A 71,357-nucleotide genomic window follows, 5' to 3' on the forward strand; every position below is an offset into this window, starting at 1 on the left:
TTGAAATGGAAAAGCTATATGAGGTGTTCCCTTGTTCTGAAATCCAGAAAGTTCTCCTAGCCACCTGTACTCTGAAGGATGAAGCCCGAAGGTGGTGGTTACTAATTCGAAGTAGCAATGGGAATATGACGTGGGCATAGTTTAATGTGGTCTTCTATGATAAATATTTTCCCCAATGTTTCAGGGATCGGAAAGTGTCTGAGTTTCAAGAACTTAAATAAGGAAGAATGTCTGTAACAGAGTATGAAGCCAAATTCATCAAACTGGCACGGTTTGCTACACATATGGTGGATATCGATTGCAAGAAAGCACAAAAATTTGAAGGTGGACTGGATTTAGAGGTGTTTGATCGGGTAGTCGTATTGAAATTGCCTAAGTTTTAGACAGATCCTTAATGGCGGAAGCCACCATAGCCCCTATAAAACAAAATAAAGCCCCAGCAGCTATAGTAAAGGATTGGAAAGGAAAGAGGCCTGGGTTTGGTTTTAGAAGAGGCCGGTCTTTTGTCAGTAAGAAGCAAAACACGGGGTCTACAAGCAGTTCGAGTCAGAGTAGTGGGTCTATCCCGGTCTGTTCTGATTGTGGTAGAAGGCATAGGAGTGTATGTTACCGAGTATCCGGTGCTTGTTTCCGATGTGGCCAAGCAGGTCATATAGTGAAAGATTGCCCACTCAGGTATGAGAATACTAGCCGTCCTGCGGCAAGTTCAGCTGGATCCGCCTCTACGGCCAAAGTACCTTTGAGACAAGGTCGAGTGTTCGCCTTAGTGCCTTGTGACGTACAAAACACCTATATTGTGGTGTCAGGTACACTTTCTGTATGTTCTCAAAATGCATGTGTACTAATAGATTCTGGTTCTACACATTCCTTTGTATCACATACTTTCTCTCGGAAATTGGCTAGACCGTTAGAACTTATGACATATGTGTTATCTGTATCTACGTCGTCTGGGGGTTCTATGATGTGTTCTCATGTTTATCTAGCATGTGATATTATGATTGGCGATATGATGTTATATGTTGACTTATTGCCCTTGAACATTGATCATTTTGATTGCATTTTGGGAATGGGCTGGTTGATTAAATACTGTGCTACCATTGACTGTGCAAGTAAATCTGTTGTGTTTAGACCACCGGGTATGCCTGAATTTACTTTTACTGGGAATGGGGTAGTTCCTTCCCCATATCTGATTTCAGCCTTGAAAGCCAGAAAACTGCTTAGGAAGGGATGTAGGGGTTACTTGTGTTGTATACTGACTGCATCATCTGACGGAACTAATGTAGAAACTATTCCTGTTGCTTGTGAATTTCCCAATGTGTTTCCGAATGACTTACTTGGGGACTTAGTTGATAGAGAAATTGAATTCACTATTGAGGTGTTTCCGGGAACACAACTTATTTCCAAGACTCCCTATAGAATGTCTACTTCAGAATTGAAAGAATTAAAAACTCAACTTCAGGAGCTGTTGAATAAGAAATTTATCCGTCCGAGCGCTTCACCTTGGGGTGCTCCAGTCTTGTTTGTCAAAAAGAAGGATGGATCTTTGAGATTGTGTATAGACTATCGATAACTGAACAAAGTAACGATCAAGAGCAAATACTCTTTGCCCCAAATAGATGACTTGTTTGACCAACTTCAGGAAGCCCGAGTATTTTCCAAACTTGACCTCAGATCTGGGTATCATCAATTAAAAGTTAAGGCTGAAGACATAGAGAAAACTGTATTCATAACTAGATATGGACATTATGAATTTTTAGTAATGCCGTTTGGGGTGACCAATGCATCTGCTGCCTTTATGGACCTTATGAACAGAGTGTTTAAATCATTTCTGGATGAATTTATCGTTGTGTTTATTGATGATATCCTGATTTCCTCCAAAAGTAGGAAAGAACATGAGAATCACTTGAGAATTTCTCTACAGACCTTAAGAGAAAACAAATTATACGCTAAATTGTCCAAACGTGAATTCTGGCTTGACAGTGTGGTATTTTTGGGCCATGTAATCAACAAGGATGGTGTTTCTGTTGACCCTCAGAAAATTGAAGCTATTGTGGACTGGCCTAAACCGACAAATGTGACAGAAGTTAGAAGTTTTTTGGGACTTGCAGGTTACTACCGAAGATTTGTGAAAGACTTTTCCAAGCTTGCCATGCCATTGACCCAGTTGACTCAGAAAAATGTGTCATTTGATTGGAATGAACAAAGAGAGGCAGCCTTTCAAGAGTTGAAAACCAGGTTAGTGACTACAGCAATTTTAACTTTGCCCAATGGTACTGATGGGTTTCAAGTTTACAGTGATGTTTCCTACAAAGGTTTAGGGTGTGTATTAATTCAAAACGGAAAAGTGATTGCCTATGATTCTCGACAACTTCGACTTCACGAAAAGAATTACTCGATGCACGATCTTGAGTTAGCAGCTGTGGTGTTTGCTTTGAAAATCTGGCGTCACTACTTGTATGGGGTAACTTGTGAGGTGTATACCGATCATAAAAGCTTGAAATATTTCTTCACCCAAAAGAAATTGAATATGAGATAGAGCCGATGGTTAGAGTTAATCAAAGATTATGATTTGCAGATTTTATATCACCTAGGGAAAGCTAATACCATAGCAGACGCCTTGAGCCAAAAATCCATTGCAAATTTGTCATGTCTGTTATCCAACCGAAAAGAATTGCTAGATGACCTGGAACAGAAGGAGATTGAGATTCTCGTGTGAGAAAAAGATGGGATCTTAACTGCTATTTTCGCTCAACCTACAATTCTTGACGAGATCAAACAGAAGCAATGCGAAGATGAATACTTGAAAAAGATCATAGAGGAATTTGATTCAAAGCCGAGGCCGGGATTGTGTTTGAGAATGATGTGCTGAAATTTCAAAATCGTCTTTGTGTACCCGATTGTTGTGATTTGAGAAAAGGTGTGATGACCGAAGCTCATAGTAGTAAGTTTGCCATACACCCGGGGAACACGAAAATGTATCACAATTTAAAACAAAATTTTTGGTGGCCGGGAATGAAAAAGAGTATTACAGATTTTGTGGCTAGGTGTCTACATTGTCAATAGGTTAAAGCTGAACATCAACGACCCGCTGGTTTGCTACAACCCCTCCCAATACCGGAATGGAAATGGGAGCACATTACCATGGACTTCATTGTGGGATTGCCTCATTCTTCTCGAGGTATGGACTCTATCTGGGTCATTGTAGACTGTTTAACTAAGTCTACCCATTTTCTGTCTGTCAAAACTATTTATAATGCGGATAAATTGGCTAACTAGTATGTGAACGAAATTGTGAGACTGCATGGTGTACCAGTATCTATTGTGTCTGACAGGGACTCAAAGTTTGTGCCGAGATTTTTATCAAAGTTTGCAATAATCTTTGGGGACAGAACTAAGGTTGAGTAGTGCCTACTACCCACAAACAGATGGACAAACTGAACGAACTAACCAAACTTTAGAGGATATGCTCAGAATGTGTGTATTAGACTTCCAGGGAAATTGAGAGACCTATTTTCCATTAGTTGAATTTGTGTACAACAACAGTTACCATTCAAGCATTGGAATGGCTCCTTACGAAGCTTTGTATGGAAGAAAATGTCGTTCTCCGATATGTTGGGCTGAAGTAGGTGATAGACCTTTGTTAGAATCGAAACTTGTGCAAGAAACAACTGAGAAGGTGAAATTGATCCAGCAGCATCTGAAAACTGCACAGAGTCGACAGAAGAGCTATGCTGATGTCCGAAGAAGAGATAGGGAATATGAAGTTGGGGACCATGTGTTCATTAAGGTGACCCCGATGATGGGTCAAACTCGGTTTGGTGTTTAGAGCAAATTGGCGCCAAGGTATGTTAGACCTTATGAAGTCCTTGAAAAGATCAATCCAGTATCGTATCAGGTAGCTTTACCATCGGTAATGGAGCATATGCACAATGTATTTCACGTATCGATGCTTTGAGAGTATTTGAGAGATCCGCTCTATGTCATTGAGGCAACACACGTGCTTTTGAAAGATGATTACACCTACTAGGAAAGACCTATCTAGATTGTGAACCGCAGGATCAAAAGATTGAGAAACAAAGAAATACTGTTGGTAAAAGTTGATTGGCAAAACTATGGCGGAACCTATGCAACCTGGGAAACCAAAGAAGACATGATAAAGAGATATCCAGATTTGTTGCCATGATGAAGAGAATAAATATGCAACCTAGGACACAATGTTGTTCCAGAATGAAGGTAATTCGAGTTTGGAGGACCAAACTCTTTTAAGGGAAGTAGACTGTAACAACCCCAACCTTTGATTAACGTTAATCCATGATTAATTATGCCGAATTAGCAATTGAGGTGAATTCTGCGTTAAACTGCAGGTGTGTAATTCATTGTTTGTGTCTATATCTGTTAGGCGTAGAAAGATCTGTTCACGTTTTAGTTTCGGTTTGCGAATTGAAAGCCTTATTAGCGTCCGAATCAGAAATTGACTTGATTTATGTGGTAGTTAGGATTTATAGAATTTTATGGTAGGTTTAATTAAAATTCGATTTGGAACGATTAAATTAGAATAAATGAGGTTAAATTACATTAGTTTGAGTTTATTTCATTCTTGCCATTAGTGGGCCACTTTGAAAAGTTTTGTTTGAGGTTTAATTCATACACTTTGATTCCCCACTCTTCTCCATCCACAAGACCAAACCGGGAGAGAGAGGGAGAGTAGGAGAAAAGTTTTAATTCAACAAGAGTTGGCTTTGGAAGTTAGAAGAATTAAAGAGAACTTGCAAAATTGAGTTAGCAAACTTGGAATTCGAGACTTAAGGTAGGAAATTCATTCTTTTAATTGTGGATTTAAGTTGTTCATGCATGAATTCAAGTAAATTGAGCTATAAGATGTGAGAATCAAGCTTAAGAAGTAGGGAAGTAGATCAATCCATGCATGCATGCATGTTTCATAACATTTTGAAGATTGATTTTCAAGAATTCCTTCATGCATGTGTTGAGTTCACTCTAATTTTGGAAACACAACGAGTTTCATGTTATTTAGTAGCATTTGATCATGTTTTGGAGAGCCTTAGCTCAAAAATGTACATGCATGTTATGTTCATGAATTAATTTCAAGTTTCAAGTTGAATGTTGTTCAATTGGCATACTTCTGGGTTTTGATTTTGTAAAATGGTCTTCAAAACATGTTGTTTTATAAGTTTTTATGTATTTTCTCAAGTTTTGGGCCCAGAAAGTTGAGTTTGTTGCATTTGGGGTTGAATTTGAGCTTGGTGATCAAATTTGGAAATTCCAGAAATTTGATCCACACCCGCGCGGGGAATTTCACGCTCGAGCGTACACTCTGAGTACATGCATTTCCGCTCGAGCGGCGATGTTTATGCTCGAGCGTGAAATGCATATATCCAGAAGTTCTTGTGTTTTACAGGCCGCTCTGTAGACGCGCCCGCGGAGGGGCCTCACTGCTACAGTTCGGACTCGCGATTTTTGTTGTCGCGGTTCTTAATCTGAACCAAAGAGTCCAAATCCGGCAAATCGTTTTGAGAAATAGATTTTTGAAAAAGTAGTGCCAAACATGGACTGCTTTGCCAGATACAGAGTCGCCACCTAAATATTTTTTTATGGGAGAATTTAGGAAACCCCGACTCGGTGCCGAAGGCTACATGTCCGTTATCACCGGAGTTGTCTCGGCTCGGGAGCTTGGGTACGATCGGGGAAGGTCAGCTATGAGCACCCCCTTTCGCCCGATCCGAAGACCGGCCTCTACTAACCGTGATATCCGTTTTTGAAAAACTTTATGTGTTCTTATCCCATTCATTAGCCTAGAATTACTATGTTATGCGCGCAGCAAACAAGTATAGACTAGATTGCCTGGTTTGGAAAGAAACATTGCATATCCATTCGTTTTGAAAATGCTTTGGAATTTGCTACTCGCAAGTAGGCTAAACACGGATTTCAATGAGTTTTTCCAACTCAAACAATCCAACCTTCACCCACAGGCATCCAAGCAGTTTATAACACATAAGCATCTAGCCACATGTTAAGCATGCTGTCATGGCAACATTCACACTCATGCGATATGCTAAAGCGGAAATACTTACATCGTACTCCGTGCCAAAACAAAGAACTCGTTAGCAAACATGCATGATCCAAGTCCATGTTAAGTGCCTAATGCATCGCATACAAAGTGTTGCTAGAATAGGCTCGGCTATCCTAAATGGCATGTGAGAATGCACAACTATCACATATTCAGTTTAGAATTTGAAATACAAATGTTGTTAGTGTGATGTACCGAGCCTAATGCATGCAATACAAATGCATGGATGCACACATGCATAGCATAAGGTATGCTAAATTAAACGTGCCCTAATCTACCATCGTAAACAGGTAAATAAAAGGGAAGAAAGAAGTGAGGTTGGAAGACATACACACACTCACGCACACTTATTACAGATTTGCCCTCGCTCGGAGGGACCAAATAAATATTACAGATTAATTAACTACGCAAGCTAATTAATATTACAAATTAATTAATTAATTAACAAATTAACTAAACTAAAGAAAAAAAACAGTAAACCGCCTCGGGGCGAGGGCCAGATGCAACACATGCTCGGGACTGGCTCGGAATCGCACTGCCATGCATAGTTTGCCTCTGTTTTCCCTGCTTTGCTCCTCTGAAAACTGCCAAAGTCTCAGGGATGCCTCTCAGGACACTGGGGGATATCATCGGCTGAGCAGAATTTCCACCGGCAGTAGCATTTAGTCACCGGCACAAAATAGATCCACCGGCCATCTATTGACTGCCGGTCGGCACTAAATACTGCCGGCCGGCAATAAATTCCTGCAGAACCTGCAACTCATAGCAGCAGAGGGCAAAATCTTGCATGGCAATGCAATTCAAGCAATTTGTGCACCTATCACATTCCTTATCATGTTATTGACTCAAAGGAGGATGTGCCCCGATTCTCGGACCACCAATCACGCATTTCTATGCATGATGGCCCAAAGAACCAAGTATGCAACTTTGATTTCAAATGCAATGCAAACCAATCAAACCAAACAAGGCCCAATTCCTATCATCAAGTCAAGGAACAAGGCATGCATGCAAGATGCAATGCAACCTAAGCACACGAACTAAGGATGCAACATGGCATGGTGACAAGCTTATGCAAGCATACAAGCAAACATAGGGGCATGCAAATGGATGCAAAGATGGACTTATGCATGAATTAGGCAACTCTAAATAGGCCTAAAACAGTAGCCATTAATGCCCAAAAATGGAGACCAAAACACATGCACACATACATATGTTGGAAGGCCAACACTTAGGCACAAATTAGACAACCCTCAAGCACACTTGAAAGGGACAATCATGAACAATTAGCATGCAACATGAGCTCTAAAATCATGTTATAAAATGATGCCAAATCATATTAAACAAGACAAGCAAGTGCATGCAAGCATGGTCCAAGTACTTGAAGCAAGTCATGAAGCTTTGAAGCATGTTTATCACAACAAACATGGCATGCATTAAACTACTAAAACAGATTTTTAGCATGTCAAAACAAGGCCAAAGGACTCCTTAGATGGCATCTAAGTGACTCAAATACAAAGGCATGCATAAACACCGAAACATGGAGCATTGCTACACAAGCTTAAGAGGCATTAAAGATGCATGCAAGGCAATCAAACAAGCATGGAAATAGGACTGAAATAACATATAAAGTGACCCCAAATCACCAAATCGATGCAAAGATGTCATGCTACACATGCACATACTCAAGGCCAACAAGCCCAAATACAAAGGAGCTATATCAAGCATGCCAAAATCAACCCAAACACTTATGGACAGACCTAAAACATGGCAAAATATGCACATAATCTTCACAAGACTAAGCCTAAAACATGCTCCAACAAAGGCTAACAACCTAAGACATGTTAAGGCATAAACAAGGCATTACATGGCAACTATGCTAAGCATGCATGGAGTACCAAAACCAATTTAAAATCATGTTATATTATGGATATATAAGCATGAAAAATAGCCCAAACATGCTCAACACACACTCAAGCATAATGCTCTCTCAAGAGGCCAAAATATGCCCTTTTCAAGGACAACAAGGAGAGGGGGTGGCCCTCTCCTTCTTGGGACTTCAAGGCATCATCTTCACCACTGAAATCTGGATTTCAGTGGTGAAGAGACCCCAACACCAAAATCCCGGAGCTAGCACAAAATGGCCTAAAATGAGGCCTTTCAAGGCCTAAGGGGGGTCAACCACCCTCAAACAACAAAACACTCTTAACAAACAATAAAGAGAGCCTAAAAACAGAACTTTTTTATGTTATACAATAAGCACAAAAACAGCTCTAAGATAGGTAGAAAATCAATGCAAAATTTGGGAAAAAAGGTGTAAGTTTCTTACCCTTGATGATCCCTTCACAAATGGTGCTCCAATGGCCTCCTTTAGCTTGGATCCAACACCAAAACTTCAAAACCAGTCCCTTAGAAACTCAAGAGCCAAAGGAAGGTGAAACACTAGGTGTTTGTGTGCAATAGTATGAACTAAACACTATTTTACACACACAAGAGGGAAAAAAGAGAGAGATAGGATGTGTATTTAATCCTAACCCTAAAACCAGAGCTTGGTCTGTATTTTTCTCTCCCTCCAATGTCCAAAATCTCCAACCTCTTGCCCCAAGAGAGAGCCCTCCTCTATATGTCTTGTAAAGCTTACAAGACAAGCTTTTTTAAGAGGGAGATCCCTCCATACACGTGTATGGAGGGATGCAAAAGCAAGACAGCTGTCTAAAAATATCTGCAAAAGTAGATGAACAGCAATTGGCCGGCCAAAAATGCCATCTTGGCCAAAAAGAGTGCCGACCGGCACAAAATAGTGCTGACCGGCAACAAAAAGTGCCGGCCGGCAAACTATATTGCCGGTGGAGACAAAAACCAGCCGGCGGCCTCTAGCCACTGCCGGTGGTGGGTGGGGATGGTCTACAAGCCCCACCCTGCCTCTCAAGGGCAAGATGCAAGTGTTTGGTGCAAAACCAGACACTAAACGGTCGAGTTCGGGGATCCTGAGGCAAGGCGCGCGAGCCGAGACCTCCGGGAACTCCAAACGAACACAAACATGGATAATCACCGAGTGTTCAAACGGTGACGTCCAAGTCTTGAGGACGGTCAAAAATGGGGTGTCTACACGCTCGAGCGAGGGAATCCACGCTCGAGCGTAGGTCGAGCGCCCGTCGAGCGTGAAAATCTCGCATCCAGTATTTTTTCAAGAGTTTACATTCCGCTCGAACGGGAAAAGCCACGCTCGAGCGGAGCTTCATTATCTGCATGTCCGCTCGAGCGGGGAAAGTCACACTCGAAGGGAGCTTCATTGTCTGCATGTCTGCTCGAGCGGGGAAAGCCACGTTCGAGCGTGGACCTTACTTCAGCAGTTTCAAGAAATGTTTTCCAATGCATTCTTGCATCCTCATTCCATCCTAGGCATTCCTAGGCCATGTTTAAGACTCCATAATGAGGATTAAAGGTTAGAAGCACACTAAGAGCAAACGACATAAGTTATATACAATTCAAACGTGTGTTTCAAGTATGTATCTGTTATGTGTCATGTAGGCCACGTGCCGCGTACCGTTTGACCAATCTACACCGTCTGTCTGTCTCAAGGCCAACTGTGAGTAATAACGTAGTAAAGTTATGTTCAACTGTATTTATTTTCTGTGTGATAAAATAAGATCTGTTTTCTAAAGTGCTATGTTTTGTACAATGAATGACTGTCCAATTTCTGATATGTATTCGTGATATCCTTAGCATCATGTGATATGTGTTGGCTATTACCCGGTATCGGAGGTTCCATCATGGAACTTAATCTGTCTGCACTCTGTTACCCGTACCGGAGGCTCCATCTTGGGGCTCAGCGTATTTATTCTCTGTTACCCGGATCCGGAGGTTCCTTTATGGAACTGGTTATTCGTAACCCTCACGTGTCTGCATCTATTCTGTATCTGCTTTGTTAATGCTAATGGATGTATCACGTAAACTTAAGCATACCTCATGATTTATGTATGTGATCTGGACAAATTATGAATTTGATACGAAACTGAATTATGATTTCTGAATCTATACGGACTCATTCATTGAAACCCTTTTACTTTGTTATTGTTCACTGAGCTTTCGCTCACAGTTTATATTATGTATGTAGGTGAGCTGACGCGTGATCGGGGCCAGAGTTGACGGCCTTCATTTATGTTTTTGTCAGCCAACCGTTGTGCCTTCCGAGGAGGTTCCGACCGAAGTCTAGTTACATGGCTGTTTTTGTACTTGTGCTAGTCTCTGTCTGTTTTGTAAAGTCGGGTCTTGGGAATTACACTTTTGTAAATGTTTTGTAAATATCGATGTCCTTTGATCGAGACGCTTATGTATATGCAAGTTTTGAAATCTTCTGTCCCATGTATGTTATCACAGCTCATTGGACTTTGTCTATTTTGTATAATTGCTTCCGCAGCCCAGCCCCTTACTATGTGCTTATCTGTTAAGAGGCCTTTGGTAATACACGGATTACTAGCCGGTTACGATGCTAAACCTACAGGGGCGGGTTTGGGTCGTGACAGAGGCCCAAACCCAAGCCCAAGCCCACTCATAATAGGACTTAGGGCCTGGGCTTGGGCCTAGTTGGGTTTTTTTTTTTTTTTTAAATTAGGAATAAAAAATAAAAGAAAAATTATACTAGAATATTTTAGTTAAGATTAATGAGATGTTTTGTTTGGTTATGTTTCATGGTGATATTTAAATTTAATAATGTATGACTTATGTTTTTTAATTAGGAACTTATAACTTTAAAAGTATGCAATTATGTAATTTTTTTTCCTTCGAAATGAATAATTTGATATATATCAAAATGAAACTTTTAATATTACAATAGTAAATTATTTATATAACATTTATTGAATGAATAATTTTTATTTTAAAATGAAATAAAATATTACAAAAATTGATATTATTAAATAAAATAGGTGTAGATTATTGATGATGGTAGAGCAATTGCATCACTATAGGTTAAGTACACGCCAACTAGGTTGGCACCTACTAGCCTACCAATCATTTGCATTGTATTCCACCTCAATAATTTAATACCAAAAAAAAAGAAAAAGAAATGAAATGAAATAGTAAAAAACAAATTGTTGATCAATCTTCATAGAAGATAGACATTTCAGTCGCGTTTCTCGAGGATATGTCATTCAAATCATTTTGAATTCGCTCATTTTCACTATAATTTTGTCTTCTTATAAACGAATGCATATGATCTCTAGATATCATCAGTGCCTCAACCATTTGGGGTGAAAGCCTGCTCCGGTAATCGCTCAGCACCCGTTCACTTGCACTAAAAGCGGTTTCTGAAAGAACTGTAGAAATATAAATGGTTAGTATATCATGGGTCATCTGTGAAACCATAGACCATATAGTTTCATTTTGTTTCCACCATTCCAAAATGTCATGTTGAACCATTTTAATATCTTTTATTTATTTATTTATTTATATTGTTCATGAATCTTCTTTTGTCTTATTCATGAATCTCATCTTGTTTATGAATGGAGATTTATTGCTTTGGTGACTTTTTGTTTTGTTCATGAATGGAGTTTAATTAGAATTCATGAACTTGTTAGTGAGTTAATTTTTGGTTCACTCTCCCTTTTCTCTAGGTTCATGGTCATTATTGTTTTTTGAGTGGCCTATAAATAGTTCATATCTTCTATTATTTTCTACAACAAACACATCAACTATTTTCTATACAAGAGAGATTACTAGTAAAGAATGGTGTTTTTTTTTTTATGGAACTTTGGGTTCACCATCTTGTGCAGAGTTGGCCTGAATCATACGACAAGTGGTCGGGCTGTTGTATCCTGGAGGGGACAAGTCATAATTTTGTAACTGCTGCATCGCTATTTGGGTTCTTCTTATCGCAGTGGGCTTGATCTCCTTAAAGAAAACGAGATATCCGTGCCTCAGCCTGATCTATTTGTATTTCTTTTTCTTTGTATTATTTATCAATAAAATATTTTTTTTCCTGGTATTTTCACCAACATGTCAAAATCATCAGAATCATCCACTGACAGGCTTTCCAAATGACGTTGTAGTTTAGAACTGCTTACACTTGTATGTTGAGATATTCTTCTACTTTTTATTGTTGAGAAAACACTTAATCTCTTGTCTCGAGATGAGACTGCTAGTGTAGTGTGTATAGGTGTATTTACAGATGTAGCTGCCCTGTTTTTTTCAAATAATCTGTTGCATGTTTGCATAATAGGGGCAAACTGTGTTTGATCAACGAAAGAATGCTCTAAAAATTCTTATAAACCAATTTATTTACATCTAGGATCAATCATTATGGCTAAACCTAATAGATGAGGCAAATGATCAAAATATTTATCAATTTTTGCTTTCATTGAAGTAATAATGGTTACATGATATTTATTACCTATGTATTTTACGAAAACTTTAATTATTTCTGCTAACATATGTAAAACAAATGGTGAAATATGAATATATATATATATATATATATAAGAAAATAATTTTGTTGAAGTATCGAAAACTTTTAAAAAATCTTTATATAAGGTTACTTGGCACCAATTAAGTTTTGTGGGAGTCAGTACTCCTCCTATTGATGTTGTTGCAAAAAATAAATCTATTGCTCTTCTTTGTTTACAAGCTATTTTTAACATATTATATGTTGAATTCCACCCACTATCTACATCTAAAATTAACTTTCTAAATGACATATTTTTCTTGTTGACAATTTTTTCTATATTCTGAAATTCAATTAGTAGAAGACATGATAGCAACAATTGCATTTTTTATTACAAGTACAGAAGTCTTGTATATATGCATAGCTTCTTTAACAATGAAATTTAAAATATGGCCACAACAACGAACATGAAATAAATCATCATCAACAAGTAATTGTAAAGTTGATTTTAAATGAGCTACAATTTGATTATAATATGCTACATTATCTAAACTAATCGTAAATATTTTGTTTTGTAAAGCCCACTTATATAATACATTTCTTATTTCTACACTAAGTGAATGACCAGTGTATGGAAGTTCAACTAATTTAAATGAAATAATTCTTTTATTTAATTTCAATCATTATCAATAAAATATGCAGTAATACATTGATATTCAAAACCATTATATCAGATGTTAAACAAATTCTTCTATTCAAATTTTTAAATATGTCAAATAATTCACTTTTAACATCTTCAAATTTCTTTAAAATCCTGTTTGTAGTAGTATTTCTTAAAAAACTTTGATATTGAGGTGCAAAATTTCGTGAATCATTTCGGTAAAATTGGGACATTCACTAGTAGTAAAAGGTTATTCTTTTTTAATAATATAATCAACTACAGAAATTTTTTGCACGTATAGGATCATGTGAAAATGTTTGCAAATTACCAGTTAATGAAGCCCCTAATTGCATTTGACTTCGAATATCAAGTCGTTGACTTTGTAAATGTTTGTTAGCATCTCTTTTTAAATGATTAGTATCCTCTGCAGATGCAACACTAAGTAAATGTACACAATATTTACATTTTACTTTAAATGTATGTAGCATTTGTACCATTTTAAAACTTTTGGGAAGTGTATTTGAATCCTTTATTATGTTTTGGGAATCTTTGGTGTTATTGTATCTTAGTTTTAGATGAGTGAAAATTGATTTAAACTTGTTGGGATTTCTCGTTCACGCTTGTTTACGTTGAAATGTTGTTTGGAAGCTTGAAAATCTTATTTTGGGGTCGACACCGGTCTTGGTGGTGTCGACACTTTCTCCTTTTGTTGGCCACAAGGGTTGACACCAATCTGGGAAGAGTCGACTCTTGTTTTGAAATTGTCTACTGCTTTTTGGTGTCGTCACCAGATTTGGGGGGCGGGTTGACACTTGTGTTGCTTTCAAACAAAATGTTCCAGCTTTTCTTCATAAGGGTTGACACCTCTGCTGTAAGGGTCGACACCTGCAACTTTTTCAGAATTTTCAGTCCGGTTTGGGCCCTACTTTTTGGGGATTTTTACTTGATCTTTTGGGTTGACTTTGGGACTTTATTTTACTTTGACCTAGCACTATAAATAGGTCCCTTACTTAACATTTTCTTTACTTTTCTTCTCTTCTCCCCTCTCCAAACCGTGAGTCACTCTCTTCTTCTCTAAAATCACTTTTTGCTCAAAGATCTCTAGATCTACTCACCTAGAGTGATCTTTTCACCAAGGTTCTTTGAGAAAGATTGTAGATCTCATCAAGAGCTTCGTTTTGATCCATGTAGAAGTTGGTTTCGTCAACTTTGGAGTTTCAACCTTGTTTTGCTCACCTCCTCTTCTAAGCTTGAGGTAGGGATTTCTTTGATCTTTTTCAATACCTCTTTTATAGATGGACATGTGGTAAGTTTTTATTGCATAAAAACCATGTTGTTTTAGATTTTCCAAAAATCATGATAGAGGATCTAAGATTTGGCAGTTGAGATTGAAATTTTGTGAACATTGGTTGTTGTTTTAGCATTAAATTGTGTTGGGTTGATTATATTTAAATATAACGAATTGATAATTTGTTAATTGTAAAAAAGGGATCTAGGATTTGATAACTTGTGATGGGAGTTGTTAAGTTGTTGATTGTTGGGTTATTTTGGAAATGATTTGTTATGTTTGTGAGGAAATGGAGGAAAGCACTAATTTAATATTATTGTTATAATGGATCTAAAAGGGAGGGAGTTGAATAATCTTTATATTTTGCTAATATGGGTTGGATAATTGGGTTTATATCAAAAGAAAATAAAAAGAGAAGTAACCACGGTGTTGGTATTGTTTTAGGCTATTCATGTGAAGTTGAGTTGAGTTATGGTTTTGATACCAATGGAATTGGCTTTTTTGTAAAATAAAGAAGATGGATTTGGTTTTGGTTTTGTAAAATGACGAGAATGGATTCTTATAAAATGGTTGAAGTTGTGTGGATTGGAAAATAAAGAAATGTGGTATTTTTGAAAGAAAATTAAATCATCACCCTTTGTGAATTGATAATGAACTTGAGGTCGGGTTTTGGAACCTTTACATAATATCATTGTTATTGGACTAAAAGTCTTGCGAGAATTGGGTTTTTGTTTTCCTTTCATATGAGATGTAGAAATAGATAGTTTATCTATTTTGGAGATTGTATATACATATGATTAGAAATATATGTTTTGGGTTATCGGTGGAGGATAGCCATGATTGTTGTAGAAACTGCATATGGATTAGGTGAATATGATGGTATGATTGAGATGTTGAATACGTGTCATAGATAGTCATTGTACATGACGATACTTTTAATACATTGCATATGTATCATTGTTTGGGAGGAGATAGGGGTGGACTCCATTTATAATTAAGTTGGCCGGAGTATCCAGGGTGAAAGTCCCGAAATCTTATACACATGGGTGCCGATTCCCGCGGACGAAATTTTCGTAAAATGGCAAAATCTTGAAATCATGTGCATATATGGGTGCCGGTTCCCTCGGATGAAAATTCCGTAAAATGGCAAAACTTCATATCCTGTGCATATATGGGTGCCAATTCCCTCGGATGAGAATTTCGTTAAATGGCAAAATTGAAGTATTTGTGTAATAATTGTGTTGCTTGAGAACCACTGAGTTGTAGCCTTAGTTTGGTATCCAAAATGAAACGAATTGGCTCATGAATTGAGATGAAATAAATTAACTTGAAATGAATTATCATGAAATGAAGTAAGACTAAAATGGAAAGGTGTATACTTGAATTGGGATTTTGTTATGAAAATGGTGTATCCTTGACTTGGCATTTTGTTATGGAAAGGTGTATCATTGGCTTACCATGCTTAAGGCAGGTAGAGCAGGATTTATTTATCATTATTATCTCAGTGTATCTGGGTATATCATGGGTTATGATGGTTATTGTTCTAGAACGCTGTGTTGCCTCAATTGTTAAAGCAGATAGTTATTGGTTGCTTGTTGTTTTCCCTTTTGTATTAAAGGCATACTTGTATAGTTATAAATGTGTTGGAAATGAACGTAAGTGTTATGTTGAGATGGTGAAAAAACGTGAAAGACTTTGAGTACTTGTGAACATGTTTTGAAAAGGCAAATCAGGTATAAGTCTGGAAAGTGAGAAAAAACGTAACGGGTTTGGTGAAATTGTTTTCTTCAGAAATTTGTTATAGTCATATGAATTTTGGAAAAAGGTAACAAGAAGAGAGAAAAGTGAATTGCTTATGTTATTGAATGAATTGAATGACTTTGAGAAAAGTTCTTATATACATATTTTTTTGTATAAACCGCCACATTATTTATACAGCATGAGACTAAGCATTCATGGTCATAGCTTTCTGTAAGTTGCTATTGTTTAGGATCATGTTGAGATCCCTACTGGACTTTATGCTCATCCCACGTTACTTATCATTTTTCAGGTGAACATCGAGAAATGTTTCAAGATCGAGGATCTTCTTTGCCTGTTGGCCACGGGGCTTTTTATTTGTAGGCGGAATGCCATTGATGTAAAAGAGTTATACCCTTTCTTTTACTGTTAAAGATGTAAGCCTACGGGCGATTTATTTAATTATGTACATGTTGCATTTTCGGATGAGAGAATCTTTATTTATTCTTACAAATGATGTAAAGAGTTTCTGCATGTTGTCTTTGAAATTGAATAAACTTAATGAATTTGGTAATGGATTACGAGTAATAAAATGTGGGGCGTGACAATGTAATTGTATTATCAGGATTATTTACAGATATTTTTTCAAAATGTTCCCAAATACTACTACTTCTGCTCCTAGATGATGATCCAACTGTTGAAAGAAGGATATTAGAAGGAGAATCAATATATTCATGTTGTGTAGTATATGTATTAACATTAACATAAACATTAGGAATATTAGGATCCATAGTAATTTAAGTAAAACAATATATAAGAATTAACAATTAATTTAAATAATGTGTAAATACTATGAGTAAGAAATGATAATTAATATATGTGCACAAATAATTAATGAAAAAAATGTGATACAGAAATTTGCTTCTTCTGATAAAAGTTTCTTGTTGCACAATTGCAATTGTCACTTAGGGATGACAATTCAAAATTAATTGAGAGATTGAGAGAGTTTAAGAGAGTGTGTGTGTGTCAGAGAGAGAGAGAGAGATAGAGAATTATTTGTGAGATTTATTTTGAAAAATGAAGGATATTTATAGTAGTTTGAAAGAGTGAAATAAATTTATAAAAAAATATAAATATATTACCGTTTGTCTTAGGATGTTTGAATTTTTATGACTGTTTGAATTTTTACCGTTTATAACCGTTTGAATTTTTATTTTTTTTCATTCATTGAATGAGACTTGAGTGATTGATGAGATTGAGATGCAACAATAAACAAAGTAGGCTAGGTGCGGGTAGGCAGGCTAGTACAATGCACACTAACCAACCATTTGATTTTTTTTATTATTTATATATATATATATATATTAATTCATTCATCATAAGAGCATCCACAATGGAGTGACTAAAAAATAGTGTGTTATATGACAAAAAGTGATAAAAATGAGGCCAAAAAATGTGTGTTAACGTGTGTTAAGAGTATGTTAATTTTACAGAGTAAGTGATGGTGCAATGGATATGTTAAGATATGTGTTAAGTGATGTATACATATATTAAATTAATAAAATAATAATATTAATAACTTTTTGTTTTTATTTTTAAAATCTTTGCAAGATCATTATTTTATTTATTTAACCGTTGCAGGTTATTTTTTATTTTTATTTTCAAAAATTTGACCATTGGTTGAGAGAGGGCTGGGCCACCAACAGGGCCTGAATTTTTTTGGGCTAGGCAGGCCAAAAATGGAAGGCCCAAGTCCAAGCACAAGCCCAAGGTACTGGGCTGGGCTCGGAGCCGAGCCTAATCGAGCCGAAATGAACAAGGCCCACCTCAGGTCGTGAGCGGGTTTCAGACTGCCCACAGGCCTGGGCTATTATTACACCCCTACCCAAACCCATCTTTGTCCTTTCTTCAAGGGAAGACTCACAAAACCAAACCCATTTTCAAAGCCCAAATAAGAAGATGGTTTCCAAAGCCCAAATAAGAAGATGAAGCCGTGAATTTGCGGGATAAAAATTGTAACACTATCAATTTAGACTTAATTATTTGAAAATTAATCTGAATTATTATTATGTGGTTCAAATTTATCTTATATATAAATTTTATATTATACAAATTTAATTTCCACTATACAATTCCCTACTCAAAAAGATTGGGGCTTTAAGTCTGAATCTTAGATTTTTCTCACAAAAAATTGTTGAGCCACTAATTTTTTTGTCCCAATTTTATACCCAAAATGAGGAGGTATGGTTTGTATTGTATTGAGTAATTACATTTAAGTGGATGTCAAAAACATATATATATATATATATATATATATATATATATATATATATATATATATAAATTCATAAAAAAATTTATAATTTTAATTATTAATTTTTATAAGTTTTTTTTATTGATTTGTAATTTTTTTTTCAAAATTTTATTAATGTGATATTTCCTCTGTAGTTAAAGTCGATAGGATGGAAGTCACACTAGTCCTCGTTTGGCACAGGACTATAGGTTAAAATAATTATAAAAAGACAAAATAAGTTAAAAAGTCAATAAAATAAAATATCATATCACATCCAAACCATAATAATTTCATTTTTTCTCTCATAAAAATCAAAAAAGTAAAAAAGTCTAATCCAGATGAGGATTTTTAGTCTCAAACTAAAATAATCCAAAAATTAAAAAGTCAACCCACTTTCCAAACGAAACCTTAAGGCTTTTATTAGGAGTATAGTCCGGTTTAGTTTGAAATCAAGTTTAAATTATTATTTACAACTTTATAAAATTTAGAATCAAACCAATCTATTTAAATTATAAAATCAAATCAGATCGAATCATTTTTAAATGGTTTGGTTCAGTTAAAAATTATCCCAATATATTTATATACTTTTATTGTTGATGAGACAAAACGATATTTTTTAATAGTTTAAAAAATTTATAATTTATTTTTTATTTATAGTTTATGGTTCTTAAATAAGTATCAGATTTGTCTCTAGTTCACTTTGTAAACTGGACGATGTTGTTGGGTTTGTGGGACTCATTATAGGTTTTATTTTGATAATTCAAACCGTTCAATATGTAGAACTCGTCGAACACTTTATCTCTGTAGAAAATCACGTTCATCGGGTATCGATAGCTACTTGATCCGATCAGATTTTTGTTAACAATTTATTTTCAAATTATATTTACCGTTGACAGAAATCTGATCCGGTTAAGTAGTTATTGATATCCAATCAATGTAATTTTCTATAAAAATAAAATATTCAATAAATTATACATATTGAACGATTCAAATTATTTATAAAAAAAAAAAACTTATGATACACTCATAGATACCCAATAATGCCTTCTAATCCGATGGAAACCCTTAAATTACCCAAATCAATTGTTTGTCCAAAAGTACAACTTAGATGGGTCCGGGGATATCGCTGTGAGGGACTCGCAGCAGCCCATTGGATTAACATTTGTCGGAAAAAGGGAACATAGAGAAAAGAGAGATTCTCAAATCCATTTTTAAGGAGAGGCGTGAAGTTCTGGTGTGGGGAAGCACTTGATTGAAGCAGCTGTGTGGTGGTGGTCCTGTGTGATTTGCGGCGGAACACGGCGGCGTTGATGGTGGTGCCAGAAAATGTGAGGAGAGGAAGTGATATGCGAAGGAGATCTGGTGCGGTGTCGTAGAACATGAACGGCATTTTCGAGTTTGGCCATTTTTCTGCTATCTGACCTCCTTCATTGCCGATCCGACCATTCCAGAGAGCTCACACTGGTTTCTGGACTCTTCTCTGTCCGATCGGATTGTTGTTCATGTAGATTGTACAGGTTAGTCATTTTCTTGTCTGTATCTCTATCATTCATTATTCCAATGTGATTTTCCCTAATTACTTTATGCATCTGATTGTAGTAAACAACTGAATGAATTCTGATTTTACTAGATCTGACTTTATTTTATATTTTTGTTTGTTGCTGTAATTTGTGCTGATTCTGGTGGATTTGTGAGGCTTGGATCAAATTTCTCTCTTACTTTTGGCATTGTGTGTATTTTTGTGTTGAATCCCTGTAACAATAGCTAGAAAGGGGGTGACCATGGGTTCAATGGTAAAACGTTAATATGGGTTCAAATCACAGTCAACTACTTTGTGCACTATGCCAAAAGGATAGATGTGTACCCAATCTTTTCTTTTCCAAACACAATTAATGTGTACTTATTGGGTGTCGTTTTTTTTATTCCTGTAACAATAGCTAGTGAAGTTAGAAACAAAGTTTTAAAAACCTTTACTAAGACTTGCCTCAATGCTTGCCTCATCCCGAGGCTAAGGTAAAACGCATTAGGACTTTGATTTTTAGGCTATAATCCCTAACGGCTGACACATCACAGTCTGAGGCATGCACTTTAGGTGCGCCTTGTATGCCTTTTGCTCATAAGCATATGAGCAGTAGTATGCATATGAAGAGGTTGTTTCAGACTCTTATTAAACTTAGACTAGTAGATGATTTGAAAATTAAAATCCAAAAATAAGAAATAACCATTTTTGTAATTATATTCTATAGAAAAAATTAAGTAAATGACTAATCAAGAAAGAAACACGAAGTTAAGTTCCAAGTAAGAAGTTCGATCACTAAAGTTAAGAATGTTGATTTCACTTTCAATAATGGCAAGCTTTGTTTTTTATAGTGAAATGTTCGATGCTTTAAAGAAAAAAGTATTTACACTTTTATGTTTAATCTTTATTTATTTTTCACTACTTTAAAATATTTAATTTATTTACTAAATATTAGAATTTAAAATTTGAAATGTTCGATGCTTTAAATTCTAATAAAGTTTTGTTCTTTACAGTGAAATGTTTGATACTTTAAAGAAAAAAAGTATTTACACTTTTATATTTAATTTTTATTTATTTTTCACTATTTTAAAATATTTAATTTATTTACTAAATATTAGAATTTAAAATTTGAAATGCCTACGCCTTGACACTTTAAAGCTTACACCTCGCCTCATAAGGGGTAAAATGCCTCGAGTTACGCATTTTCGTTTAAAAACTTTGTTTAGAAATGGCTCCATAAATAGACAAGTGAAGTTATAGAGGACTGTGAAAGTTCGCATTTAAAAAAGAAATATATATATATTCTTGGGAGAGGTCCAAAGTAATGTTATAGATGCTTATTTTTCTGTTGATTATATTATTATTTTTTGAAATGCAGTATTTGTACAGTTTCAAGGTCACCCATTTAAAGGTACAATATTGTTTTGAATGTGCTTAAAGTTTCTTCAAGTAGGTCTCATTTGCGGCTGTTTTGTTTAAGATTTTTTAAAACTTTTTCTTGAAATCAAAATGGTCAAAACTGCCACTGTAATAGCAGATCCACTTCCAGAAAGAACTAGATCATTAAAGGAATTTTGTGTTTTTTTGGGGTTGTAGTTGAACATTTGAAGGTAAGATGTCCTTCAAAAGCATTGTACGCGAGCTGAGGGAGATGAAAGATGGGATTGGGAGCATGCCAAAAAGAGGGGTGGAAGGCAAGCATTGGCGCAATCGAACCCGATCGCATATTGCCCCTGATGTAGCCGCTTCAGAACCAATAGAACAAGGACACTGGGCAAACTTGCCGCCAGAATTGCTTTTGGATATAATCCGGAGGGTTGAAGAGAGTGAAACATCATGGCCTGCGAGGAACGTTGTTGTTTTTTGTGCATCGGTTTGCAAGTCATGGAGGGATATTACGAAGGAGATTGTCAAGACTCCAGAGGAGTGTGGGAGACTTACCTTCCCGATTTCATTGAAACAGGTGACTTCTATTTGTCTGATTATCATCATTGTTATTATGTTGCTATAGGTACCATTGGTACTACTGCTAAATTCCCTTTGAGTAATGTTAGAGATCATGAAAAAAATGTCATGAAGATAATCATGAAAGATTCTCTACCTTTGGATTATACAAACAACAAAACACCACACACTAATCAAATGATAAAGAAATTTCATGATACATTTCATGATATTTTTTTGATGATTCCTAGTATTATTCATGCCGTTTACAATGGTTACTAGTACTACTACTAACTAATGATATCTATGATGATGACTATCTTGTATAACTGATTTATTTTGCCTCTTATTTGCAAATAGCCGGGGCCACGGGATTCTCCAATTCAGTGTTTTATTAAAAGGGACAGAGCAACTTCCATATATCGTATGTACTTTGGGCTGACCCCTTGTAAGTCACTTATTCTTTCACATGCTTATTTCTTCATTATTAGACACTTTTGGTTCCTTTGAATTGCCTAAATGATGGGCCTATGGTTTTTTCAATTTATGTATAATATCATTGTTGCTTGGGAAGTTCACCTGCAAATACTCTTGCTTATGGACCTAAACTTGTGGATTATTATGACCTTTGTTCTTATGGAAATTAAGGGTATCTGATAATAAATAACCTGAATATAAATACATTATGCATTTTTTGTTGTTGGATAGTTGAGTCTTATTTATGATCTAAGAAGCATGGATACAAACATGCGACATGACACAGAAATGCAGACACGCCAATTTTTAAAAAATACAAGACACTTTCAAAATATACTAGACACGACAAATGGGGAGAGGGGGAGGAGGGCACACATAAATTATATAATTTTATATATTTATTATTGGTTATATATATGAATTTATCATTCAAAATGAAGAGGCGGCTCAATCCTATCCGATGCTGCCTAAAACAAGCGAAAATTCTAGTTGAGGCCCTTTATAAATTTTTGCATTGTAATATCTTTATTTAATTTTTTTTTATTTCACTTTTTAAAATGCAAAATTACTAATACATTTTTATATTCAAGTTTTGCTAAAATATCATTCATAGGAAGAAGTACAATTTATATTTTTGAACTGACCATTGCTAATGCAACACTACACAGAAACAACTACAAAACTAAGTGTTGCATGAGCTTTTGTGGTTGGTTTTATAACTGTTTCTTCTCTAACTTTTCTTTTGCTGGTGTGGATTTTTAATTTGGCCAAAAAGAGATATAATGGTGAGAATTTTTTGTTTTCACCAAGAGAGATGTACATTGATCAAGTCTTTGTTTGTATAATGACAGATTTTCATTTCTTTCTTCGTATTTAATAGTCAATTTTATGAGAGTATTTATTTTTCTTTTGCCTTTTTTTGTCTTCATAAAGAGATGGAGTATAATGATGATTGAGGAGAGGTATAATGATGATAGGGTAGTTTGTTTTGATATGTAAGAAATACAATTTAACGAGAGATCCTCCTGTCTACACCCTTTTTTTTTTTTTTTTCCCAATTTCTTTTTCACCTTTTCCTTTAATCTTCAGATTAGTTTGATGGAATGGAGCATTACATTAAAGCTTTCTGGATCCAGATATCAAATAATTTGCAAGAATATTCATATTTGAGTTGGTTTTGTAGTTTTGTTAGTTAAAGGACTTTAAGAAAGTGCTGATGTGATGGAATTTTAGTAGTCACTGGGAGGTTGTGTCTTATGTTTCTAGTGATTGACAGCGGAGAATGAGAATGATAAATTGTTGTTGGCTGCGAAAAGGATCAGAAGGGCGACACGCACAGGATTTTTGATATCTTTAGTTGCAGATGATTTTTCTCGAGCCAGCAATACATTTGTTGGAAAATTGAGGCAAGTATTGGTAACTTTACATGCTAATTGTTCTTGTTTGATGGATTATTCTTCATGAACCTAACTAATATTAGACAAAATTTGGACCAGGTCTAATTTTCTGGGCACCAAGTTCACCATATATGATAGCCAACCTCCAAATGATGCTGCAGTTCAACAGAACATTCGGTCAAGTCGAAGATTCCATGCCAAGCAAGTTTCTCCAAAACTACCTGCATGTAGTTACAGTATTGCTACCATCACATATGAGCTTAATGTTCTTAGGACAAGAGGGCCCCGGAGAATGCATTGTGTCATGCATTCTATTCCCGTTTATTCTATTCAAGAGGGGGGTGCTGCCCCAACACCTACATCATTCCCACACTCCCCTAATGAAAATATTTCTCCCTCATTACCGGACTCAAAAGGAATCGAGCCCGTCACAGATTTCAGCTCCTCAAGCCTTGTAGCTTCTCCAAGATCTGCCCCCGTCTTTGGAGAACCATTGATTCTTAAAAACAAGGCTCCTAGATGGCACGAGCAGCTACAGTGCTGGTGCCTAAACTTTAAAGGCCGTGTTACCGTTGCTTCCGTTAAGAATTTCCAGCTTGTGGCAGCTGTTGATCAATCTGACAATGTGCCAACTGCTGAACAAGAAAAAGTAATTTTACAGTTTGGAAAGATCGGGAAAGACATCTTCACCATGGATTATCGTTATCCACTCTCTGCTTTCCAAGCCTTCGCAATCTGCTTGAGCAGTTTTGACACAAAACCAGCCTGTGAATGATATCTCTGTGTTGTAGATCAAGATCATCTTTTTGCTAAGTTGTTGCTTCCTTAACTCTGAATATGTTTATTCTCTACTTAGAAGCTCATCGTGCATATGGCCACATGTTAAACAACTGACAATCTTAACTGTAAGTTGCTTTATGTAACGGCCATTTATGTTTAGCTGTGGGGTATAAGTTTTTTATGGCTTGCCTGTTGTCTTCATTCTGAAACTATAGATATTTAATGTATCAAGATTAATGATTTATATCCATTTAGCTGCATTGGTTTGTGGTGACTACTGCTGATATAGTTTATCAGTCAATATATTCTGAGTTTACTTTCATATTGTGTTTTTAAAAACTAAGGTCTCGTTTGGCAAGAGGCTATTTTAGCCAATTAGTCAAAAAGTTACTAAATTAGCCAAAAAGCCAACAATTCATACCAAAAAGTCAAAGATTCTCTTTTCTCTCTACTTTTTGCACATCTTTTCGTAATTAGTCAAAAAGTCATCCCAAACATACAAGTTTTTTTTACCTACCTTTTTAGCCAAATAGTCAAAAAATTACTAAATTAACCTGTTCCCAAACGAGGCCTTAGACTGGGCTAAGATCCTCAACCCTAGAAGGAGTTCTTGTCCGCATCATTCTCTATTTATGAGTGCTATTTATGAGTGTTTTTGCACTCGGCTTTCAATTATAGGTTTGCTCTCACTTCCTTGTATCCATGACGCGTTATATTTTGAGCAGAAGTGCTCTGATACGACTTGTTAGTGGTAGGAAGCATTCTGTTACAATAAAAACACGATAAATCAATAATAATTAAACATCAAGAAGGAGAAGCGTAACAACCATACAGGGGATTTTCAAAAAATATTCTTTATACAGGCTCAACAACTGCCTATCCAATCAAAACATTCATAAGTATTCCTATATATACAATAACAAAAAACACAAATAAAATAATTATATAAAAAATAATAATAATATCTGAAAATTAGTTTAAATGCCAAACACATCCACAGAGGATGTATGTTGTGAACAACTTTAATTTAGATCCAAGGTTTCACAAACCAAGCAAAACATGATGTGCGTGACACCAAAAAAAGTAAAAATAAAAAGAAAAGAAAAGAAAAAGAGTCCAGTTCTTGCTACAAAGGAAGAACAACATATAACTGCAAGGAGACCATCTCTATCTTCCAATAATCCATCTTGTCACATTCAGCAGCATGCTTTGCTAAAACACACAAGATCATGTACTCCTCATCGTACAGTAGAGTAAGTAATGAACTCCCTTGAGGTGAACTGAAAGGGCTGGAGTGGAATAGGGTTCCTGCGGATAGAACATAAAGTGAGATGATTCGGTTAGACAACAGGTAATCACATACATGGGTACAAAGACTCAAACTCATCTAAAAGCAGAAAGACTCAAACTCACAGTCGAGGCCCATAAACTTTTATTTGGCGTACATGGGTATCTCTTCCATTAAGATGATTTGACAACACGGCAATTTGCAACATGAAAGTATTGACAAAAGTGTCCCTGCCAAAGATATTGGTAAAACTAGAGTTCAGAAGTTTACTAACTTGTGCATACATACAATTCAAAACCACTTAATAGATGGATACTTTTAGAACTTAGCCAATCTATTTCCTAAAAATAAATAAGCATTCTTTTCTTTTCTTTTCTTTTTTTTTCCCCCCCAAAATCATATTGCAAAACGAAAGTTAATGGAAAACATTTTTCGAATAAGCAGACTTCTCCACTGCTTTGGAACAGGATTAGACCACGAGCACTGCTATTAACTCCGTGTGCAATTACAAATAACCAAACAAGAATTCTCCACTAGTCTATTTCTTTGGGTCTTATACAACATATTTATATTGTGCTACATTCTTATATCCAGACCCATCATCTATGTATAGAAGTATTCATCTGTCCTTTGAGATTATAAGAGCTATGAGATACAAAACAAAGTATCATATGAGGATTATGTGAAAGATAAATAAATAAATAAAATAGATTATTTCTTTAAATAAAAATTAGATGTCAACTAAGGGAAAAAATGGATCCAGAACCTGGAATGCTACCGTAAAGAATCATCAAGGCATTCAACAAGGAAATAACATAAATCACATTACCCTTTTTCTTTTGTTTTCTGAACTACACATGACAAATTTCTTATATTGCACCTTGCATATTAATTTTCCTCAATGGGATATATACAACAAAGAACATATAGATTTGAAGGTCTCCTTTATTAGTCCTATCCTCTTATGACTGGTGCTTTGGCCTAGTACCAGTTGGGGGGTGTAACAAACGTTAGAAAGTATGGTGCAAACCCCATTGTCTATTAAAGGAAAATGGAGAAGGGGAAACGGGTTCTATCGTCTCTTTGAGAGCTTCAAACATGATGTTGCTAAAAAATTCCCCGTGTACTTGGCTCTCAAGGAAAACACACACATTCTCTCCTTGTCACAATCCAGCTTTCACTTATCGCCAATGCGCCATGATGAGAAACAAAATGAACTCCCATTTCAAGTATCATATCAATCCAGTCGCACTCAACAAGGTGGATAAGATATGACTACCTTTCGTTAAGTCCATCAAATAAACATCAGACCAATGTTATATAGTAAAGAGCTGCCATTAAGTTTTAAACCCCAAATAAAATAGATAGTAGCAAGTGTATATGCAAAAGTAACGATACAATTATACAAGAAAGAAATTAAATCAATTTATGCCCAATGTAGCACATATATCTTTGAAAACTAACAAAACCAGCACAAAAGAAATTAATCTTCGAGAATTCAGTAAATAAAATATAAAAAAAATGGCAAATAAACATTGAATTAAAGCTTATATTGCTTACCGAGGATCATTCCCAGATAATAATATGTAGACCCAACCAGTCGGCTTGACAAGTTCAACATTTTTTATCTCCTAGTTGCATTTGCAAGGGCAGAACCAAACTGAACTAGATCAAGATCAATTCAATACAAATTTTAAAATAACGAAGTGTTTATGTGCTTGCATTTGTGAGACAATCTGACTGTTGAGAAATAAATTCACCTTCAAATTGTGGAAACCATCACCGGCACGAATAGAGATCTTACTAGGTGTGTAGCTCTCGTCAAGCTTGAAATCCACATAGAGAACCACTAACTGAAAAACAAGAACTTCTTACTGATTGAAATCAACTACAATAAATAAATAAATAAATAAATAATTACAAAAGCAGAAAGAGAAACAGGCCAAAGTGAATTCAATTGCATATATATATATACATACCTGAAGCTTCACTTTCTTTTGAAATTGAATATTTACAAGGTGAGGCTGCGCCCCATCTGATCTGAATTTAAAAAATAAAATAAAATCACACAGTGAAAGTATTTCAGTATGAGAGAGAGAGGGAGGGGGAGGGGGGATGTACTGCCAGTAGGTGTCGAGGTTATCGTCGCGGAGAGCAGAGACGCCATTGCCGGGCTTGCAAGAACTGACGCTCCAGGCGGCTTTCTTGGCCATTTCACGGAGGTCATCGTCAACAACCAGATTTTGGTTACCTCCGATGAGCTTACCTTCTTCCTCTCCCTCCGATGACTCTGTTGCCATTTTTTTCTTCTAATTGATAGCCTTTCGATTATACTCAACACTTTATTTCCTCCGAACGGACTATGAAAGCCTCCGACGTCTCTGTATAAATATCGTGAGTTATTATAAAACCCTAACGCAACAACTTTAGAAAGGCTCCATATGACAAAGGATTGGATGACTTAATACAGTATTCAGAACTAGTGGGGTGAAAAATTCTCATCAACTACTTGGTGGAGATTTCCATACAAGTAGAAAATTCTCATCAACTATCCAATAGCAGGTAGTTGCAGGAGTGGAGATTTCCTTATGTTGACTTCCCAAAAATTCATTAAATAAAATAAAAAGACTACGAATTAACTGAATTATGGCAAACTATCAACACTTCCATTTCCAAATGTCTTTCCATCTTCTTTCCCCCAAAGGAAGAAAGGAAAAAAGGCCATGCCTGGTTTGTGTTTCAGAAAAAAAGTTCAAAAACATTTAAAAAAAATTAATATAAAAAATATAATTTTAAATTTTTAAAAATTATTTTGGCCTCCCAAAAAATAAAATTATATAAAAATAATAAGTGTTTTTAATTTTTAATTTCTTTCACCAAATTAATTTATAATTGTTTTTTTTTTTTAAAAAAAAAAGAAAATTCTGAAAACCAAACCAAATTATTTCTTTTCAGTTCATTCCTTTTCTTACTATTTTCATGTTAGAAAACCTCAAGCACATTTGTCAGCAGCATCAGCCAACAAAATACTCATCATAGTTATTGTATAGCAGTCAAACTACACCCCACTCAATTTGTTAGATCCACACTGAACTTCAATGTGATAACTTAACACCAAAAAGAAAAATAAATAAATAAATGACCACAACAACAACTTGTTCTGAGACTGCCTACCTGGTTTAGGGCATCTCCAACTCTCCAATTCCACATTCATTAATCTAATTTTTCCCAAATTTTTTGAGCAAAATGGTAATAAACACATACATACGAATCACCAAAGGGTTAAATGGCCGCCCGGGGGGGGGGGGGGGGGGGGAGGAGAGAGAACTATATCTACTAGGGCAAAAATTATCTATAAAATTAGGGTTACTCCACACCCATCAATCTAAATTTCCCCAAATTTTTTTAGCCAATATGGTAATAAACACATACATACAAATCACCAAAGTAAATTGTATCTATTAGGGCAAAATATATCTACAAAATTAGGGTTCTTTGGATTAATGTGTGTGTGTGTGTGTGTGTGTGTGAGAGAGAGAGAGAGAGAGAGAGGGAGAAGCGATTCGAGAACTTACAGTTTGGTATTCGGGTTCGGTCGTCGTCCTCCTATCCTCTGTTACTTCGCTCTTCCAAACCTAGGTTCAGTTGAGAGAGAGAGTGATAAGGTGAGTAATAAAAATGGGAATTGAGAGAAAAGAGTGAGACAGATTGAGACTGAAATTGAGATAGCAATGGAAAATTATACTAATTTGAAACTGGGTTCCAACTCTGGGAAACGTTAGATCCCAAGCTTCTTCGTTACAGAAAAAATTATCCCCTCCTCTCTTCTTCTCTCCGTTCTTATACAATATCTCTCAACAGTTCTAACAACTACCCCTAATCCCGCTCAACAACTTTAATAGCTTCCGCTAATCCCGCACCAAGTCACTAAGCTGTAATTAATCTGTTATCTGGGTTATGTGCGTCTGTTGTCTGGCCCATCATCCAGTCCAGCCCACTGTCCAAACCACTGCACACTGTTCCTAAATTAAGCTCTCTGGATTATTTGGGTCTGTTGTCTGGCCCATCATCCAGTCCAGCCCACTATCCAAACCACTGCAAATTCTGCTCCTAAATTAAGCCCCTTGTCTTGGCCCATGGCAGCAGCGTCACTTCTAGTTGCTGGCCTATCATTCCCGCCCCCTTGAAAAGAGCCTTGTCTCCAAGGCTGGAAAGTTGGAAATTTGGCTTGGAGATCTTGATACAGCTCCCAAGTTGCATCCTCTAGGTATGAATTAGACCATTGTACCAACAATTGAGTGGCTGACCTACCTTTATATTTGATCAAACGTCTGTCCAAAGCTGCAATGGGTTCAGGTTCAAGGACACCATCAGTCCCTATGGGTGGAAATGTGGCTTGTGGTGTGGTGTGGGCTCCCAACTTCTTCTTGAGCATGGACACATGGAAAACTGGGTGTAACTTAGAGTGTGGGGGCAAGTCCAATTGGTAAGCTACCTGACCCACCTTTTTCAACACCTGAAATGGCCCATAAAATCTTGGGGACAGTTTCATGTTAGACCGGCATTGTAATGTACTTTGCTTGTAGGGCTGCAATTTGAGGAATACCCAATCTCCCACTGCAAATTGCCTTTCGGTTCGATGTTGATCTGCCTGTTGCTTCATGCGATTTTGGGCTTGGACTAGGTGTTCCTTGAGGATTTTTAGAGTTGCTTCCCTATCCCTACCCCACTGATCAACTGCAACCACATTGGAGACCCCTGGGATATAGTGGATGTGGGAAGGGGGTACTCGTCCATACACCACTTGGTATGGTGTCAGCTTGGTAGCAGTGTGGTAGTTGGTATTGAACCACCATTCAGCCAAAGGCAGCCAGTGAGCCTATGCCTTGGGCCTATCTCCTGTCATGCACCTGAGGTACACCTCAAGACACCTATTGACCACCTCGGTTTGGCCATCCGTTTGAAGGTGGTAAGAGGTGCTGAGGTTCAGTTTTGTACCTTATAACCGGAACAGTTCCTGCCAAAAAAAAATGGGGTCCCGATCAGATACGATAGATTTAGGCATGCCATGCAATTTGTAGATGGTATCCAAAAATGCTTGGGCTACTTCCACAGCTGTATAAGGATGGGAAAGGGCAATGAAATGAGTGTATTTGGACAATCTGTCCACTACCACTAGTATGACAGTCTTGCCATGGGAATTGGGGAGCCCTTCCACAAAGTCCATGGATATATCGGACCAGATGCCTTCTGGGATGGGCAAGGGCTGCAGTAGGCCAGGGGAAGCTACTGTCTCTGTTTTGTTCCTCTGACAATTATCACATTGAGCCACAAAAGCATATATGTCCTTCTTCATACCCTTCCAATAAAACGATCGCCGTGCTCGGTGATAAGTTTTTTTGGTACCGGAATGTCCTCCCAAAGGGGTAGCATGTATCTCCTGCATAAGTAACTCCTTGAGCTGTGCATTTGAGCCCACTAATAGTCTGCCTTTGTAGGTCAACAGCCCATGTGTCCAAGAATAGCCTGGTTTGGCGGTTGGGTCATTGGTTAAGCCCTCAATGAGTGTTTTGAGGGTTGGGTCAGTATGCTATTCCTGTTTGAGAGAATTGAGCCACTCAGGTTGAACAACTGAAAGAGCTGAAACTGTGCAAAATTGTTCCAAGCTCTGTCTGGATAAAGCATCTGCAGCTTTGTTCTCATGCCCAGCCTTGAAAACAATGTCATAGTCATAGCCAAGCAACTTTGTGAGCCACTTTTGTTGCATAGTAGTGGAGATCTTTTGGTCTAGTATGTACTTAAGACTGAGATGGTCAGTCTTGATGGTGAAATGTCTTCCCAAAAGGTAGTGTCCCCACTTGTGGACAGCATATACTACTGCCAATAACTCCTTCTCATAGGTTGATAGCCCCAAATGCTTAGGTGCCAAAGCCTTGCTAATATAAGCTATGGGATGCCCAGCTTGCATGAGGACTGCCCCAATGCCTGTGCCGGATGCATCACACTCCAAAATGAAATCCTCATCATAGTTTGGTAGTGCTAACATAGGTGTGGAGGACATAGCTTCTTTTAAGGTGTTGAAAGCATTTTCTGCTTGCTCATTCCATCCAAAAAAGTCCTTCTTCAATAGAGTGGTAAGTGGTGCACAAACTTTCCCATAATTTTTCAAAAATCGTCGGTAATAACCGGTTAACCCCAGAAATCCCCTCAATGCCTTGATGGATGTTGGTCTGGGCCATTGCAACATAGCCCCAATCTTGACTGGATCTGCTGCCACACCCTGTCCAGAAATGATATGCCCCAAATACTCCAAAGATTGTTGTCCAAAGGCACACTTAAACTTCTTGACATAGAGCTGGTTGGTCCTCAGTAATTGTAACATGGTTTGCAAGTGGTGAAGGTGGTCAGCCCAAGTTTTACTATATATCAAAATGTCATCAAAGAAGACCAGTACAAACCTCCTGAGGTACGGTTTAAAAACTGAATTCATTAGGCTTTGAAAAGTGGGGGGTGCATTGGTCAGCCCAAAAGGCATAACCAAAAATTCATAATGGCCCTCGTGAGTTCGGAAAACAGTTTTTGAGATGTCTTCAGGATTCACTCTGATTTGGTGGTATCCAGCTCTTAAATCGAGCTTTGTGAACACTTTGGCACCATGCAATTCATCCAATAGTTCATCAATTATAGGGATGGGGAATTTGTCCTTAACCGTCAACTTGTTCAATTCTCTGTAATCAACACACATCCTCCAAGTGTGATCCTTCTTTTTCACCAATAGCACAGGGGAGGAAAAAGGACTGGTACTCGGTCTGATGATTCCAGCGTCCAGCATCTCTTTGACTATTTTTTCAATTTCATTCTTCTGTATGTATGGATACCTATATGGCCTCACATGGACGGGTGCACTGCCTTGTGTTAGGGGAATTCGGTGGTCAATCAATCGTTGAGGAGGGAGAGCACTAGGCTCCACAAATACATCATTAAAATCATGTAAAATGACTGTAATATCAGTGGGTACCTGCTCTACATGTGTAGCTGTGATACTGTACAACTGAACCAGGTAACCTTGGTTGGTTTGCTGCAAAGCCTTGCTCACTTGCTTGCTAGACACTTGTTCTACCTTGCAGCCAGTGTCCCCCTTGAGAAGGATGGCTTGTCCCTCCAATTGGAACTGCATTTGGAGGTTCTTAAAATCCCAAAGTATTGGTCCTAAGGTGGACAACCACTGCACCCCAAGTACCATGTCACACCCTCCAATAACTAGGATGCGCACCTCTGGGGTGAAGGTGGCTCCCTGCATTTCCCACGTGAAGGCCTTACACAATCCTTTGCTACATAATTTGGTTCCATCAGCCACTGTGACTGGAAAATCTGTGGTGGGTTCCACTAAATGTCCAGAACTCTTGGCCACACTTGGCTCCACGAAGGTGTGTGTACTGCCGGAATCAATTAAAATAGTGATGGGCCTTCCTTTAACCTTCCCAATTATTCTCATGGTCTTAAAGGATAGGTTACCTGACAATGCATGCACTGAAATCTGCATGTCATCACTCACCTGAGAGTCTCCATCCTCTTGTAATTCCTGTTCCGGCGCATCTGATTCCTCATCTTCCCCAAACAGCAAATACAATTGTTTCCTTTGGCACTTGTGTCCCCTAACATACTTTTCGTCACATTTGTAGCAAAACCCTTTCTCTCTTCTAGCCTCCATTTCCTTGGGAGTTAGTTTCTTGATGGGAAAATTGAGGGTACTGGTTAGAGTTGAGTTGGGAGAAGTGTTTGGTTGGTATTTGTAGTCAGTAGGTACTGGGGTTTTGGTATCAGGTTTAGGTCCACTTGAGGGAAAGGGTTTTGGTAATGAGAGGGTTGGGGAAGGGAAAGACCAATTGCTATTGGATGATCTTTGGGGAATTTTTTTTCTTCTACTAAGGGCTTCAATGCCTTCTTCTTGTAACCTTGCTAAGCCTATAGCATAGGAGATGGTAGTCGGTTGGAACATTTGGACACCAGCTTTGATCTCATCTTTCAACCCACTGACAAAACAGCTGACAAAGAACTCCTCGGTTAAGCCTTTGGTTTTGTTGGCTAACTCTTCAAATCGCTCCTGGTACAGCTTAACAGACGTAAACTGCTTCAACTTGGTCAATTGCCCCATTGGATCCTCAAAAGCATTAGGGCCAAAACGCAGTTGAAGTCCGTGAGAGAATTCAGCCCAGGTAGGCATTTTCTAAGTTCGTTCAAACCATTGATACCACTGTATCGCCTCGTCAGTGAGATGCATCACAGCCAGTTTTACTTTACTACCTTCATCAATCTGATTAAATTCAAAGAAGCGATCACACTTATAAATCCAACCAGTAGGATCCTCACCTGAGAATTGGGGAAAATCAATTTTGGCATAACGAGTTTGTACGTAGCCAGAGTTGTGGGGTGAAGGTCTATGAGGGGTTACGGAATCTCCGCCCAGATCTTCCGTCGATGGTTGTTTCTGATCTTCACGAAGGGTGAGAGCCATGATCATCTCCTTGAGCTGGTTGAGAGCAAGCTGCGTTCGCGCTTCACTCTCATGCTGTTGGTAAACCAAACGTTCGTCACTCTCGCGCAACTGACGAATGGTTTCCTCCATCCTCTTCTGTTCTTGCGCACGAGTCTCCGTCATTAGAAATTATGGCCGAGGAACTGCTAGCTCTGATACCAGTGATAAGGTGAGTAATAAAAATGGGAATTGAGAGAAAAGAGTAAGACAGATTGAGACTGAAATTGAGATAGCAATGGAAAATTATACTAATTTGAAACTGGGTTCCAACTCTGGGAAACGTTAGATCCCAAGCTTCTTCATTACAGAAAAAATTATCCCCTCCTCTCTTCTTCTCTCCCTTCTTATACAATATCTCTCAACAGTTCTAACAACTACTCCTAATCCCGCTCAACAACTTTAACAGCTTTCGCTAATCCCGCACCAAGTCACTAAGCTGTAATTGATCTGTTATCTGGGTTATCTGGGTCTGTTGTCTGGCCCATCATCCAGTCCAGCCCACTGTCCAAACCACTGCACACTGCTCCTAAATTAAGCCCCTTGTCTTGGCCCATGGCAGCAGCGTCACTTCTAGTTGCTGGCCTATCAGAGAGAGCGTAAAATTATCCCCCGCCAAATCTATAGTTTGGCTTTGAGAACTTCATAAAAAATATTGTTAAAAGCCAAATCTACCTTACAAATCTACGGGATAAGCGCTCCCCTAACTCATCTCTTCATATTTCTTATACTATTTTTATGAGTGTTAATTTAAACTCGCATTAATAATTCAAATAGTTTATTTTGTAACTTTTATAATAAAAGTCTTTCATATAAAAAATTAATTTCATTAGATAATTATAAATATGAAAATAAATCACATTTTATTTTATAAAATAGATGATTTAAATTTAATTATATTTTTCATTCATTCATTTAATAAAATAAAATGTGATTTATTTTTATATTTATAATTTTTTGTATAGATGACCTTCATTACAGAGTCTACGAAATAAATGGTTCAATTCAAATTAGCAAAAGCCATGTCTCCTTGCATAATATGGATTCCAAACATTCACGAACTCAATGTGAATGAGTCGAATTACTTATCCCTCGGTCTATTAGTGAACCATCTCTCCAGGGATTGTGAAAGATGTTCCACTAGAAATATTCTTGTTATTGCTTCGACTCATATTCCCCAAAAAGTGGATCCTGCTCTAATAGCCCCGAATAAATTAAATACGTGCATTAAGATACGAAGACTTCTTATTCCACAACAACGAAAGCACTTTTTCACTCTTTCATATACCAGAGGATTTCACTTGGAAAAGAAAATGTTCCATACTAATGGATTCGGGTCCATAACCATGGGTTCCAATGCACGAGATCTTGTAGCACTTACCAATAAGGCCCTATCGATTAGTATTACATAGAATAAATCAATTATAGATACTAATACAATTAGATCCGCTCTTCACAGACAAACTTGGGATTTTCGATCCCAGGTAAGATTGGTTCAGGATCATGGGATCCTTTTCTATCAGATAGGAAGGGCTGTTGCACAAAATGTGCTTCTAAGTAATTGCCGTTCGAATTAAAATCCGATAGTACAGAAAGATATGGAGAGATGAGGCATGGAGGAAAACTTATTCCCAACACTTGAAGAGAACATGGAGGATTCTAAAACATCTGAGTATTCAAGACACTTAGGGCTTGTTTGGTTTGTGTTTGAGAAATTTTTTTTCTGAAATATGCTCTACAAACACATTTCTAGGAGTAATCAAACCAAACAAAGTTTCCCAAAAAAATTCTCAGAAATGTGTTTGGTTGTCTTTTTTCAGGATCACTTTTCAAAAAAAAAAATTTAGAAATGTGTTTGGTTGTCTTTTTCCAGGATCATTTTTCAAAAAAAATTCTCAAAAATCCGTTTGGTTGGTTTGTTTGAGAAAAAAAAATACAAACACCCCCAATTAAAAAAAAAGATTGTGTAAAAGAAAATTTGGGAATCTCATTTAAAATTCCATTTAAATGATGATAAGTTCCACTATATTACAGGTTGTAGTCTTTCAAAAGCCTATTCACTTGTGAAAATTTTGCTGATGATGCTTGCATTTTTCAGATTCATAAAAAGGACCATCTCCCATCAGTATTGAAACACACGGCCCATTTTTGGGAAGGAAGGAAGTTGGTGTTGTGGGACGGACAGGGAGAGGAAAAACGCTGGTGCACTACATTTTTATGTTGTCATTAACTACTGCATTAGTCTACCTACTCAAGGAAAAAGGAATTTCCACAAGAACAATTAATACATTGGTCTGGCTACTAAAGGAGGTCAGTTTAATGGCATGGCTCAATGACCGATGATTAAATGATCAGCTAAAGTTTTGGCATGAAACACCCGTGATTGCAAATGCAGGCAAAGAGACTACCCCATGGTTTCAAAAAAAAAAAGTACCCCATGGTTTAAAAAAACCATACATGAACAAACAAACATTAAAAAAACATGCAACTATAGTGCCGATACATGAACCATACATGCAATTTGTAGAATTTGTGTACAAATTTCGTGTACTTATAAGAACTCATATCAAAATTTCCTTTTTGCTGCATTTTTTATCAGTAAATTGAAAATTTCATATATTTCTTAAAGGCAGACAGTGCTGCTACAAATTTTTGAATATTTACCGATTGGGAAATTTCACCACACATTGACAAACCCAAAGGCAGCGACGAAAAAATAAGCCATGCGAACTTTGTAAACCTTCATCAATCAATACATTGTTCAAAACTCATGTACCAAATGAAATTTAAAAAAAAAAAAAAAAGGGTATTCGTTCATCAGAAATACCTCTTGCTTGCTTGGATTTGGTGGCCCTCAAATCCCACCATCCACAACGAAGTTTTGAGCATGGCCTCTCCGTTTTTGCAGCGAAGGATGAAGTTATGCTTCATCTTGGTGGGGTTTGAAGCTGGTTGGTTTGCATTTTATAAAGCCCAAAAGAAAAAAAATGATGGACATTGATGTTACAAGAAAATGATGGACATTGATGTTACAAGTCCCGATTGTGTGAAGATTTAATTCAGTTTGACTAAGACCAAAGTTAAGGCACGATTTGGGGAAATCTGTGAGGCAGACAAGTTGTGGCTGTTCAAAGAGGACTCGTACGAGCAGATGCCCCCTATTGCCTCAAGCTTGTGCGACATAGAGATGAATAAGGTAATAGATAGTGTCGGTGCATCTATGGCGGAAGATTTCTCAAATCTTCAACAGCGTACTGATGGAGGGAAAACAAGTGGGTTTCTTTGAAGGCACTTGGGCGAGTGCAGATCTTGGCCTACAGGTGTGAATCATCTTCCTTGACATAGCCGAGAGAGAGCCGTTGGACTGCCTCTGAAGGATTTTCTTTGTATCAGAGAGATGAGGTCAGAAAGGTTCTTTTGAGAGAGAGAAGTTAATAACACAAGATGCGCATTGTGTTGGGAACCATTTCTCTGAGATGAGTCTTCAGAGAATATTTCAGAAATTTGTTTGCCAAATGCGTTTTGGTACTTTTTTCTCTCAAAAATTGTTTCTCAAACACAAACCAAACAAGCCCTTAAACTTGTAAATATCTTGCATAGATATTTCTATAGCATTCTAGAATATTCTTTTAGCTTGTACCAAAGGCTTCCAAGGGAAGCTTCTCCATGAATTTCCTAGTGGATTCTAGAGTGTTCTAGAAAAGGCCAAATGTAACGACCAAATCGCATATAATGATTAGCACTTAATTAATTATGGAGATTTGAAATTAATTGCCAATTATTCCAATTTAATCTAGGTTTTACGAAAAGTATGAAGATTGATTCATTTATGGTTCTATTAAGTGCTTACGTTGGAATTAGAAATTAAGGATCCAAATGGCTTAAGGAAGTAAAATTGAGAAGTTGAATCAATTTAATTTTAACTACGGACCCATTTGGGAGTTTAATTAAATATTCGATTCAGTTTAGTAAAATTGAGATTTGATTAATTACGTCCTAATTGGAGTTGATTAAGTCATGAGGATTGAAAATTGTGATTATTATAAATTAAATTTGTTTATGATGTGTCCAATTTGAATATGTAATTTATTGATGGAAATTTGAGTTTTAGAAATTGAAGGCTTAGATGATTTGGAAGATCAAAATTGATAATGAAAATAAGTTTAATTTAATATTTGGAGCCTTTTGAGAGTTTGATTAAAAATCTGATTCGGAATGATAAATTTAAATATAATTAATTGGGTTCTAAAAGAAGTCAAATTAGACTAATTAAATTAGGTGGGATTTGAGATTAGTTATAATTAGCTAATTTTGTGTCAATCAAGATTCATTAAGACTAAGTGTTACTCAATTAAATTAATCTTAATCAGAAATTAAATAGTATAATGGCTTAAAAATTTGAGAACGCATGTGGTGTGGGTGTACCGAAAAAAAAAGTGGGTATACAAAGAAAGCTGCTTGTGTGTGCATGTGAGAGTGTTGTGTTGGGAGCCTGAGGTGATGTGCACGTGTGCATGTGATAGCATCAAGTGCAGATGTGTGTATATTTGTTTCCTTTGTGCTGGAGCACTCTTGGAGGGATTGAGGTCAAAACCGAGAGAGGGTTTTGCTGGAGCAAAGAAACAATGAGGAAAAAAAAAAAATTAAAAGAGGAGCTCAAGTTATTGAGGAAGAAGAAGAACTAGAAAATTCAAGGTATGGCATTCATGTTTAATTTGTGTAGAATCCTTACGTTATACTTGAAATTAATGAGGTAATTGGAATCAATATCTTGTAAAAAAAAAGAGGAATTAGCAAGAAGATGATGAAAAATTGGGTTTAGTGTAAAGATTATGAAAATAAATTTAGAAAGTAATTAGTTGAGCATGATTCTTGTTATTCTTCATGAAGTTGAATCTCATCCTTACATGCATGTTAGAATTTCAAAATTTTAGATTTAATTTATGTGTAAAAAGACTTATGAGATTAAATTTGGGTTTGCATGCAAAATCAAGTTAGGACCAAAAGTATGAATTAGTATTTCTTAAACTTGTTGAACTGGATTCAATTTCATATAAATAGAAGAAGTTAGCAAGATGATGAGTAATTGGAGTTATGTTCAATTTATGGAAATTAAATTAGAAATCAATTATTTTGACCTTAATTTTGTAATCTTGCATGAGATTACGTTCCATTTGTTACATGCATGAATAAATTTTACAAGTTTAATACTCTAATGATGCATACATCATGGATTTTGAAGGATTTGGATTAACCCAATCTCATATTTTGAAGAGAAAAAGGAAATGTTTTAGGAACATCAAGTTTATGGAAAATTAGAATTAATCCTAATGCTAGATAAAGCTTTGATTTTATAATTAGATTTTTAATCCATGCATGTAATGTAATTTAAGATTTTATTTGAATTAAACATATTTTGATTACAAATTAAGTTGAGTTTAAGATTATGGAAATTAGTTGGAAAATTTTAAGAATATAAAATTAGTAATTTTGATGTCAATTTCATACATGCATTGTGGATTTTCAAGATTTTAGAACTTTAATCCATATTTTAAAGCTTATGAGTTTGGGATTGAATTTTGATATTAATTAAGAAGTCAAATTATAATTTGAGCTTGATAATGTAGAAGTAGTTGGATTTTTGATAAGTGTTTTATACATGCATTATGGATTATGAAAAATCTGAATTAATTCAAGTTCATATTTTGAAGAGACAAATGAAATGTTTTAAGAAAATCAAGTTTATGGAAATTTGGAATTAATCCTAAAGTTTTGATTTTATAATTAGATTTTTTTTATTCAATCCATGCATTATAAATTCAGTACATACATGATTATAAATTAAGTTGAATTTATTTAATCCATGCATTTTATTTAGAATACCCATGATTATAAATTAAGTATTTGGTTAAAAATTGAGTTAAGTTGAATTTCTAAGAAATTGATTTGTGTAATTCATAGTTAAGTTGATTTTGTTATTAATAGTAAAAATTGGATCTATTGGTATTACATACATCATGGAATTTCAAGAGGTTGGAAAGTCTAATTTACATTTTAGAATTGTGGGTTGATATAAAGAAGATGAATTAAAACTAAATTTGGGCAATTGGAGCGTGATTTTGAATGAATGTTTTCTAATTGAAAGTGTTTACAAAATTATACAATGGTTCTCCATTTTTGTGTACCAAAAATACATGTTTTGAGGCTTTGAATATCAAATATGAACTTTAATTACAATTTTAGAAATTTCGGAATTTATGTTGTCCGCTCGAGCGAGGAAAGTCTTACTCGAGCGTGAAAATCGAGCTCCCAGTAGTTTTTCAAATTTTGCAGTCCGCTCGAGCGACCAAAGTGGCGCTCGAGCGGAGACCCATTTTCAGCATATTTTGAAAAATTGCATTTAGTTCACATTTTTATTCTCATCTCTTTCCAAGGCATTCTAGACATGATTTATGACTCAATAAAGATTAATAAGCTATCAATCAACATAAATTAGTTAGTTAAAGAATGAATCATTGATGTAGTGGTAATTGTTTAAGAAGCCGAGTAAAAGATCAATCTATTTGGAAAAGAAGGGCTTAGTAATGGCAGAATGCGTGAAATAAGAATCCGGTTTATTTGAATGAGAAAGAATAAGCATAGTAGAACTTCGGACTGTTTAAACGGAAAAAGACTAAGAAAGTCAAGTTTGATCAAGGGAGTAATATTGTATTTCAATGTGTATATGTTATGTGCTTGTGTAGGTCACGCGCCATTGTCTACCTGATTTATCTGATATGTCCAATCCGTCTGATTTGCTTCTGCGGCTATCTGTGAGTAATAACTCTGTAAAGTTATGTTTAACTTAAGTATTTTCTGACTGGTATGGTATGATCTGTTTTCTGAAATGCTATCTTACGAATTATGAATGAACGTCCAATTTTTTGAAAAGTATTTGTGGCACCTTTAGGTCATGTGGCCCTCGCCCGGGGGTAACAATACCGCGGCCAATCTGCATGTGGCCTTCGCCCGGGGGTAACAATACCGCGGCCAATCTGTATGTGGCCCGTGCTTGAAGGTAACAATACCATGGCTACTTGCGCGCAAGATATGGGCCTTTATGGTCGTTGGTACCAACTATGTATGTGGGTCTTTGGACCAATCTGATCTAATAGCTAATGGGTGTACCACGTATGATCTTATGCAAAATCTGAATATGAAAATGATTATGAATATGTATACGAATCTGTTTCTGTTTTGAAGTCTGAATATGCTCTGATTTAAATACTGGATCCTAACTTGTGCTGGGCATCATTCATAAAACCCCTTTACTCTGTTATTATTCACTGGGCTCTAGCTCACTGTATTATTTATGTATGTAGGTGATCAGGCATGTGACCAGGCTTAGAGGCATCTGCCTAGAATCTGTTTTTGTTAGCCAACCTATGTGTCTCTCGTGGAGGTTCCGGATATGTCAAGTGATTACCGCTATGTGATTTAAAGTTTAAGTCCTTTTTGTCTGATCTGTGTATATATTATGACGTAGGGGCAGGTTCGGGTCGTGACACCAAGAGTGCCTACAAATAGGAGAGGAGCTTATTTGCTCCAAAGCATCTAAGAATTGTAAAGCTTTCTCCCATGTGAATACAAGGCATTCTCTCAAACTCTCTTGCGTTCTTCTAACTTCTCTTTCCAAAAAGTTTGTGAGTTAGGCTGACTTAGTATCATTAAGTAAGACTTGAGATTGTTTAAGTGCTGCACAGATAGCTTGGAAACAACCAAGGCCGTGACACGAGCTACCCAATCTAATTGTAGCATATCAGAAAGACAAGCACCAGTAGTACAATGGGCAGACCCATTAGCACTTCTTAGGCACCATTTAAAGAACACACCATCTTGCCTAGCTAAGGATTTGATATCCTCAACAATAACACCACAATCCCAAGGGGAGCTTCTTCCGAAACGCATAACTGAACAACACATAACATTTTACTGTCCAAGCTGAGGAGGAGACCAAACAGATGGACCACTTCTTGTATTGCTTGACAACCCATGAAGCTGTGGGCACCTCTTGTATTGCAATAAAACAAGCCTCTTCTATGCAGGCTCAATCGATCACCGGAAGAGGGTCCATGGGAACATGATTAAAAAATGATGTTACAAGGGAGTGTAACCTTATATGATTGACATATAAATTGTGAGAATTTTTTAAAGGTTTCCAATATTTTTTTATATTTTATTTATTTTTTAATGATAAGTGACAGAATGACTACATTGAAAGGATATAGTTGTTACAATTAAAAGATCAAAGTAAAAACCAAATGAAAGTTGGAAAGTGAAAACTATAATTTACTTTAATAATATTTTCATTTGATATTTTTTATGAGAAAAATAAATAAATCACATTTGCACAATCTCAACAAAATTACCAAAGTACACTAGCATTTTAATTTTAAATTATGTCCAAAATTTAACTTTGGCATTAATTGCGAGATGATCTTACTAGCTCATCAATTTTTTCAAGATGTAACATATGTGTACTTATTTGATTGAAATTGAAAGGGGGAGGGGGTAATCAATACTTTGCAAATATATAATGCTTAAAAGTGGTTTGGTTGTTTACTAAAACCATTCTCTCATAGTTGTTGAAGCATTGAATTAGAACATTTTTTTTTTCTTCTTACAAACTTTTTCCTTTATTTATTTAGCAATTTAATTGATGTTCCATCTTTTTTATACAATGGCTCCCCTTATGGCCTGTTTGTTTTGAGTGACAGAGGCGGGTACAATATGTTCTTTTAATGTTTAAATTGACATAACACTTTTATCTCTTTATCATCTTAACGAACCAAATTACTCATGAACAGCTCAACCTTAATTCATTTAAAACTTGTTTGAGTCTGACGCTTTTGTTAAATAAACAAACTCAAAGCAAATATTTAGACTCGTTTAGTATTTGAAGCAAACTCAGGTAGATCCAAGCTTGGGCCAAATAAACTTGTGAACACAATAATATATGAATTATTATTTAATTTCAATAACATTAACTAACATATTTTCATTAATTTATTTCATTTCTCTATTTATGTTTGGTGTTTGTGAAAATTTAAATATTTGATTCATGAAGTTTATTAATAATATAAGCATTCTTTCATTTTTATGCTAATACTACTTTTTAATGTGCATACTAATTATTATTTTTTTTTTTTTCATTTTCTTTTGAGGCTCGAGTGAGGCTTATTTATATAATCAAGTTGACTTAAGTTGATCTCAAGCTTGTTAAATATTTGACAAGCTAAACTCAAGCTCTATTTGAGCTTAGCTCAATCTGTTTGCAACCTTAGTACTCTAAAATTATTAAAGAATTACACGTGTTTATATCCTCTTCGCTTTATCAAATAAACAATTAAATAGTTAATAATTCTCAGCAACTATTATCTCATTGCCCAATTGAAATTTGAATACTTTCTATACAACAAGGTGAGCTCACTGCCTACTCTTAACGGGAAACTATTTGGGCCATTTATATGCTATGTCTTTATCACATCAACTCTTATAGGGAACTACAATTTGGTCCACTTAATTGCTATGTCTTTATCACCTTCTCTTTCATTTAACCTCCCACAACCTTCCTTGTCCCTTCTCTACCTAAAATTTCCAACCACAAACCCAAAATACTTTAGTCCCTTCTCCATCACCATTATAGAAGGACACACAAGTGAACACAATATTCACAAATATTTTCACATTTATAGTTGCGAATATTTTGTCTCACATTTGTACATTCTGTGTCAAGTACTTTATGTGCACATAGACTTTTTTTCAAACTTTAATGGCACTTCGGATGAGGTCCCCTTCTTCCCTTGCATGCGATCGCAAATTTCACACACAATCTATGGTAATCACACAGTGGTTTACAGGAAACTAAACTATTTTTACATACATTCATATTGTTACAAATGTTGCCACAGTAAATGCAGATAGACATATATATGTGAAGAATTGGGGGTAGGAGTGAAGAACAGAAAGGAGAACAGTGGAAATAAGTAATGTTGAAATTCTTAAAAAATATTTGCTGATTGATGTACTGGAAGTCTGTAGCTATCCAAGATTGGTGCCTGCAAAACCAGATGTATTCTCTAAGACAAAGTTCCGCAAAAGTAATTGAAGAAAATAGATGTGCATGAGCTAAATTTCTAAAAACAAGGATTACAATACTATTTCCTATTAGAAGAATCATCATTTTTTTTTTCTTTTTCCTTTTTCATTTTGGCTAGAATTTTGATTGGATGAGAAAATACATAACACAGGACAAGAATTTTTTCATAAAGTTAGCTATGAGGGGTTTATAAATTCCTATTTAGTTCAATAGACAAAATAGTGAAATATCAGTGATGCCTCACCCGTAAACAATGGAGATGAAAAAAAAAAAGTCGGGTCTTTTTTATGTTTGAATCATGGATTTGAATAGTGATTTGAAAAGAGAAAGTGAAAAGGTAAGGCAAATGTGAATGAAATATAAGTTCATTTTTTTCTCCATTTCCCTTTCACTTTCTAAATTTTTATTCAAATCTATGATCCAAACACAGTGTTAACGAAACTCTGCATTGCGAAGGGTGTGTAAATCAGTTCCCCAAGTTGAGATGGGTTGAGTTTGATCTTGCTGCAATGAGAAGTAATGCATAAGACACTATGACAAATATAAATCAAAGACAGTGCTGAAAAGGAAGAAGCCACTAGGAGAGAGAGAGATTACAGGGAAGCAGGACAATGAGTCAAGAAAAACATTTGGGGCAGGCATAGAAGAGCTTGTGGTTGTCTGTGCCGCTTGTGGTACTTGTTGCGCTTGAATGAACTGGAGGTAGGCCAAATTGGCCATTCCAGAAGGTGCAGCGGCTGCTGGAAAACTGGTGACGTAAGCAGGAAACTTCATTGCATAATTTTTTAAAGCACAAGTCAGTAATTAAAGAAATATAATTTCGATGTTCACCAATTAACCCTTAATAAGTAGTTGATCTGTTGCAGCCTTACCTCTTTCATGAAGAAGCTATCAATGTCGAAGTCAATTCTTGGATTCAAGGAAGCCAGTTTCATTGATAGGAACTGTTATATGAATCAACAAAATTAAATTATCAAAGATCAAGTAATGAATTAATGAAATTGGGAATACAAGTAGACAAGAAAAAGACACACCTCAACTTGTCTTTGAAGAGATTGCACATAGTTAATGATTTCTTCAAGCATTCCAGCCTTTCCTGTAACTTTGCTGCACCCTGGAACTAAATCTTGCAGACATTTCATCTTCTTGTTGATCTTCTCCCTCCTTGCCTATTAATAACGCATACATCCCTTAAAATATGATTCTCTTTCCAAAGGATATTCACATCAATTTTCAACAACAATATTGTTTTGCAAACTCAATTCACTTCAATTTTTAACAAGACTATTATTTTGCAAACTCAATTCACAACAATTTTATATTGTAAACTCAATTCACTTCAATTTTCAACCACAATCTTATTTTGCAAACTCGGTTCACCTCAATTTCAATAACAATATTATTTTACAAACTCAATTCACTTCAATTTTCAACGACAAATGTTATTTTGCAAACTCAGTTCACTTCAATTTTCAACAACAAATTTATTTTACAAACTCAATTCACTTCAATTTTCAACAACACTATTATTTTTTTGCAGATTCAATTCACTTAAATTTTCAACAACAATATTATTATTTTGCAAACTCACTCTTTCAGCTAAACTGTGGCTATCCATGGCCTGTCCGCGACGTGCCCGGTCATGAATGTAATCAATGTCAATCGAAGTTTCCCTCTTACGTTTTGCTGCCGCGACCTCAGATTCTCGTCCTATCTCTTTGTCTTTACATTCCTCTGCAACAAGAAGCTGCATTGAACAAAACAGTTATTTTATTTGAATTGAAACAAAATTTAGTTGCAATTCAATTTTCTTTTACGCACAACAGAAGAGACCTCGGCTTTCCTCTTGTTCAAGTTAAGTCTCCCATTTTTTTGGTCCGCCAGCGAATTCAACGAGAAAGAGTGATCCATGTCAAGAAGAGAGAGAGAGAGAGAGAGAGAGAGAGAGAGAGAGAGAGAGAGAGAGAAGTTGGGATACAGAGAGAGAGAGAAAGGAGAGGCCGAAGAAGCCCCGTGGATCGACCATGAGAGGGGTAAAAATAATAAAAATAATATACAAATCTAATTTTAGATACATATGTACTTTACAATTAAAAAATAATAATAATATAATCAAATATCACATATAAAAAATAGTAATGTTTTGAAAAGTTGGTAAAAAGTTAATTTTTTGATTTTTTAAACTTTTTTAATAACTTTTTTGGTAAAAAATTAGGTTATTTTGGATAAAAAAAAGTTGACTTTTTTTTTGTTAAAAAAGCTAAAAAATCAAAAAGTTGATTTTTTTGACATGTTGCCAAAACACCATAAGATTTCATGAGTTATAATTAAAATATTATTATAATAAAAAAAAATCATAATTAAAGAAAAAAATTACATAACTAAAACTAATAATGGATATGATATATTATTTCCAAGGGAGTGCATAGTAGAATTTCTCTAAAACAAATTAAGCGGGACAACACTTCTTCTAAATTATTTAAGCTTGGTTTGACAGCACAAACATCTTATTGATTATTGGACCACGCATACTTAATAATTTAAAATAAGCTTTGTTCCACTTAATTTGTTAGGCAAATTATACAAATAGTCCTTATAGTGTGGGGTTTGTATTATTTTGGTCTCTGATTTTTCAATTGTGACATATTTAATCCTGAATTTTGAATTTTGTTTCAAATAAGGATAACTAAATATATAATTTGATTTTTTAAGGATAAAATTGTTAATTTGATAAAATATAAATTAATTTGACAAAAATAAATGTCAAATAAATATTTTTGAATTTTTAAAAATTATTTCTTCCTACTAGAAATAAAATTATGTAAAATTGATAAATATTTTAGACATTTATTTATTTTTTTTACCAAATTAATTTTTATTATGTGTTTGAATGATGATCATGTAAAATTAATTTTAAAAAATTAATCATGTAATTTTTATTAATTTTACATAATTTTATCATTGGTGGATAAAAATAATTTTAAAAAAATTAAAAATATTTTTTTGACATTTATTTTTGTCAAATTAGTTTGTATTTTATCAATTGACGATTTTACCCTTGAAAAATCTAATAATATTTTTAATTGTTTTAATTTGGAACAAGATTCAAAATTCAAGATCAAATGTGTCACAATTAAAAAGTCAAGAATCAAAGTAACACAAGTCCCAAACTATGGGGACTATTAATCTAATTAACCCTAATTTGTTTTATGGACCACATATACTTAATAATTTTTCATTTAAGCATTGAGTTGGGTACTGAAAACAACTTTGTTTTATGGACCACGTATACTGTATCTTTTTCATTTAAGCATTGAGCTGGGTAAAACAAACTAATTAAGATACTTGTTATATTAATAAATTAAGTTTAAATATATTTTGAAAAATATTAACATTTTGTTTGTTTGAACACTTTTAAATTTTTTTTTTTTGTTTCTAGTATTTGATACACTATGGGTGTTTGGGAAGTGACCATTTTAGAGACTTTTTAACTTTTTGACTATTTTAGTAGGCTATTTTAGTTTTTGTGTTTGGTGTTTGGGAAGATAGGATGTATTTTTATTTGAGTTGATGAATTGAAAAATGTGTTAAAATGATGTTTGAAGTTAAAATGATAAATTTGTCCTTAACTTCACATTTTCCAAAATTAATTTGAAGGGATAAAATTGTAATTTAGTTACCTGTCATTGTGACAGTGGTAAGACTGTCACAGTGACAGCCACTGCCGGCATTTTTTTTTTTTTTCAAAAAAAAAAAACTTTTGGTTTAGAAACTTTTAGGCTAAAATTGTTTTTGAGGCTATTTTAGCCCCAAATTTAGGTCCCAATTAAACACCTCCATTAAAAACCAAAACTGAACAAAATTATTATTATTTTGATTTATTTTTTGTGCATAAAATAGTTGCTAGTCTGTTAATAATTAAATTACAACACAAGCCAACATCTCTTCATAAACTTAAATATAAAATCTCACCGACATTGATACCTAAGTGTCATTTCCATGACCACTGGGCAATTGCTATGGGGTTCAACGTAAAACCAACTTATTTAAGAGAAAAATATTTTTAATTTTTGAATGATAAAAATATTGTTTGGACTAAAATTTTACTAATGTTGCCACACTATTATCTCTACTACCTCCTTTTCCCTCTACCGTTGTTGACACCACGACCTCCACCTCTACCTTACCACTACCGTCACCACCACTAATATAACCATTAATACATTAATTTCAAAGATGAAATCAAATATGAAAAAAAAAAAGAAAAAAAAAAATTCTCCAAAACATATTTATCTTCAAAATAAAAGGAACATAATTCTATGAGATAGACAAACTCACTCGAGTTTAGGTTGTGATTGGATTAATTCGATTGAAGATTGTATAAATATTAAAATAAATAAGCAAGCCTTAAATATAATTTTAAATTAGTTAAACTTTCAAACCATATTTAAATAACTCACTATTCACTTTAAATCGGGTTTTCCCTATGAGTAGGCAAAGAAGTACTTCAATGTTGCGGATTTAATTCTTATAAATAGAAATTTGATACCTTTGTAGTCTTTATCTTTGGGTTTTTTACCAGTTAATCCCAATAATTGAATCTATTACCTATTAAGTCCTAAGTTTCTATCGCATGCACTAGCAAGTCTTGTTATATTTTTTTTTATCTCGACTTTACCCTTATTGTTATACTTTCGTGCGTTTAGTTTTTTTTCTCCTAGTTTCCCATTTTATTTTTGAACTTCAAATTGCGAACCATTGACAATATTTTTTTTGGCCATTTTTCATCTCCAACATATCACCACCGCAACCACCTCTTCAGATTCGGTGGTGATGAGAGAAAAAAAGAAAAAAAAAATGAAGAGAATGAAGGAGAGAGATGAGTAGCCATTACTAGAGAATAATTCTCATCATTTTATGCTATCACAAATCAAGCCAAAGAATCAAAAGTCCAATTCAGTGATAAATTTATCATGCAACAAATATCAGCCAAAGTTGCAGTGATAAATTTATCACTGTTGAATTTGTTAAAAAATTTACAAATAACAAACTTGATTTGAGAGAGAGAGAGAGAGAGGTATCACAATAAATTTATCATTGAATTAAGTAACAAATTAAGTAACAAATTTATCATTCATAAATTAAGTAACAAATTTATCACTGAATTAAGTAACAAATTTATTAAATCAATTACTCTTCTGTAGAAGATCAACAACACCTTTCAATGTGCTGATTGGATACTTTGCATCCCAAACCGGTGATGGAGGAAGATGGTGGCAACGACGATGTCGAAGATGGTAGATCGATGATGGAGGATTGCGGTGTTGAAGCTATCAAATGAATGATGGGGGAGGAGCAGTGGTGATGGCAACGAGGGAGAAGGACAATGGTGGTTGAGGCCAGTATGGTTGAGCCGAACAACATATATGGTGATGGAGAAGGAGGAGATGGTGTGCCAGTGAAAAATATGAGAGTGAGAGAAAGAGAAGAGAGAGAAATAGAGATAGGGATGTGTTTGGGTTTAAGATAAAATCACTCAATTAAATGTAAGGGATAAAAATGGAAGATGGGCTAAATCATTTTGAGTCAGGACTTCTTGGAAATTAAGTCTGGTCCTAAGGATCGGCCCGTAACTCCCCCATTATTTTTTCCTACTATGGGGGCTGGCTTGGGCTTGGGCTAGTTGATAGCTGACTCTAAACTTCGTTTGGCATGAGTAGGGGCACAAACGATTTGAGTCGAGATCAGTTGAACTTTTGTATGTTTAATTTGCTTATTTATTATGATTTTAACGAGTTCGAACTCGAGCTCGAACTCAATAAAAATTTAAGGAACTGAGCTGGAGCCGAGTTGGCTCAGGCTTGACTCAAACTTGAGTCTGTTCAAGAGTTTTAACGAGTCAAGGAAATTATAAATTCATACTTGCGTATGAGACTAAAATTCCAATTAAAACTTTAATTATACAATTACATATATAATATATGCAAACATATTAAAAGGAAAATCAATATCTTATCAAAATAATAATATCTACCACTAATATTATATAAATGTATTATCTATAGTTAGCTATTATTTACGTATAAATAAATTTAGTTATTATTTACATTATTTAAATTTATAAATAACATATTTATCTTATTTTTTATACATATTTTTACATTATTTAATATATAATTATATATTTATTCTATTATTTAAATAAATGTTAAACGAACAACTAATGAGGCGAGTTTTAATATGTTTAGGCTTATTTATTAAGATTTTAATAAACTCGAACTCGATTTCGAATTCAAGTGCAATAAAAATTTAACGAACCGAGTTCAAACAAATCCTTGCCAAGTCGAACTCAAGTTTGTACATGAACAGTTCTGTTCATTTACTATCCTAGACATGAGTTATTTTGATTAAATTAGTCAATAATGACAAAACATGCTAATTTAGTCAATAAGACAAAATTTCACATCTAAATCATAATAATTTCACTTTTTTATCATAATCGTGAAATCAATTAAAACAAAATGGTCAAAATTTATCCCAAACATAATTTTTTTTAATCAGATTAAACTGTCAAAAAATTAAAAAGTCATGCTAAATCAGCTCATCTCACATAAGGGCTAACTATTGCTAGACTAGTGTTCTTACATATAATATGTCATATTTGTAATTAAACTCCTATCTATCAACCAAAAAATGAAAAAAAACGAAAGGGTAAAAATAAAACCGTGATGAGCACTAGAGGAAGGCCTTCAGCAATTGACCTTGTGTTGAGTTGAGGTCCACACGCTCCAACCAACTCCAGTCGTTTTAATTGGATGTAGTTTATATAGCCTATAATGCATACGTACAAGTTTAACTCTTATCTTAGCAGCTGACTCTAAAAAACAAAACACTACCTTTGGCAGCTTCGATATGATTTTAATGAGAGACGGATTTTTTTTTTTTTGAACTTGAAAAAGGACGCTGTGAGGCATCATAGCATCCATGGATCACTACAAGAAATGTCACTTTTAGCTACCAAAATATTGGTCGCCAAAAGTCCAATATTTAGTCGCTGAAACGATATAGCGACTAAAATATTTGGTCGCCAAGGTCGTCGCCTTTGCCCTGTCGGCGATAGTATTGGCTACTAAATTTCGTTTGGTCGCCGAAAGTGACCACATTTGGCTACTAAAATTAGTTTAGTCGGCAAATGTTATGTTTCCGCCACTAAACCTTTAGTCGCCGAATGAGGCTTTTTGGCTACTAAGTTGTTGTGGTCGGGAAAGGTGTCACCTTTAGCTACTAAATAATTAGTCGCCGAAAGTACACTTTTAGCTACGAAACATTATTTAGTCGGCAAAAGGTGTATTCCGTGACTAAAAATTTAGTGGCCAATTGTTTCTTTCTCTCATTCTCAATTGTTTTAGCTACTAATTATTTGGTCGCCAAAACTTTTTGGGTTATGTTTTGCTACTAAATTATTAGTCACCAATACATTTGATTACATATTTGGCTACCAAAATATTTGGTAGCCAAAAGCTTTAACGTATTTTTTTTTTTTTTTTTTAAATTTCTAAACAACCTGTATCCATTATGAATACAACCTGTACCCTGTATAAACAATATAATCCATCAACACTAAATATGTTACCAAGCATTCAACAATGTGCACACATTTTAGCTCCAACCATCCAAAACATTAATATTGAACGTCCAATTCTATATATAATACAAATTCCATACGAACGAAGTCTAATCCAACGTCAATAATTTCATTTCATACATAATACAGGACTAACCAAATTAATTAACAAAAAGGACATATGTACCACAACCTAAATTAGCATATATGCTAATTTGTACCATGCCAAATTAGCTACCATTTACCACACCAATGGTATTTCTTCATTTGCAGCCTGTTCCCATTATCCCAAGTTTCAAGAGCCGCAATATGATCACTGTGCTTCTCAAGCAAATCAGCAAACCGCAACATTATTCGTGATCTTTCCTGAAAAAGTTTAACAGGCGGTGTGATTGGTTCCTCGAATGCAACAGCGGTACTAAACCTAGTGATGCCTCTGCTCCAGTTAGAGTACCGACCTGAAATTACAATTTTTTGATCAGTGAGCCATCAATCAATCACATGCCTCATAATACTTACAAATACAGACTATCATCCGTGTTTAACATATGCATTTTTAAAAGAATGCCACAGTTCAATTTTCTCATACACACGTAATGTAACCTATTATCTATTTGCTAATAAGTCCTTCGAGTCTGAGCAAAAGATCATAAAGTAACCAATGAATACATATTCTCAGGCAAATTCTAATACTTTACCCGCATACAGAAAGCTAACTCAACTTTCAGTATGAAAACAAGCATTACAGATACATAAAGAAATGCTACACCAACAAAACATTTGGTTTTCTCTTCTAAACAGAGTTAAGATCATGAATACAGCACAATCAACATTACTCAAAACACCAACCAGCCTTTGAATTTTAATATTTGCCAAATATGAATGTATTCGGACCATTCAAAGGGCAGGTCATAGCAAGGATGAATTATCACTTAGAATTTTGGATTAATTCCAATTCCATTTTGGATTAATTCCAATTCGGAATAACAGTACTTTCCAACAACATAATATACCTTATGGTGATACATATTATCACCTAAGAATAGCATATAGCATTACACAACTAAAAATTTCACTGGAAGTACCATAATACAATAATTCCATGAATATATAACAAATCCACTAAATGTCATATGGTATACCCAAAAAATAACATTTGGGACCGACATTATTAATCGGCCCCCTCATCCCCCTAATTCCATCCCAACAAACAAACATGGACAAGGAGTTAAGAATTGTTGTTATTCTTTCAATAATTCTAACAATCTAAACCTAGATTAGTGACTGAGGTGCGAAAAGAATCAAAGAAAATAGAATCTAAAGTAATTTCTTTGGGAATTGCAGAAGTCTCAAATGAATATTTTCAGCTGACATGTTATAGGTCTACGATCCAATAGGAAAGCAGGACTATTAATAAATAAGCATCCCAAATTATTACGCTTAAACAAATAACCCCCTGCACCTTACTCAAAAGAAACTTGGCATTTGAGTTCAGCACACATGATTCAGGATTATCTAGACTCGCATACAAAACAAAAATTAAACCTCCTTGCACCCAATCAGGAAACTCTCTTACACAGAATATTTGCCTGCATGACTAATTAATAAGAGGGAGACACTAAAGTCTCAAAAATGTAAACCAATGATTAATGTTCCTCCAAAAAATACAATACACATAATTACTTTATGTACCATAAAAAAAATATAAATAAATAAATAAATAAAAACTGAAATTACCTTATCAACTGCATCATCTTCCCAACTTTCGGAAGCATCCTGCAAATGACAGAGAACCATAACATATTCCTTCATAGTGTTGACTATTGTCAATGCAAGCTCTTTGTGCTAATATATAATTAGAAATTTTCCAAGCAACAAAAACAGCATGTCTTGGCATTTCCGCACAAATACAATGAAAATCCAGAAGAATATGAAACAGTCAAGGAATAAAATAGCAACTCTGAACTTGTTAAAATTTTGGTGCTCTTATCATCTCATAACATAACAGACAAAGAAAAGGGGTCCTAACAAAGTTATTCAAAAGGAGTTTCATAAGCTCCTAGTTCTCCTGCTCATAAATAATAAATAAGTTTAGCCCACAAAACTACCCCACTCCTGATTTGAGTTGGAGTGTTCCCAACCTTGTGGTTGGATATGTAGAAATTTAAGTAATGAACTAATTAAGATAAGGGCTTGAACCTTTCTTTCTTCATCTTCAATTAAATTACAACTCAATAAAATAGATAATATTCAGAAACTCTTATACACACTAAAATTCAACTTTAGTCATATTATTTTTTGGACAGCCAACTGAAAAGACTTGTGAAGCTGGTTTATATGACCTTGTACAAGCTGACAATGAGTGAGGAGAATTTTGCCAAAGGATTCTGGGTACCTCTTCTTGTTGTTCCACATATTGCCGGATCCAATCTGCTTGTGATCGCTGGAAAGAATTTAGAGTATCATCATCTGAACGTCCCTTAATTCTAACAGAAATTTTAGGTGTTTCCTCCTCATTCTTATCAGACGAATCCACCACAGGACTCCAATCTTCCCGTGCAGTTGATATGATGCTAACAGCACCTCCTAGCATGATTGGATTAAGCAGGATGTCACAACTTATGTTAAAGCACAATTCTCCATGTCCCCACAATAGATTGCCATGAACATGTAGCTATCAGTATAATAAATTTCCCATTGAAAAGAATTGCTTAAGAATACCTTCATTTGAATAGAGAGAAGTGCCAGTAGAAAACTTCAATGGAAGCTCATTCCCGGGCAAATTCAAGCATAGCCAATCAAGGGCACCCTCAAAGGTAGTGCCCTCCTGTGCAACACGAATAGAACAAACCCATCAATTTTAAAAGTATCTTTACTAATCCTTTTCCAATAAAATTTAAAAATCACCAAAAAATGGAATAAGGCAACAAATATTGAATAGAACAACCATATAAAAATAAGAAGGTTCACAGCAATGTAATTTATTCAATGAAGATTAGAAAAACAAGAATACAATTAAACAGATGAACTTTATACATAATTGATTATATAATTGAATACCCCTGCAACAAAGAAGAGAAAATTTAAGTTGAATACAGCTTAAATTTATACATAATTGATTAAATAAAATTCATTACTTTGGTGCCTATAAAATGTGTAATAAATAGATCCTACAAGATAGATCCTCGTTAAAACAACAAGGTTGTAATAAATAAATAAAAATGTGTCCTACAAGGCTTGAATATAGAAGAAACATCATGCAAGATGCAGCCAACCTCAAGTAGTTGTCACTGTTATTTGTTAAGTAGTAAGATCAAAATTGTTAAGTAGTAGGAATTTTAAGAACTATGTATTTGAACCCAAATGAAATAAATTTACTCAATCTGGACCAATAAATTTAGAAGAGAACATTTTTGTACCACTTAATTGTTTTCTTTGCACTATGTGGACTTCTAAAAGGATAGCTTGTCAGGCAAGGAGTGAGGACAATTTATCTACATCACAAGAACAAAAGAGTACTAACAGTGGACAATTTATCTACTCGATCTGGACATTAAAAGGAATCACTGAATCACTGCATTGTTAATCCAATCCATAGGCACAAGTTTGTGAGACTTTTGTCCCAAATGTTAATAGTTTTGAGCGATCTCATTGATCCAAATTTCCTGGTGATAGACAATGTCTCAAAGTTGATGCACATGAATACTACTAACAAACATGAAGATCATAACTTGGATGATGATGAGTAAAGATGCAATTTAAATGCACAATGTACGCTGGAATTAGATACAAGTTCACAAACATGCGTATAAAATTCTTCCTTGAGCTTCCTAGGGTTAAAAAGAGATTCACGCATATTATTAAGCAACAGTGGCAGCATTACTCACACAGGAGATTCAGGGGAGACTTTTGCCAGTTTTTTTTGTTCGTCTAACCACCTGTTGTTCATAACAACAAAATGAGAAATTTCATTTGTACATTTATCATCTACATTGACTAGTGGAGAGAGTTGGAACAAAGTGAAATGAATTAAATATCTTTTGTGTGTATATAGTCTCTTACTCAGACCAGTTGGTTGCATAAACAGGAACCAGAGCCTCATTTGTAAAACAGAACCTGGGGGCATATGCATTTGATGAAAAAAAAAAAAAAAATTTACCAAGTTAGAGAAGAAATTGAAACTATGAATCATATTCACTTTTTAAGAATCCATACAACTCAAAAGTCTGAAACCTTCAAGCACTTACATCAACCATTCACAAAAGGAAAAATAAAACAAAAAAGAAAAAGAGAGAATGAAAACTTTGATCAGAAGCTTCTTCTATTAAAAAATATATATATACGAATAAAAGTCAACAATAAGTGTGTATTTGTGGACATTGGAACTAGTTAATAAAAAAGCCAACATCAAAAACAAAGATAAATGACAAATGTAAATACTAATATTATTCATAACCAAATTCAACTCTCACAAAGTTTTCAATTCCCAAAATTTTGGGTGAGCTCCCACTACCGAAAATTCAGAAATATAACAAAAGGGAAATGAAAAAATTGAATGTATATTTAGTGGAGACAGAAATTGGGTGCAAGTATAATATGTGAGGGGTTCAATGATTTTCCACTATTGATTTTTTGCTTAGGCATTTCATCGAACAACTGATGGGCATAGAAAAACAATACAAACAACACAAAGGTTATCAATGTCAACAATGGTGAAGGTGAGAGAGACAGAGAGAGTGTGAGAGAGAGTGATGCATTACCTTCAAATTCAATGATTGGCCTTCAATTTCGGCTTGCAACGTTGGCTCGGAGCACAGAAGGAGAGTGGAGAGAAAGGCTACCGGCGTAGGGTTAGGGCACCGAAGAAGAGTTGTGAATTGACGGAGGGAGAGAGAGTAAAGGGAGGCAGGAAATGCGCGAGAGATTGAGACAAAGTTACAGATGAGAGCAGAGGAGAGAGAGACCTAGAAATAGTGAACAGAGTGAGACGGGGAAGAATAGGGGAAAATGATGTCGCTTTGTGATCTCATCTTCGTCTTCTTGAGTGATCTCACCTTCATCTTCATCGTTGTAGCTTGGATCGTACTCTTCTTCCAAGTCCATTCTAGACAAAAAATTTACAGTTGGGACCAAGGAGAGTGAAAATCGGAGATGGGTTTTGGAGGGTTAGCTTCGTTGGGGAGTCTCCAAGGGTCAGAGTGAGAGAGAGAATGAAATGTGTTGAAGATGTGGGCGCTTTTTTTCCCCCCAATTATTTTAATTTTTTGGCGACTAACATTATTATTCGTCGCTGAAAATAACTTTTGGCGACAAAAATTTTAGTCGCCAAAAGGTAAAAATTAATTTTTTATTTTACATTTGCCGACCAAAGATTTTAGTAGCCAAATGTACACCTACGGCGACTAACATTATTTTTCGTCGCTGAAAATCAACTTTTGGCGACAAAAATTTTAGTCGCCAAAAGGTAAAAATTAATTTTTTATTTTACATTTGCCGACCAAAGATTTTAGTAGCCAAATGTACACCTACGGCGACAAACATTATTTTTCGTTGCTGAAAATCAACTTTTAATATATTTCTTAGATTCGGCTCAATAAAATGAATTGAAAAAAAAAATTAAAATAAAATTACGAAAGGACAAAATTTTTTGAAAAAATAGGTGATTTTTTTAGATGTTGCCCAATGGTTCATGTGATACAAAAATAAAATTTAAAATATTAATAAAGCCAACTGGCTTTTACCACTTAATTCAATAAATCTGATTGTTTTATTCATATACCTACTACTAATGGGAATTCATTTTTATTTAATTAATAAGCATGTTTCATTTTCATTTTCATTTTCATTTTTATTTTTAAAAAATAAGCTTCTTTCAATTTTATTTTTCTCATTTAAAAAAAAAGAAAGTCAAATTTCAAGTGGAGACATAAAATGTCATTGTTGTTAATCTATGAGGGCAGAGTCGTGAGAGAGTGAGAAAGAGAGAGAGAAAATAAAGAAGTAATAAAGTTTCCCTCTGAAGTTTCCCTCAGATATGAAGCACAATTTTTAAATTTTGTAATTATAATCGCCGACTAATATTTAGTCGGTAAAAGTAAAATAACAACAGTATAAAAAATTAAAATAAAAGTAACAAATATATTAAAATTATATTTAAATAAAAATATAAGTAATAATCAATTTTTCGGACTCCTGCATGACTAACTAGGCACTAATCAATTTTTTAGAATTTTAGAACATGCAATATGTATATTTTCTCATAGATAAAGACAGATGAAGAAATCATGTGTCAAGTGGATTTAATTAATTTATTATTCAGTTGTAAGTAGCAGTGAAAATCATTTTCTCAAGCATATCTTAGCAGTCAAAATCATTAACGTACAACTAAAAAATATATACGCACAGCCCCAGCTTAGGCCTTTAGTTCAATGAGCGAGAGAGATAAAGAGAAGAGAGATGAGCGAAAGAGACAGAGAGAGAAAAGAGATGAGAGAAGAGATAGATGAGTGAGAGAGAGAGACAGATAAACAGACAGGTAGAAAGAGAAGAGTGATGAGTGAGAAAGAGAAAGAGAAGAGAGAAAGAAAGATGAAAAAATGAATGAAAAGATATAGACAAAGAGAGAGAGAGAGAGCGAAAAGAGATAGACGAGAGATGAGCGAGACACAGAGAGAGATGAGCGAGAGAGATAAAGAGAAGACAGACAGAGAGAGTGAGAGACAGACAAACAGACACATAGAGAGAAAGAAAGAAAGAAGAGTGATAAGTGAGAGAGAGATAAAGAGATAAAGAGAGAGACAGAGACAGAGAGACAGAGAGAGAAAGAGATAGGGAGAGACATATAGAAAAATAGAGAGAAACAAGAGATGAGAGAGATATATAGAAAAAGAGCGAAAAGAGATGAACGAGAGAGAGAATAGAAAAATAGAGAGATAGAGAGAACAGAGATGAATGAGAGAGACAGAGAGAGAAAAGAGATGAGCGAGATAGAGAGAAGAGAGATGAGCGAGAGAGACATAGAAAGAAGACAAATGAGAGAGATAGAGAGAAGAAAGATGAACGAAAGACACACAGACAGATAGACAAACAGATAGAGAAAGAAGAATGATGAGTAAAAGAGAGAAAGAGAAGAGTGGTGGTAGTTGAATGACATTTGCAGTAGTGGTAAATGTGGTAGATAAGATGGGTAGTGAGAGAGAGAGATGAGTGAGAGACGAATAGAGAAAAGAGATAGAGAGACAGAGAAAGAGACAGAGTAATGAGCGACAAAGTGTGCCGTCGCAAATAGTTCCGTCGCAAAAATTTATTAAAATGATAAATAATTGGGATATTTTGTCTTTTATTTGTGAATTTTGATTTATTCTTAATTTATTAGTGTTATTGAAATATGATGATGTAAAAAGTATAAATAGTTTAATTGTACTTTTTAAAAATAATAAATTTATTATTAAAAATTGAATTCATCAGACTGACCTGTAACTATGCCTTTAAATTTTTGCAATGTAAAACTATCGACAAACAGCCAATAACAAGTTGCCCATTTTAGCATACTTTTCGCGTGAGGGCCCAGTTATTAAAAGATGTGTTCAACCCATCAAATGAAAGCCGACAACTTCTTCCATCTAAAAATAATAGTCTATTTTCAGAATTTAATTTCTTTTTATAATACAATTATTACATTTTAAAAATATTAATTTTTCAAAATTACCTTTGATAGTATATTTTTGTAGAAATATCAATTGTCATAATTGTACTTTTTGTATTATTAATGGATTTAAAAAAAGGACAAAATAAGAAATTCATATTATTTTAATAATTAATTTTTTTTAAAATTAATATTTTGAGATAATAAAAAATAAAATAAGATATTAATAATTTTGGATGGTGGGTGTACAACCTAAACCTAAAAATAAAAATAAAAATAAAAATAAAAATAAAAATAACTATTTTGTTTAGTCAAATTTTCAAGTGGAGACTAATGGTATTGTTATTAATAAAATAAAATAACTATTTTGTTAATTTTTTTATTTTCATTCGGCTACCAAAAAATGTAGTAGCTAAAGGTAGGTCTTTGGCGACTAAAATGAATTTTGTCGCCGAAAGTTAACATTTGGCGACCAAAATTTTGGTCGGTAAAAGATTAAAAATTAATTTTTTTATTTTCATTCGGCTACCAAATAATTTAGTAGCTAAAGGTAGGTCTTTGGCGACTAAAAGGAATTTTGTCGCCGAAAGTTAACATTTGGCGACCAAAATTTTGGTCGGCAAAGATTAAAAATTAATTTTTTTATTTTCATTCGGCTACCAAATAATTTAGTAGCCGAAAGTAGGTATACAGCGACTAAAAGAAATTTTGTCGCCGAAACTTGGCATTTGGCGACCAAAAGTTTGGTCGGGAAAGATTAAAAATTAATTTTTTTATTTTCATTTGGCTACCAAACAATTTAGTAGCTAAAGGTACCTCTACGGCTACTAAATTTTTATTTAGTCGCCAATTGTTATATGTTTAGCTACTAAAAATTGTTTTAGTCACCAATTGTAATATCTTTAGCTACTAAATTTTTTTTAGTAGCCAATAATCAACATTCCCCTACTAAAAAAAATTAGTAGCTAAAAAGTTGACTTTTGCCGACTAATATTATTTTTGGTAGCCAATTTCGTGACTTTTGGCGACTAAATTAGTTTTGGTAGCTAAAAGTGGTCGGCAAAAATGCTTTTTCTTGTAGTGGATCCTGACTCCAGAGTAAATGTTGACGGCTAAATTTAACTCAACCCAAAGGAAGAGATCCATTACCGGAGCAAAAGAGTAATGCACAAATCTCAGCCCAGAAGACAAAGTCACAATGGAGCACAGTTCAGTCAGTTTCACGGTTTGAAAAACGGACCGCTAGTCGCATCCCTCAAGAGTTGAGCCCTGCTCAACTGTCTAGAAGGAAGGGACCTTTCCACCGTACCACCACCCCCAGTGGTGAATTTTAGTTTGCCAATGCTAAATAAGAAGGTTGGTGCAGGAGACTCTTCAATAATGCCAATCTAAGAGGACCATATATATATATATATATATTCATTTTTATTTCGTATGCAGTCATGAATCCGTAAATAGTAATTAATATTGCTCTTTCGTATGAATCCGTAAACTACTCAGCAATTATTCCATGAAATTGATGCCCGATAATTTTGGTGGCACGGGCATAGTCCTATCGGAATAAGTGATGTCCTTGAAATGATTGTATGTGTTTTACATTAATGAAAATGTTACTGTTTCCTATCTATGACAATAAAAAAATGATTTTTTTTTTTTTTTTGGGTACATACATGTTAGAATTTACCAATTTGCTCCTCCACCTACCATCTCCACTAGCACCCACTTCACCTACCACCTCCACTACACTACACCTACTACCACCTTCTCTTCTATATATAGGAGTTGTAATACATAACACAAATCAATAAATCTTGTAATACATCAATCAATAATACAATCATTTCTCTTTATACATTAAATTTCTACATGGTATCAGAGCAAGGTTAAGACCTTAGTATTTCTCGCTTCACCGGCGGGCGGCAACCTCGCCTTGGCCGCCCGCCGGACCTCAACCTATTCCGCTTATTTTCTACACATACCTTGACTTCTTCAACATTTTCTTACACCCCTCCTCCGCTATGTCGGCGGCGGCACCCGCATCATCGTCTAGCCTCGATCGCCGTTCACCTCGCCTCTCACATATCCGTGGTTGTACTCCTACTCGCCGTCGTCGTTGGCGTTTCTGGCGCTGCTTTTCTGCTCGTCACTGCTGTTTTTTTCCCGATTTGCTCTCTCTCTTAGCCATGGATTTGGGTGTGGGGTGTAGAGCTGTGGCTCTGTTGTTGGTAGCCATGTTTGCTGGCTTGAAGGTTTCAATGGCAGCAGTGTACAAGGTTGGGGACTCCGCTGGTTGAACCATCATTGGGAATATTGATTACAAGGCCTGGACTGCTTCCAAGACGTTTCATGTTGGAGATGTCATCATTTTCGAATACAATTTTCAATGTCACGTGTTGCAAGTGCCCCACAAAGAATACCAAGCCTGCAGAAGTGTAAGACAGTAACATGCATCTTCACATACAGCTTGGGTAATGTGTAACTGTCAAAAGCACAAGCTTCTTGGACATCCCTCTCTCTCTCTCTCCATGGACCCAACATCATCATCATGCACCCACTCTATCTCCCTCTCTCTCATCTTTTCCCACTTTCAAACCCACTTTAATCATATCTCTCCTTTCTCTTAATTTATTTCATCCACAAATATTTTTCTCTATTTTCTTTATCCATTATTTTCTTTTATTTTATTTTTCTTATTAAACAAAACAACACCACAAAATAACACCAACAACATTCCACAACCTTGTCATTTTATTCATATCAGGGGATCAACCCCGATCACACTTTTACATCCAAAAAAAAAAAAAAAAAAAAACCCACACAAACAAAAACAAAACTACCACACCCACAGTGGGATTTTTCTTCTCTACTCAACCGCCGGTCTTTTCTTCTTGCCTCCGTCCTGGGTGGTCCTTGCCGGTGTTGCCTCCGTGCTTCCTAGACCACCAAGCAAGTTGCCTCCTCCCTGCTCCTCCACTACAGCATATGGTGGACCTCCAAATCGGAACATCACGGTGGCCTTCCGCTTCAGCTCCTTGTTTTCTGTCTTTAGCACACTTATCTCTGCTCGCGCATCCTTATACATGCGTTGGAGCAGAGCCAGCTGGGAGTTTAACTGTTGCACCTCATTTGTCCTGCTCTGCAGCCGGTTCGACAGGTTTGTGACCGCCGTCATGCTTTCTACACATGCCTTCAAAGTATACTGATTGGCCTCCACATCCGACTGCACTGCCATTCTTTGCTCCACCGACCGCATCGGAAAGTTCAACGGAGCAAACTCCGGGGCGCTTGGTTGAGGTTCACTGGCCACCGCACCAGTTATTTCTCCTGTGGGCTCGTTCAGTTCTGGAAAGAGAGTGAGCAGGTTCTGGGTAGCTGGACGGGAAGAAGAGGCCATGTTTTGGGTTGCTAAGTGTTTCCGAGCAGGGTTTACAGAGTATTTCAGACTGCCAAAATGCAGAGGTTTCTCTCAGTTTTTCTCTGCCTCAGCCTCAGCCTCTGCCTCTGCCTTCGTCTTGGTTATATAGCCCAGGCAGCCACGCGCATCGCGCGCCTCTTGACGCCCGACAAACTGGCACGCCTTTTCATGGCACATCTTTTGATAAAGTGGGCACGCCTTTTGATGGCACGCCTTTTGATAAAGTGGACACGCCTTTTGATGGCACGCCTTTTGACAAAATTAGGCACACCTTTTGAGGATGCGACTTTTTAGGGGTCCGACAAGACTCTGTAAACTGTCCCGACATTGATTCCGGTTAGCTCCTTTCTGGGTCCGACAAGACTCTGTAAACTGTCCCGACGTTGATTCCGGTTAGCTTTTACAAGGGTCCGACAAGACTCTGTAAACTGTCCCGACATTGATTCCGGTTAGCTCCTTTATGAGTCCGACAAGACTCTGTAAACTGTCCCGACATAGATTCCGGTTAGTTTCTACAAGGGTCCGACAAGACTCCGTAAACTGTCTTCTACAACGGTCCGACATGACCCCATAAACTGTCTTCTACAACGGTCCAACATGACCCCATAAACTGTCTTCTACAACGGTCCGACATGACCCCATAAACTGTCTTCTACAATGGTCCGACATGACCCCATAAACTGTCTTCTACATCGGTCTGACACTGCCATCCAGTGTCCTCTACACCGTTATGACACCACCATACAGTGTCCTCTACAACGTTATGACACCCCCATACAGTGTCTCCTATCCTTTTTTTATGTATTTTCTTGTTTTTGTTCCTCTCTCCAAACTCAAGTTGGTTAGTTTCTATCCTCCTTGAGTTTGCGGGGGGCTGTTAGAATTTACCAATTTGCTCCTCCACCTACCATCTCCACTAGCACCCACTTCACCTACCACCTCCACTACACTACACCTACTACCACCTTCTCTTCTATATATAGGAGTTGTAATACATAACACAAATCAATAAATCTTGTAATACATCAATCAATAATACAATCATTTCTCTTTATACATTAAATTTCTACAATACAAGAATATGACACCCTTATATGGGTAGCCCAGAAGCATAATCCAATATATGGCAGCAATTAGGTTCTAGTAACACATGATTTGAAGTTTATGTAACATATACCAAACACTTTGCTCATCTCTTTAGCGATTACACTACAAGAAAACAGGGCAAATAACACGGAGCTTTTTGCGCCGGTATAGGTGCCGTCGCCAAAAATGACCTTTTGCGACGGTAGTGACCCCGTCGCTAATGAATGCACAAGAAAAATACAGGAACAATTGCGATGCCTGGTTACCGTCGCAAAAACTTTTTTTTTTGGAGACGGGAAAAAGTTACTGTCGCAAATAGTGGACAATTTCAAAAAAAACGGGTCGTTTTATTTGTTAATGTTTATCATTTGTGACGGTTTAATATATGTCGTCGCAAAAACTAAAAATTTTCTATCCCGCTCATTTGTTTCCCATTCGTGGTCAAGTTCTCCCAAAATCCCTAAAAAGCTTTCTGAAACCAAAATCCAAAATCCCTAAAAGCTTCTGAAACCAAAATCCCCAAAATCCCTAAAAGCTTTCTGGGGTTCCAGCATTCAGCATTGCCATACATTGAAGAGGGTGAACGAGGGTAAATGACGACGAGGGTGAACAGCGAGTGACGAGAGTGAACGACAATGACGATGAGCAGCAGCGAGTGACGGCTAGCAACGAACAACGGCCTTCGCAAACCCTTCCACTCTCAACTCCCTCCTCCTTCCATCTCCTCCTCTAGATCTCACTCCCGCCGGAGTTTCCTTCTCAGAGCTGTAAGTGCTCTATGTTTATTTATTTACAAAATTTCATTTTTGATTAATAGGCTAGTGTTTACTTTTAGTAATTTTTATTTATTTACTTACAAAATCTCATTTTTGATTAATTCTGACTCCATCTTTTGTCATGCAGATCCATTAAAATTAGAGTACATCATAATACACCAACAAAAAATAAAAATGAATTACGAGATAAAAGAAAGAGCAGAAGCTCTAAAAGCAATAAACAGACACTAATAGGTTGATTAGAATTTGAAGATGGGTATGATGATGGAGATGGAGATGGTGGCAATGGAAAAAATGGAATTGTGATGCCATTTGATGGAGGAGAAGAAAAAGGTAACACAGAGGCATGACTCTGATTGCCTACATGAATCAATTTAATCATCACCATGAGGAGTACCAAATGCAGCTCTCCTGGACCCAAGACCCCCACAGTAACCTCCCCTCTCTCTCATCAATATCTCAAATGGGTTCTCTTTGTTTTGATCAATTATTTCCTTATTGAAGTTGGGTTTGTTCTACAGAGCAAACTTTCATAGTCTTGGATAAAGAATTGGTTGTTGGATACTTCATCCATGGAGATGCCCAAGTTGAACGTCAGTTGGACTTACACACCCCCTCTTTTATTTACTGAATGGTTTTTATTTTTTTTATTTTATTACTGTTCTTTGATACTATTGTTGTTTGCAATTGCAATTGAATTTTGGTTATCATGTATAGTCAGTGTGGAGTATTGTTGATAACTTGATATTAATGAAATTTCTTTGTTGTATTGATAATTTCATACACATATGTGCTTATAATTGTGCTTGTATCAATTTTGTGAAGGTTAACCACTGTTGAAATAGGTCTCTCTAGAGATTTTTTTTATGGCATTTCACAGCCATGGAACGGGGGCTGTTATATAATCCCATCTTCTCCCCTTAGTACCCTGATGCCTCCCCCTGGGCTGCACTATTTTATTTTTATTTATTTATTTATTTAGTTTGCAGGGAGATTTGTGTTTTTGAGATATCTCCTCTATGCTATAAAGTCTAATCTCATGGGTTATCCCTTCTCTTGCTTCAAGAGTTTGCTTCTACATGGTGGATGGGGTGTTTTCTGGTGTTCTCCATTTTTTGTGTGCTAGCTTTCATGGTGAGAACTAAGAACCCACTTTGGTTATCCAGATTTGCTATGAATTTTCCCTTTCCTTTCTAGATTCTTGTTTGTGTTTGCAAGATATTATGGTGGTTCTTGTTGATGAGAAAATTTCTGTGTGCTTTTCTGGAAATCTTTGATTTGCCATTAAGAGTGATATCAAAAAGGCTTGAGTTTGTGGGTTCCCATGAGATTTTTATATTTGTTAGAGATGGTATTTTGTTCCAACACAGCTGGAGTTTTGGCCAAATGATCTCCATGTGTGCCTGTTGTTGTTGCTGCTGAGTTGCTAAGGAGCTGCTGCAGTGTTTGTTGTTGGTTTGTTCAAATCCATGCTGGGTTTGTTTCAAAACCATGGGTGGTTTTGTTTAAGACCATGGGCTGGTTTGGAAGCCTTGGTGGGTTTTCTTGACCAGATAGTGTTGATTGGACTGAACTTTATTTAAAATTTATTTGTCCAATGTGTTGTATTACTTTAGCCTCGCTTTGAGCTTCTTTAAATCTATTTAGTAGATTATATTGTGTGTTAGTAGCTAGGAGTGTTTTTCCTTTTTGAAGGGCGTGTTGCCTTTTAGGCATGTAATGAACTTCATTGTAATATCTAATTTTTTGATATAAAATAGATGACTTACCTACCCTCTTCTTTTTTGTTTTTGTTTTGTTTTGTTTTGTGAAGGCTCGATTCTCGTGTATAATTGGGTCTGTGAACTTCCCTTGAATTTGTTGGATAAATTTGATTGTTCTTTTTTATGGAATTGAGTTTTGTGATTGGCACTTATAAGAAAGGTTAGAGTTTTGGATGTTGAGGACAGAGTTGTGCTAAAAATGACAATCTCTAATTTTTATCCTCTTTGCTAAAGCACCATTAATTTTTGCTAAATGCTCAAATATTTTTGATTAATTTTAAAAAGAATGACAAATATAGATGATTAAGTCACTTCATACTAATATAGATATAGATATTTGGTTGTTGTTGATTATACTGTTAATTGGAACGTCTTGGCTTGAGCATTGTAGATGTTTCCTTGTCTTGGGAACTGAAGTTGCTCCCTAAGGTTGTTTTGGATTTATGGATTTAAGTAGAGATTTGTAGAGGGAAAGGAAATAGGGAGGGAAAAGTGTCAAAAATTTTGCTTATATTTTTTCACTTTCTCCCTTCTCTTTTCCTTTCTCCTCTGAAATCTTTGAATCAGACATAACCTAAAATGATTGTAATTTGCAGCTGCTTTTCAATGGGGACATCTCTTGGTTAAGATTATAATTGATCACATATGCATGGATTTTATGAATGCGTAAAATTGCTAAAGAGAATTTAATTCTTTACTTTCTATTCCTGCAGTATTTTTGAGGGGTAGTAAATTTTTAATTGGGTTTATTAACCTTTTAAATTATTAAATATATAATTCAGTGATGAAAACTTCTACTTGTGATGGCTGATGTATGCATATAAACTTTAAATTTCTATTATTTCCATGTTTATCATTGGATTACTGCCTACCATTTACAAGTTTCCCAATACTATTCTCAATATATGAAATACCATGTCCACTAGTTGATTGCATTTAAAAGCACTAACCCTACTTTGAGAAGGAAGAAGTCAAAATTGAATCATAATTGAGGGAGATTAATTTTATCTGCGTATGGATTTTTCATTAATTTTTATAGGCATATGAAATACCCCACTTGACTTCTTTATGTTTCTTATCTGTATGTGCTAAATTCATGTCTATAAATGATATGCCCTTTTTTCCAGCCATGGTTGGTGATGTGAATATATACATGAATGACTTGGATAATTCCCAAATGGCAGAGATTGAAATAATGATAGTTGAGCCCAAAAGGTACATGCATTTCATTTTCTTTTTATGATAGTGCCAATGATGATTGGGAGTCGCAAATTATTTCATTATCACTGATTGTTCATCTCTTCTTATTTTCATTTATAATTAAGTCCAATGAATATATACATGAATGACTTGGATGATTCCCAAATGGCAGAGATTGAAATAATGATAGCTGAGCCTAAAAGGTACATGCCTTTCATTTTCTTCTTATGATTGTGCCAATGATGATTGGGAGTCGCAGATTATTTCATTATCACTGATAGCTCATCTCTTCTTATTTTTATTTATAATTAAGTCCATAGTATATGTGTCCATGTACAACCATATTTTCCTTCAGACCATTATGTTTCTTTTGTTTTGGTTACTATTTTACTTTGCTCAGAAGTTGTTAAAGATGTGGATGCTACAACAATGTTTTTTTCCTTGGTTGATGATTTTTTTAAAAGGAACAAATGAAGTATTAAACTCTCTGTCTATATATATATATATATGTTTTGTATGTATATTAACATTGATACTAATTATATTACATGATTTTACTTCAACAAGTGAAGCATAGTTTATGACGGACATAGTTTAAGCATATTTTACTTGTATGTCTTATTCAATATAGGATGAGTTTAATCGTCAACTCTTCATGCTACCTGAGAATTATCGGACTTTAGAGGCTAGGAATGCCATTTTCCGCGAGTTGATAGGTCTTGATGGACATGCCGGATTTCGGTCCGGGCAAACTAATTATTGTGGGAGAAGACGGGACTCTAATCGGGTTCCCAATTTGGGAGTTAAAGCCGGATTTCGGTCTAGGCAAACTAGTTTATTAAGAAATTTGAATTCGAGGTGTTGACGCCCCAAAATCTCCAAACAACGTCGGATTAGAATGAAACTTGACACACACGACCGGCTAGGCACGAGGGACTTGTGGGAGAAAACAGGACTCGAATCGGGTTCCTGATTTGGGAGTTAGAGCTGGATTTCTATCTAGGCAAACTAGTTCCTTAAGAAATTTGAATTCGAGGTATTGACGCCCCAAAATCACCAAACGGCGTCAGTTTGGCACGAAACTTGGCACACACGACCGCCTAGGCACGAGAGACTTGTGGGAGAAGACGGGACTCCAATCGGGTTCCCGGTTTGGGAGTTAGAGCTGGATTTCAGTCTAGGCAAACTAGCTTATTAAGAAATTTGAATTCGAGGTGTTAACGCCCCAAAATCTCCAAGCAGCGTCGGATTAGGACAAAACTTGACACACACGACCGCCTAGTCACGAGAGACTTGTGGAAGAAGACAGGGCCCGAATGGGGTTCCCGGTTTGGGAGTTAGAGCCGGATTTCGGTCTAGGCAAACTAGATCCTTAAGAAATTTGAATTTGAGGTGTTGACGCCCCAAAATCACCAAACGGTGTCTGTTTAGCGCGAAACTTGGCACACACGACCGCCTAGGCACGAGAGACTTGTGGGAGAAGACGGGACTCCAATCGAATTCCCGGTTTGGGAGTTGGAGCCGGATTTCAGTCTAGGCAAACTAGTTTATTAAGAAATTTGAATTCGAGGTGTTAACGCTCCAAAATCTCCAAACAGCATCGGATTAGGACGAAACTTGACACACACGACCGCCTAGGCACAAGAGACTTGTGGGAGAAGACGGGCTCGAATCGGATTCCTGGTTTGGGAGTTAGAGCCGGATTTCAGTTTAGGCAAACTAGTTCTTTAAGAAATTTGAATTTGAGGTGTTGACGCCCCAAAATCACCAAACGGTGTCGGTTTAGCATGAAACTTGGCACACACGACTGCCTAGGCACGAGAGACTTATGAGAGAAGACGGGACTCCAATCGGGTTCTCGGCTTGGGAGTTAGAGCCGGATTTCGGTCTAGGCAAACTAGTTTATTAAGAAATTTGAATTTGAGGTGTTGGGTCCCCAAAATCTCCAAACAGCGTTGGATTAGCACGAAACTTGACACACGTGACCGCCTAGGCACGAGAGACTTGTGGGAGAAAACAGGGCTCAAATCGGGTTCCCGATTTGGAGTTAGAGTCGGATTTCTGTTTAGGCAAATTAGTTCCTTAAGAAATTTGAATTCGAGATGTTGATGCTCCAAAATACCAAACGGCGTCAATTTAGCACGAAACTTGGCACACACGACCGCCTAGACATAAGAGACTTGTGGGAGAAGACGGGACTCCAATCGGGTTCCCGGTTTGGGAGTTAGAGGCAGATTTCGGTCTAGGCAAACTAGTTCATTAAGAAATTTGAATTCGAGGTGTTGACACCCCAAAATCTCAAAACAGCGTCGGATTAGCACGAAACTTGGCATACACAACCGCCTTGGCACTAGAGACTTGTGGGAGAATACGAGGCTCGAAACGGTTTCTCGGTTTAGGAGTTAGAGCCAGATTTCGGTCTAGGCAAACTAGTCCCTTAAGAAATTTGAATTCGAGATGTTGACGCACCAAAATCACCAAACGGCGTCAGTTTAGCACGAAACTTGGCACACATGACCGCCTAGGCACGAGAGACTTGTGGAAGAAGACGAGACTCGAATTGAGTTCCCGGTTTGGGAGTTAGAGCCAGATTTCACTCTAGGCAAACTAGTTCCTTAAGAAACTTGAATTCGAGGTGTTGACGCCCCAAAATCACCAAACGGGGTCAAATTAGCACGAAACTTGGCAGACACGACCGTCTAGGTACGAGAGACTTGTGGGAGAAGACAGGGCTCGAATTGGGTTCCCGGTTTGGGAGTTAGAGCCGGATTTTGGTCTATGCAAACTAGTTCCTTAAGAAATTTGAATTTGAGGTGTTGACGCCCCAAAATCATCAAACGACATTGGTTTAGTACGAAACTTGGTACACACGACCGCCTAGGCACGAGAGACTTGTGGGAGAAAATGGGACTCCAATCGGGTTCCCGGTTTGGGAGTTAGAGCCGGATTTCTGTCTAGTCAAAATTATTTACTCAATTATCTTTGTAATTATATAGTAGTTAATTTTTTATGTTTTTTTTGTAATTAAAATATTAACACATAATTATATTGTCATTAATTATTTTTATTTTTTGTTTTCAGATATTTTCTGAGTAGCAGTTTGCTTCTTGTGGAATGCAGGCGTGTGAATATTGCGACTAACTTTTGTTTTTGTTACCCACGGAATAATCATGAGGAAAACTTTTGTTTTTGATTTACGTTATTTTGAATTGTGAACAACATTATGTATTTAAACATTGTATATGTATTATGCAACATTATGTAGTGGGATAATTTTGCTGATGTGTTGTTATGAATGGAATAATATTTTTATTATGGATGAATTGTTA

The 71,357-nt window shown here is 35.7% G+C and overlaps 5 protein-coding genes and 1 long non-coding RNA gene across 11 annotated transcripts; 2 read left to right on the plus strand and 4 right to left on the minus strand.

Annotated features, from left to right (window-relative positions):
- Positions 1 to 19,469: 19,469 nt before the first annotated feature.
- Positions 19,470 to 24,810, plus strand: LOC114257613 (tubby-like F-box protein 5). Its single transcript, XM_028197393.2, has 5 exons — positions 19,470 to 19,960; positions 21,559 to 21,925; positions 22,267 to 22,354; positions 23,660 to 23,789; positions 23,880 to 24,810. The coding sequence occupies exons 2-5, from the start codon at positions 21,578 to 21,580 to the stop codon at positions 24,553 to 24,555; spliced, it is 1,242 nt and encodes a 413-aa protein (XP_028053194.1). The 5' UTR covers positions 19,470 to 19,960; positions 21,559 to 21,577; the 3' UTR covers positions 24,556 to 24,810.
- Positions 24,811 to 25,484: 674 nt separating this feature from the next.
- Positions 25,485 to 29,851, minus strand: APC10 (anaphase promoting complex 10). 4 transcript variants are annotated; one of them, XM_082867172.1, is made up of 8 exons: positions 29,594 to 29,758; positions 29,424 to 29,483; positions 27,970 to 28,229; positions 27,828 to 27,888; positions 27,609 to 27,701; positions 27,409 to 27,479; positions 25,974 to 26,078; positions 25,485 to 25,868 (listed from the first exon to the last, which is right to left on the minus strand). In XM_082867172.1, the coding sequence occupies exons 3-8, from the start codon at positions 28,146 to 28,148 to the stop codon at positions 25,799 to 25,801; spliced, it is 579 nt and encodes a 192-aa protein (XP_082723298.1). In that variant the 5' UTR covers positions 28,149 to 28,229; positions 29,424 to 29,483; positions 29,594 to 29,758; the 3' UTR covers positions 25,485 to 25,798. The 4 variants fall into 4 exon arrangements, with proteins under 4 accessions (XP_082723298.1, XP_028053190.1, XP_082723299.1 ...); XM_028197389.2 differs by having other exon boundaries at positions 29,424 to 29,851; XM_082867173.1 differs by lacking the exon at positions 25,974 to 26,078.
- Positions 29,852 to 29,914: 63 nt separating this feature from the next.
- LOC114257623 (uncharacterized) lies at positions 29,915 to 31,204 on the minus strand. The gene is made up of 3 exons (XM_082923939.1): positions 30,916 to 31,204; positions 30,455 to 30,585; positions 29,915 to 30,364 (listed from the first exon to the last, which is right to left on the minus strand). Exons 1-3 carry the CDS (start codon positions 31,202 to 31,204, stop codon positions 29,915 to 29,917), a joined length of 870 nt encoding a protein of 289 aa, XP_082780065.1.
- Positions 31,205 to 44,273: 13,069 nt separating this feature from the next.
- Positions 44,274 to 46,520, minus strand: HBI1 (basic helix-loop-helix (bHLH) DNA-binding superfamily protein). The gene is made up of 7 exons (XM_028197388.2): positions 46,341 to 46,520; positions 46,111 to 46,266; positions 45,554 to 45,688; positions 45,392 to 45,463; positions 45,117 to 45,287; positions 44,957 to 45,023; positions 44,274 to 44,478 (listed from the first exon to the last, which is right to left on the minus strand). The coding sequence occupies exons 1-7, from the start codon at positions 46,428 to 46,430 to the stop codon at positions 44,462 to 44,464; spliced, it is 708 nt and encodes a 235-aa protein (XP_028053189.2). The 5' UTR covers positions 46,431 to 46,520; the 3' UTR covers positions 44,274 to 44,461.
- Positions 46,521 to 52,204: 5,684 nt separating this feature from the next.
- On the minus strand, positions 52,205 to 57,103 carry LOC145789782 (uncharacterized). Its single transcript, XR_014328113.1, has 6 exons — positions 56,206 to 57,103; positions 56,031 to 56,081; positions 54,865 to 54,970; positions 54,539 to 54,729; positions 53,881 to 53,919; positions 52,205 to 52,601 (listed from the first exon to the last, which is right to left on the minus strand). It is a non-coding gene; the product is annotated as an uncharacterized LOC145789782 (long non-coding RNA).
- A 7,177-nt stretch (positions 57,104 to 64,280) lies between these two features.
- Positions 64,281 to 71,343, plus strand: LOC145789783 (uncharacterized). 3 transcript variants are annotated; one of them, XM_082867174.1, is made up of 6 exons: positions 64,281 to 65,056; positions 65,193 to 65,496; positions 65,587 to 65,658; positions 67,956 to 68,043; positions 68,154 to 68,231; positions 71,110 to 71,343. In XM_082867174.1, the coding sequence occupies exons 2-6, from the start codon at positions 65,412 to 65,414 to the stop codon at positions 71,219 to 71,221; spliced, it is 435 nt and encodes a 144-aa protein (XP_082723300.1). In that variant the 5' UTR covers positions 64,281 to 65,056; positions 65,193 to 65,411; the 3' UTR covers positions 71,222 to 71,343. The 3 variants fall into 3 exon arrangements, with proteins under 3 accessions (XP_082723300.1, XP_082723301.1, XP_082723302.1); XM_082867175.1 differs by having other exon boundaries at positions 65,309 to 65,496; XM_082867176.1 differs by having other exon boundaries at positions 65,318 to 65,496.
- Positions 71,344 to 71,357: the final 14 nt, after the last annotated feature.

Source organism: Camellia sinensis, chromosome 4, assembly GCF_055761805.1.
Source record: "Camellia sinensis isolate YWXY chromosome 4, ASM5576180v1, whole genome shotgun sequence".
NCBI classification, from domain to species: domain Eukaryota; kingdom Viridiplantae; phylum Streptophyta; class Magnoliopsida; order Ericales; family Theaceae; genus Camellia; species Camellia sinensis.

Bases quoted from the DNA above. Each gene is read 5' to 3' on its own strand.
- LOC114257613 (XM_028197393.2), top strand. From the start codon at position 21,578: ATGTCCTTCAAAAGCATTGTACGCGAGCTGAGGGAGATGAAAGATGGG. The intron at 21,926-22,266 runs GTGACTTCTATT...ATTTGCAAATAG, and splicing joins TCCCGATTTCATTGAAACAG to CCGGGGCCACGGGATTCTCC. The intron at 23,790-23,879 runs GCAAGTATTGGT...AATTTGGACCAG, and splicing joins ACATTTGTTGGAAAATTGAG to GTCTAATTTTCTGGGCACCA.
- APC10 (XM_028197389.2), bottom strand. From the start codon at position 28,148: ATGGCAACAGAGTCATCGGAGGGAGAGGAAGAAGGTAAGCTCATCGGA. The intron at 26,079-27,408 runs GTAAGCAATATA...TATCTTTGGCAG, and splicing joins TTATCTGGGAATGATCCTCG to GGACACTTTTGTCAATACTT. The intron at 25,869-25,973 runs GTGAGTTTGAGT...TTCTATCCGCAG, and splicing joins AAAGTTTATGGGCCTCGACT to GAACCCTATTCCACTCCAGC.
- LOC114257623 (XM_082923939.1), bottom strand. From the start codon at position 31,204: ATGAAGAAGGACATATATGCTTTTGTGGCTCAATGTGATAATTGTCAG. The intron at 30,586-30,915 runs GCATGCCTAAAT...ATGTGGTTGCAG, and splicing joins TACCATCTACAAATTGCATG to TTGATCAGTGGGGTAGGGAT. The intron at 30,365-30,454 runs GTATTCCTCAAA...GGGCCATTTCAG, and splicing joins AATTTGCAGTGGGAGATTGG to GTGTTGAAAAAGGTGGGTCA.
- HBI1 (XM_028197388.2), bottom strand. From the start codon at position 46,430: ATGGATCACTCTTTCTCGTTGAATTCGCTGGCGGACCAAAAAAATGGG. The intron at 45,464-45,553 runs GTGTGTCTTTTT...TTCATATAACAG, and splicing joins CTCTTCAAAGACAAGTTGAG to TTCCTATCAATGAAACTGGC. The intron at 45,288-45,391 runs GTAAGGCTGCAA...TATGCAATGAAG, and splicing joins ATAGCTTCTTCATGAAAGAG to TTTCCTGCTTACGTCACCAG.
- LOC145789783 (XM_082867174.1), top strand. From the start codon at position 65,412: ATGACTCTGATTGCCTACATGAATCAATTTAATCATCACCATGAGGAG. The intron at 65,497-65,586 runs GTAACCTCCCCT...TTTGTTCTACAG, and splicing joins CTGGACCCAAGACCCCCACA to AGCAAACTTTCATAGTCTTG. The intron at 68,232-71,109 runs GTACATGCCTTT...TTTTGTTTTCAG, and splicing joins ATGATAGCTGAGCCTAAAAG to ATATTTTCTGAGTAGCAGTT.